The following is a 72,089-nucleotide window of genomic DNA, read 5'->3' as shown; positions in this document are numbered from 1 at the left end:
TGTTTTGTTGTTGTTGCAAAGGACCACACCTCTGTAACCACTTCCAGCAGTGGCCATATGAAATGGTCGATCAGCGGTTGCTTCGCGGGGTTTTCACAACGACTTGCATGCCAAATATTGAAGACTTAGACAAGCTTTATTGTTGAAACTCAACAGCTCCAAATGTACATGTTTTCAGTTAAATCACTGCATTAGTCTGCACATGTATTTATTCATAGAGGCCTCTTTGTTTTTCACTGACAGCAAGTCCAAAAATGATGATGCATCACTGCTGCCAGATCAGCACAAATTTCCACGACATCATCTTCCTCAGGTTGTGAAGTGTTGGGTGGATACAGGTTCTAAGAGGTGAAGCATTTAGTGTTTGGGCCTTTTTTGAGATCTGATGACAGGAAATGAGGGGAGAGGGAGAGTGGAAACAACATGCAACAAAAGGTCGCCGGCTGGACTCAAATTGGGGTTGTTCCGTTTGTGGTTAGCACGTTAAACTCTGTGTATGGGGGTGGCCTAGTAGGTGTTTTATTTTGATTAAAAATGAGGTACTCACAGTTTGTTGAGACGATCGTTTAGCAGCTGGAGTTGATATGCAGAAGGCTTGAGTCAGATGTGAGGTGCAGTCCAACCAGGTGTTTATTCATCTGTAAAATGGCAGCCTTAGATAGCCTGCACCTGAACCCTTATCACAGTATAGGGAAGTGTGGTGCTAACATTATATCAAAAACTACAAAACACAACAAATACATAAAAATCCACATTCATGCTTTAAAGCTACTCTTACCTGTCTTGAATTTCACACAGCACTTTGAACACAAAATTTGAACATCCACAACTCCACCTCCCTCCAAAGGCCTACTCCCTCCTCCTCCATTACGTCCTCATTACGTCTATGATTGATGTAGGCGTTGGCATGGTAACGTTAGATACACGGAGAGGAACGTTTCAACCAAGACAGTCAAACGCAACCCCGGAGTTTTAAAACTCAACCGGGGGGTCAGTGATGACTGATGAGTTTTAGAATAAGGTTACAGTGCTAACTTTAGATAGTAGCGTTAACGTTACTAGTAAGTGGAAACAAGGAAGATAACATTAATGTTTCAGTAGTCTCGCTCACCAGACCTTTCTCAAGAAAAGAAAGGTCTGGCTGGGCCGACTCTCACTTTAAGATTGGAGAAAAAAATGCCCCGGCTGCTTGTATTTCTTTCAACCAATCACAATCGTTCTGGGCGGTGCCACAGCAACGGTGCACTTGCAAAAATATTGCCGGGGGGAAACAGGTTTTGGTGTAACACGCCCACAAAAATATCACCTACAAGATGCAAACCATGGCAGAAAAATGGCTACATCCCCGCAAGATCAAACACTGCAAAAGTTAGTAAAGGACGTGTTGAAAACGGTTGAAAACTGCTACACAACCCGAGGTGGTAGGGCGGGAGTTAAGCGGGTGGCTCGTTCTGCCCAATGAGAGGCTGATCTATGCAGCTAACTTCTGCCCACTCGACTAATGTTTCAGAGGCTACGCTACAGGCTAACGTTAGCCATTAGCAACTGGATGTTGTGTCATATATAACATAATAGCCTATGTTACATTAGAGGCAAACTAAAAATCCCTGTCCAGCAGAAACTTTGCGACCATCTTGTCCCTTTTTAGCTCAGGATGAAGCTGCATCAGTCTTCGTCATCACTCGAAAGCAGAGCCGATGTTGACCTGAGTTTTGGCTCTTGCAGCGTCGAGTTCTCTCTTAGTGTTCGCTTTTTCTGCTGTATTCTTTTTGCCAACTGATATCCACAACTTAATGTTACTAGCCTATTTGTTGTCTCACTGGACCACATTCGGTCCGAATGTAATGATTGGTCGGACTTGTCTTAGAACAATATGAGAATGGTACAATTATGAGTTTTTATCTCTGGTGGAATTCACTTACATTTTAATGTGCCATCAGCTTATTGATAGCATTTCAACCTAAACAAAGAAAAGCGCAAAATTTCCAGAAATGTAAGTGTCACTTTAAACAACAATGAAAACTTCGGTCAGTGTTGACATAGTGGAGCTAAGGATGTGGTTTTTTTCATACAGCAGGCCTTTTATCTACATATCACACCACATCCTATAAAATCTAAAGTCTAAGGTTTGTGCAATTATTTCCTGTATCATGTTAATTCATACAATTGATACAAATGTGATGTAATGGAATATCATATCATAAGTATGTTTTCTTTAGTGTATTATCATCTGAAATATCAGAATTGTTGTGTTTTTGTGACTTGAGAATGAGCCGTCTTGTCTACATGAAAAGTGTGTCCTCGTCTACTGAAATCAGTATGTTTCTACAGTAGCCCGGAATGGACAAACCAAACACTGGCTCTAGATAGGGCCTTTTGTGTTTTTGTGTTTTTGTGTTTTTAGGTTTTTGGGTTTTTGGGTTTATATGTCAACCACCGTAGTTAGCAGCCCCTCCGCAAATAGCATTGGAAATACACTGATTTGTTACGTGAAACTATTTTATTCAGTGTTTCACCAGTTTAAATCATCAGGTCCGTTGTTTTGGAGATGAGCAGACCTCTACGGATAATTCAGCTCCCAGTAAAAACCTCCTAAACAATGACCACTGAGGGAATTCTAACCAGGAGAAGTTTAAACTGGTTGCAATCTGCACTCCTCACAGCTAGATCCCCCTAAATCTTACATGCTGTTCCTTTAAGTCTGCACATCTTCAAGGATACTCTAGGCCCACTGGGTGACCCTTATGCAACTCTATTAGCAGGAGAACAGCATTTAAATTTGAATGATTCTGCAAAACCCCAGATTACGGCATGTTTAAAGTTTAGGGAAAGACTGGTGTTATTAAGAAGATAAAGTGTTATGGTATAGTTAGGATTTGGCAACTAAAACACTTCTCCCTGTGTTTGCACTGGACGTTGATCATGAGGCGTAGAATCATCCAGTATGAATGCAGGGATACAGACACACACATACACACACACACACACACACACATCTGACTGTCTTATGTTAAATAAAACCCTCATAATCTGTTCTGATTTGTTTACTGCAGATGTATCCACGACAAAGTTACACACGCTCTACTGTGTAAGATGAAATATTACGTTTTTCAGATGCCTACTGCAGGAGGTAATAAATGAGTTAAAGATGTTGCTTTCGTTGACAGCAAGCTCTTAATTAAAGCCGTGTGTGATAATGAGAGTTCACCTCCTCTCAAGCGTGCACCGCACTAAACTCAGCTGACACAACAGAAAATTCACATGCAACCTTAGACCTGGGGGACAAATTACTCTGGCACCGGCCAGGCAGGGACTGTGCAGGAAGGCAAGCAGCAAATCAATACTGTTTTATAGACCTGAATCATGCCTAAATGTTCCTTCTTAGCTCTGCTACTTTCATTCATCTCTCTGTCTTATGGCTGCTGAGGAGAGGAGAGAGGCGACACTCACACACATCCAGACTGCTGTGATGGAGATGATTATGTTTCCATTAGTTGATGTGAAGTCTCTATTCTGACTGTTGGAGCTGGTTTTATGGTTGAGTGTCCTCCACATTGCTCTGCACAGGTTCAAGTTACAAAAAGTGCTTGGTGCAAAGTTTGTGCAACAGGACTGTGTTTTGGATTCCTGCTTAACAAAACTCATGGCTGCCATCTATGGGCACAACTGATAATTGATTGGAGTATTCAGGCCCAAAACCATAAAGTGAGTATTAAAAGAATATGAATACATGATAAAGAAATGCACTTTCATTTAAAATTAGATGCAAAACCTTCTAGATAAGTGAAGAAGTCTATTTTCTTGAAATCTGGCAGAAATTTGGGGTTTACTATCTTCCTCAACATTAAACCATCAACCCCATGACACTAGTGGAAAGTTCATTCACTCAAGTCCTGTTTATTTTAATAATATTCTTACTCTCCTCGACAATTTAAACTTTATGCTTCAATAAATCTACTCCACTAAATTCCAGAGATAAATTATGTATTTTTTTTACTCCACTACATTTATTTGACAGCTTTAGTGACTTTACAGATCAGATTATTGACCCAAAATATAATCAAGAATCAAATTCTGATGCATTACTATGGATTAAAATACCCAGCAGTGTTTAAAGGTCCAGTGTGTGGGACTTTGGGGCATCTATCGGCAAAAATGGTGCATAATATTCATAACGTCTTTAGTTTAGAAAAAAATAAAAATAATAAAAATACCTAAACCTACCTAAAAACCTAAAAATAATAATCGTGTTTTTCTTACCTTAGAATGAGTCACGTTTTTGCATTGGGCACCAACAAGCTTTACACAGAGGAAAAGTTTCAATTCTGTCAGCCTTTGTGTCAAGACCACTTATTGGAGGTCTCAGTCTCGTCTCTGACTCAGCTACATTTTTGTTTGGCCTCTGCATTTTATTTCACAACGGCGGGGATATCACTAAATTGCCTGTACAAAAAAAGGGAATGTGGAAAAAGATGTTTAAGTTGATTTCAACTCCTTAATGTTTGTTCGTATTTGTTCGCTCATTGAAAACAAAGTAAAAAAAATCCCACACGTGAAGTCCAGATGATTTCTCATGGCACTCTCATGCACACATATACAGTATGCATGCTAAGAAATGCATGAAGATTAATCTTTATTTGTCTCCAGCTGCAACATTAACATGATGCTTGATGCATAATCATTATAATCCAGTTCTTGGAACAGGTCACTCTGCATAATGAGACTTAAAAATCAGCTGCACATTCTTTGTTCCTCAACTCACGTAAAATTTTGAATGCAGGGCTTTCACATGTAACAGTGTTTTTACACTGATCACACATCATAATAAAGCATTTAAAAGTATGAGTTTATGATAATAAAATTGGCTCCTGAGGTGAGTTGCAGCCTAATAACCAGTGTGAGTAGTCATGAACCACACACACACACACACACACACACACACAGAGGACGGGGGCCCTCAGAAATCCCCGTGGCGCCTCTTGTGTACGCAATGTCCGCTCAACCAGTGCATTCCTGCAGCACACTGTACTGTAGGTCTGCCCATGTTAACACAAGTTTCAACACAATGTTGACAGAATCTAAAGAGGCATTCCCACACTTTCTGCCTCGAACAGAAGGAACCGTATCTGTCAGGAGTTTTTAAATAGACACTGTTTCAAATGAGACTTTTCAGCCGGGAGGTGTCTTCAGTGTCCCTGAGTGACCGCTTTCTCTCTGCCTCTGCCAGTAACACACAGCCTGACCTTCCTCTTACCTGCACTGACTCAGCACTTGCTGCTTAATGTTAAGTGATTATGCTGCCGGTGACGCCCGTTGGGTGTGAGAGGCGTTTGTCAAGAATCAGTCTGACATCCACCTAACCATATTTTAAAGGCCTAAAAAGCCTGAGGCCTTAAATCCTAACTATCTGGACTTGCTGATCAGAGGCTAATTGATTCTTTTAATGGGCAAAAGTTAATGATGAGCAATAAGTTTTGCCCTATAACTTTATTGTGAAGCATAAAGTCAGTTTTAATAGTGTAACCTTAGATTGATACATAGTTTTTGTGTAGTAAGGAACATTTTTTGTGATTGCTTGCAGTTTTTGCTGTCAAAACCCAATTTTTACCAAGGAGAATGTAGCTGATTTTGCAGTTGCAAGAAACAGGAGGCAAAGTTAACAATAAAACAAATAAAAAAAAACAGTTTTGATGTGCACAAGCATTACATGGACTCACCTGAATTCTGTCTTGAATACAAGAAACCAATATGTGATGAAGGCCAGTCTTCAGAGGAAACTGATATTACCAAAATGTCACCAAAACCAAGTTTTCGACGTCCCATCAGCAATAACCAACAGTATGATCACAGCCGTTAAAACCTTACATAGAGCATCTGACATGGTCTGATACATTACACCTCCAGTTTACCTCACAAGACCCTCTGTTCTAGCTTATATTTAGACGTGGTTCATGTAAAGGTGAGAGGGTCATTTTGAGCTCAACAACTCACATGAATATGTGATACAGGAGGCAAGGTTAATATATGAGGGTCAGGTTGCAGTGACTCAGGCCGCAGTGTATGAAATGGATCTGCATTAAGGAGACTGAAGTCATCAATAGGTTTCACATTTTCTGTTCTGTGGGGCATCATTGAGACACTCTGACGCACTGCTGCACAGATTCAAATAGGAATTCAAGTTTTATTTTTAGGAATGAAAAGTTATACTATGCATGTATAGCTTCTTACAGATGAGGAAACAAGGATTTTTTTTTGGCCACACTTGCGGTATGGTATTGAGGAAGGTGGTCAGTCGGTCCACCAGCTTGGTCCAGACTGAAATATCTCAGCAACTATTGGGATTGGATAAACATGGAAATGTGTACAGACATTCAGGAATCCTCCTTCGGCAGCTAAGGAGCCAGATATTTCCATGAGAAGCTGGTGGAGACCAAAAACAGAGTCAAAAGAGAATGAATATTAGACTTCAGATTCATTCATCAAATAGCCAGAAACATGCCTCGAAATAAATAACAGGCTAAAGTTGCTCCTTAACTGCTGGATTTGTAAATAACCTTGATAACATGAATGCCATATAGAGGACGCGCCCTCCTCCCACTGTATAAAAATGAAGCCAAGATATCCTGGATATGTCCGCTGCCATCTTGCGCTGGTGACGTCATTTGGAGCCAGAGTCTGCACTGAGGCGACCTCAGCAATGCCAACGCTCCATTGTCTGATCAATCATCAGCACCGCAACTGATCGCGAGTGCACCGTTCAGCACACACAGCTGTCGAACTGCCTTTTTATAGCATCAAATAACTAGCTTTGACCAAACGTATCTGATAAACAAACACCTGAACACACATCAGCGTGATAAGAATTACCTAAAAGGACAAACATCATCATTTGAAGAGGTTTATTTGACGTTCACTTTGAGTTTTTAGTTTGGCTCATGTCCAATCCACTGACAAGTAGGGGATGGGCTTTATGACCTATACTGCAGCCAGCCACCAGGGGGTGATCAAGATGTTTTGGCTTCATTTTTGGGGAGTGGTCATGTCGTTCAACTTTATTATGCAGTCTCTACATCAATGTTGTGATCACAAATTGTTTCTGATACCCCAGAGTGTTCCAAAATATATCACTCATTGCAGATTTGAAGATCACAGTTTAAAGCAATGTATCTACTGGGTTCTCCGAAATGTCTAAAACAAAGACTCGTTCCTCCTCACATTGATTGCCTTACAGATTCAGGCTGATATTCATCTTTACAAAACAGTGTGCATGACAGTAGAGAGGAGTGCAGAAGACACTTGTTTGCTTTGAAAAGTTGACCAAAACCAACTGTGAGATAATGTCTAAACCCAGAGACACACTTTCTGCACACAGCTGCAACTCCCTCGCCAACGTAAACACAGCCTGACCAGACTGCAGTGACCTCTGTCCTCGCTGGTGTCTTGGTTTGGTGGAGATGCACTCCCTTATTATAACACATATGACTCTCTCCCCCTATATAATTACTGACTCTTTCCTGGCCAATAGCTGTTTAATGACATCTCCGATCTCTGAAGAAAAAGAGGGACGAGCTCTAAACTTCTATTTTGAGATTTACATTCCACTTAATAATACTGGGGGGGGGGGTTGGACATTTTTGTGAGTAAAGTTGGTCTGACTGGAGCCAGACGTAGGGGCCAGACAGTTTTATTGCATTGTGGGATTACTAGCTGGCTGAAATGAAAGTGTATCGTCACGGCTACCCCCGATCCTCATGGCTGCTGCAGGCCCATTGCATGACCTCTAAAGGTAACACAGCCCGGGGTGAGTCTTAGACAGGAGCAGACATGCACCTCAGCCAAAATAAGAATGCGCTGTGACATTTGGTCTGATATCACCACAGGAGACACCCGGTTATTCAGCTAATTAGGAGAGAAAGGAGCCCTGACCGTGCAGAATAATGCGAAGTTCAAATCAGGTGAGATTTTGCAATAAAACTTTTCTTATAAAACAGTCTAATAAGAAATGGTAATAGCAAATAGGCTGCACAAAATGTCAAATTAACAGATAACACAGGAGTTGTTAGGTGTTATTTATTAAACTTTAACTTAACCAGCAAGTCTCCTGGGATATTTCATCTATTTTACAAGAGAGACGTGGTCAAAACAGCAGCATAGAGACGTTAACACACAGTCACACACAATTACTTTACAACACTCACATAAAATAAAATTAAATAGGACCTGAGAGGCATGACAAACAGTAACATTGCTTGTGAAACATTTTTTGAATGTTGTTTAAAGGTTCAGTGTGTAGGATTCAGGGGGATATACTGGCAGGAACGGAATATAATATAATAAGTATGTTTTCTTTAGTTATACATCACCTGAAAATAAAAATTGTTGTGTAACCTTACAATGAGTAGTTTATACTACACAGGGATGTTTCTACTGTAGCCCAAAACTGACAAACCAAACACTGACTCTGGATAGGGCCATTTGTGTTTTTGCTTTGGCCACTGTAGTAAGCAGTCCATCTCTGACATGCTGAACAATATCAGGGAAACAATGAATTGTAACATGAAATGGCTTTATTCAGTGTTTTTATTTTTTGTTTGTTTTTTTGGTTTTGTTTTTTTTTACTGGTTTTAACCACTTGCTCCATTTGATTTGACCTGTGTGTATTATTCAGCTCCCGGTAAAAGCCTTCTGAACAATGAACACTGAAGTAATTCTAACCAGGAGAAGTTTCAGCTGGTTGCAATTTGCAATCCTCATTGCTAGATGTCACTAAATCCCCCTAAATCTTACACACTGTTTCTTTAAATGCCTAATATGCAGCCGTAAAGGAAGTGATTATATTTGTTATGAGGTATAGAAGCCTATATCACACTGTAGAAATACTTTGTCAGAAGTAAAACTTTTGCACTGAAAAAACATACACAAGCATGTTGTACTTAAAGTGACAAAAGTAAAAGCACACAATGCAGAAACATGGCCACTGTGAGTTCTGTAGTTGGTGGATGTGGAGCTGATTTAAAACCACTTTATGAGGTACTTTAATCTGTTATGATGACATGCTATATGTACAATCTTATTTTGCAAAGTAACTATAGCTGTTAAATAAATGTAGCGGAGTAGAAGTACACAGTAGCATAAAGTGGAGATACTCAAGCAAAGTACAAGTACCTCAGAATTGTACTTCAGTACATTTCTTGACTTGCTACATTTTACCTGCACTGATACAGTGGCAGAGTTCCAAAATTTAGTTTATCATGTGAATTATTTCAAATCCAGGGTGCAGTATGAAGATGCTCAGTCTATATTATGTCATATGATAGCTGTTCACTGAGCTCCTTCCAGTCAATACATATAAACTGGAATGATGAGTTACAACACAGAGAGATAAATGGCAAGCTAGATCAAGTCTGTGTATGTAGCAGGGCTGTAACCATGAAAAGGACCTGAGCCAATGTCTCCTCGACACAACACCTCAGGTATTTTAAAAAAAAAAAAACTCTAACATGTTTAAATTATTTGAATTCCTCATATTGTGAGGAACCCATTGTGCTATTTAGGCGATTGCCTATTCATCAAATTAAAGTATATAATTACCAAGGTTTCTAAACTGCCAAATTCCTACAATAATCAAATTAAAATGGACATATTAAGCTTAGTGTCCTTTTGAACTTTTAAGGTAAATTTTATTGGTAAAATTGAATTCTGTTTTAAGTTGGTCATAGTTTGCTTTAGGCAGAGGGCAACTGTAAAGATAAGTGTATCATCTGCATAGAAACAAATCTACCTATAATGTTTATTAAATAGAAAACAGGCACTGCTAAACAATCCTGTGGTACACCTTTTGCAATCTTTAGGACTTTTGGTGCAGTTGTCAACATAAACAGTTTGTATTCTGTTTGAAAGATAATACAAATTTGGTTTTCTAGTTTACTTATTCATTGTTATTCTGCCCATATTTTCCACCAAACTGTGAAAGTGAAGCTGAAGCATTAACGACACATTTGAAGTATGACATCTCAGGGGAAGGTCAAAGGTTAACATGTATATCCTTAAAATCATTCACACCATCACACCGTCAAACTAATGGAACCAGAGCTTCACTCCACCTCTGGTCCTTTTCCAAGTAACCGACCCCTCCACCCGTCATCTGAACAGCAAGCATTAACACGTGATTGGTCAGCAGGGAGTAACCTGGGATCATTACTGCCAATAAACCCGAGAGTGCATGAAGGTTCCGTCTGACAGGAGGAATAAAAGGTGGAAAGAAAGTTAAATTTGTTGGAAATCCATCTCATCTTGACACTGAGGAGAGAACAAGATGAGCTTAGCCGCTTTTTTCTAATCCAGAAATGAAATGAAATGCAATCAACCTTTATTTTCCCTCCTGCTGGCAGAGACGGTGGAAATATTCTGTTTTGTCTTCAGTTTTCGGTCTTCTCTCCTTCCTCCGAAGCCGCGGGGGCAGCAGCCTCCAACTCCTGACCGTCGCTGCGTGAGCGCAGCACTGGCCAGTGTTAAATCTCAGTAATTAAGACTTCACGCTGCTCGACTTTAAAAGCCCCTAAATGGGCCTCCCGCAGCCTCCCGCCGCTCCTTGTTGAAAGTAATTTATTTGATTTGACACAAGTTGTGCTTCACCTCATCCTCGCCTCTCCCGCAACACACGCCAGTGTTGTGGTGGAACAATGGAGTTCCTCTCCTCCTTTTGTCTCTATTTTCTTTGTCATCCCTGCTTCTGTATATGATCGTGGCTGGGTTTAATTAAGCCAAAAGTGCCTCTGTTTTAGATGAGGTCATAGATAATTAAGAAGTCAAGTGGTCAATCAGGGAACTATTGTTGGAAGAGAAAACACATTCAACACAAACAGAGGGAACAGCAGATAAATACAACACTCCTTTCCTTCTGAATTGACCTTTGAGACCTTTTCAGTCCTTTATTCACTTAATAATATAGTTAGCCTCTTAATCTAGTCCCATTTGTTTTGGTTATGTAATTACATCGACCCCAGACCACACATTTATTGAAATATGTGGTCAGGTCATGTTTAAAAGTGCCTAAGCCTGTTTATCAATAGGTTTAGAGCCAGATTAACCCTCTATGGGGCCCTGGTACAAAAATGAGCTATAGGTCCCTTAACTCACTGTTTCTCCCACTCTCTGTATCTTGTGTATGTATTAATTGGTGCGTAGTTTTCAGTCTGACTTCATTGTGAGATTAATGCATTTCAGCATGTGGGCTTCATCAGGATCATCATACAACACATTGCAAGAATGCTGAAATAAGATGTGTGTGGGACATAAAGTGACAAAATACATATGAGACAACTAAACATATACATACCCATTATCAGTGAGGCAAATGCTCTAGATTAAGTATTAATTAGGCATTATGGTCATAGTTCTGACAAGAATTAAATGGTCCATGGCTGCAGCGAACAGTGAATGACCTATAGACAGTGAATCTCTTTCAGGGTGCATCTTTAAATCAGGAGTGGGAACCTGTATGTGTGTGTGTTTGGTTTCATTCAGCATAGTGGAATGGAGTGTGTGGTGCACAAAATGAAAGTGTAAGAGGTTAGCAGCAGATCAGATCGGACCAACAGGGCACAGACCCAGGGGCCCAAAGTATCAGAATGCAGAATCACTCAAATTAACAAAAGTCTGTGTGTCTTGCTCCTATGTTGGAGAGGTGGTGGGGCCTTTTATGTATCTGTGCTCAGGGGCCCATTGTGTACATGTATTATGTAAGTATATGTTACCAGAGAATTATGATGACCTTTAAGATTATAAATGCATTCATATTTTCACAGTTTCCCCAAGTAAAAGAGAGAGAAAGCACAATGTTTTACCTTAGCAGTGTTAATTTTGACTGCTATTTTAGATTCAGTCTTAGTCTTGAGGCGTAAATGCTTATTAGTTTTAGTCACATTTTAGTCATCTTTATCCTTCTTGGTTTTAGTCTAGTTTTAATCAACAAAAACAAAATCTTTAGTCAATGTTTTCTGTATGTTTTTTAATCTTTAAACTAATCCAGTCAGGCTACTTTATGTATCAGAAATTAGTCACGGTGACAGGAGTAAAAATGTTTAATTTAGACTCTGTCTCTACAACTACCAATGATTTCTCCACAGTTATAAACTATCATTTCTCCAGGAGTTTTTGAAAGGTATAAGGGGTGATTTAAAGCTGTTTAAAGCTAAAACAGCTTTAAAGCTCAACATCTCTCTATTTATGATCTCAAAAACTCTAACACCTTAAATAACTAATCTGAGACAACTAGGATTTATATCCAGGTTCACTGTAAATTCTGACATATTGATATTATTGGCAAGAGCAGAGAAATAATTCAATTAAAGTGTGAGTCCTTTCTTAATCTGCAACATGTTAGTCTGTAGGTCTAAACTCCACTGAGTTAAGACTGTATACTGAGAGCACAGCTACACTCGCAGATAACCAAGCCTCCTACCTGTCTGTCAAACTGCATCAAACCATAAACTCCCTGAAACAGTCCGGATTGAGTAGAGTCCCAGGGGAAAGAACGTGAAGACCGGCAGCTGGAGGCTGCTTGCTCCGCTGCCATTCAGCGGCTAATAAGCGGAGGTGCTATCAGCCACCGCTGCAACTAACTAACTCCACAAAACCATTCAGCAGCTCCACCATCCACAGACAGACATGCATGGCTGCTTATTTACTGCTGAACTACAGCTCATAACTCACACCAACAGCTGACGCTGCCCCAGTGTGAGTGTTTTTGTTAGCTAGTGAAACATCCTGGTGCAGACTATTTACTGGAGTTTACCAGCCTGTTACTCATGTGGCATTCAAAGATAATTGTAAGCGTGGCTGTTCTCGGCAATCAGTGTCTGATAGTCCACTACTAACATTTCATCACATCTCATCTCATCAATGAAATTAAGTATAGATTTCATCTTAGTTTTTATTATCAAGATCTATTTTTAGCTCGTCATCATCTTGTTTTAGTCATGGAAAAAAAAAATGTCATCATAGTTTTCAGTTCAACACTGTACCTTAGGGGAAAAAATGTAAGTGAAATGATAGAAAAACAACAAAATGTGCAAAAGATGTAAGTAGAGACTGTGTTCCTGAAGAACAACAAGCAGCAGTGACGGGCATAATTAAGACATCAAAAACAAATTAGGCTAATACAGGTCATGAAATTAACAATGCTGTCCTCATATTAATGTAGGCCTCTATCTGCTTGAGATATGTGAATACTCTGCGTGCCCCTGCAGTAAATCAGAACCATAAATCAGATATGTTAAGGCCACGCTGATGTTGTTGTAACAAAAAAGCACATGTCCTGACTGTAAGCCCAGCCCTGGTGATACATCATCCAGCCGAACAGCTGAGTGTGACAGGCTCATCTGTCCCAGTCAGCAGAGGTCCCCCTGTTAGATAAAAGACTGAAGAGGATGGCCGCAAAACAAAGGTAGCAAACACAAATCAGAGCTAAACAGATGTATAACACATTATAAAATCCAAACTAGCTGACTGATTCATAATATGCTGAGTCTGCGGGGGCTTCATGCGAGGTGAGGTTTTACGACCACTCATCTGCTCCAGGGACCTGGAACTAACAACAACAGCCTCCGGTGGTGGTCTGCTGGCTGCTGAGCTCTGACACCGAGACAGGCAGCGGTCACATGACGAGCGCCATCACGTGCACAAACGCACACAGTTGGTGGTAGACGAGCGGAGAGTGGACCGCTGGTCCGGCTGTCAGACTGCATCCACACGACCCTCTGTCCAACTGTTCACAGAAAGCATGCAGAGGGGAGTGGTGGGTGTCTGGTTAGCCAGATTAGAGGCCGCTTCTTTGGCCTTGTAGTAGTCGCAGATTGACGGACGTGAGCAGGTGAAGGAAACAGAGCTTTAACACTAAAAATAAGAGCAGAGAACAGCAGACAGACAAATAGACAGATGGACAGAAGTCCCTGAAAGTGATAGATGGTGGAATTCTTATGTCTGTTTTAAAAGTCTTTTTTAGCATCTTAAGGGATGATGTAATGTCAATCGGTCAGTCAGTCCACCACTTTGCTCCAGACTGAAATATCTCAACAACTATTGGATGGATTAAAATGAAATTTTGTACAGACGTTCATAGTCCCCAGAGGATAACTCCTAATGGATTTGGTGATCCCCTCACTCTTTCTCCCGTGCCACTATGAGGTTGAGGCCTGTGGTTCAGAGTGAAATATCTGCACAACAACTAGATGAACTAGAGTACTCGGAGAGTGCAGACCACTTTGCTTCAACCGATCACCACCTAAATTTTATCACCTGTTCCTTGTCCCATTATCAACCCTTCCTGACAAACAGACAAACACACAAACAAACAGACCAGCGCCGGCTAAAACATAACCTCCTTGGTGGAGGTAATTAAAAGGAAATTTGCTACAAATATTCCCTGATCTTTCCTTTAGCTCCACCAGCAGGTCAAAATGTTCACAATGAAATATCTCAACATGTACTGAAGAGATTGGCACAAGATCCTGTACATCTCCCAGACAATTTTAATGAGTTTTATGATCCTGTGACTTTTCCTTTAGCGCCACCAGCAGGTTGACATCTTTGGTTCAAAGTGAAATGTCGGGGCAACTTTTGTACAGATTGTAATGAAATTTGGTATTCATGGTTCCCAGAGGATGAACTGTGATAATGTTCATCTATTGACTTCTCCTATAGTGCCATCAGGTCAAGGTTTAACCCAGTCGCCAGAAAAAATGTTGCTGTTTCTGCAAACGACAGCTACGTTATATTTGTATGTTATTAATAGCAATTATAAAGTCCATTATAGTAAGAAAAATCATGTCTTGGCTTAAAATACATGGTTTTCATGGCACAATCCTGTAGCGATGTCTCAGTAATATGTGGAAACACAGTGATGAGTCACTAAAAAACACCTACTGTCTTAAAAAGGTGCTGACAAGAATGGTCTGAAGCTTGGCGTGCAGCTTGGTACTGTACGTGTTTCGCTTAGCTGATACGTCACCCATAATCCCCTCCACCTCTAAAAGACAAAGTCAGCTCATATACTTTGTCACTTTACGAAATGTTCATATCATAGGCCTATGTATGGCACATACAAATGTATCATATCTTACATATCTAGAAATCTACAGTGCCAACATTTTCCTCTGGAGACTGGATGGCAAATTTTAAAAGACACAACTAATGACATCCCCATCAGCTTCAGCTTGTACTTCCTGTTTAGTGCTAATTAACATAATTAGCATGCTCTCTTGCTAAACTAAGATGGTGAATGTGGTAAACATTACACCTGCTTAGCACCAGCGTGCTAGCATTGTCACTGTGAACTCTTGGCACAGCCTCACAGACCTGCTAGCATGGCTGCAGACTTTTAGTATTGTTAACTGCACAATGTAACCTTCCTCCGGGCACCTCACATATTTTCCCAGCATAAATATAAAGTTGCATGCCCAGTCCAGTCCTGGCCTAGTCCTTGTGTGTTGTTGTTTCCTTTAATATACCCTACGGACATTTCCCAGGGCACATTGCATTGTTTTGCAGGGATTAAAATTCACTGAAGATTATATCTGCTCCAGCACTGCAGAACAATGCAGGGGGATGTGGGGGTCTCCCCTGTCACGGCCCAGTAAGATGGCTGCCCACCCATTCTGATCAGAGCCTGTGGCATGCCATGAGCCCAATTAAAGGCTGATCCATAAGACAAACTCAGAGCCCTGTATGTAAAACCTTGTAACTGCGTGCCCCTTGCACTCCAACATGTACGTGTTTTTGTCTTTAAAGGTGCCTGTTACAGTGGTGGACGGCAGAGATGGTCAGTCTGCCAAAGGTAAGAATGATCCTTTGGATGTTTTCTCACTGTCCTCACAACTATCTGTTTGTTTATACCTTATATATTAGGCCCCAGAGAAAACCACTCTATCATACCAGTTTAATTTCATATTGTGCAATAAGATATGCTGCTCTCAGTAGTTTTCTTTAAACTGTCTCTGGAAAACTTTCTGAGTCAGCAGAGAGAAACGCAGGCTCGCCGCGCAGTGCTTTCAGAGCAGCAAGCTTTTCCACGGCGGCAGAGCGAGCTGGGAACACAGGATCTGATCTGTAAATGGCCCTCAGTGCAATCTAGAGAAACAATGTGCCTCATCCATGAAAACCTTCATTGTCTTTGCCCCTGGTCTCAGAGGAATCGCTGCACAAAGAGGGGTCTGTCACGGTGCCCAACCTCTCTTCATTCATGCTGCAAACAAGTCAGAGTGACTACTTAAAGGTGATACATGTAGGGGGGTTTGTAAACGTCCTGAATCAGATAAGAGCTGTTTCTCTCTGTGCTCATGTGAGATTTTTAATCAGAAACATTTGATAATTCTTTCTGCATGTGGAAAATTCTACAGAAAGGGTTTTCAGAGATGAACACTGCAGCACAGAGCAGATAATTAAGACTGCCTGCTAGCATATGACTGTCATGTCTGTGATACACTGGGTTATTTAAATGCTCCCATTGGACACAACAATGAAAACCCTACACTTGTGGCTTGTAAATCACAAAAAGAAGAGTGAAACAGTAGCGGTCTGTAGACAGACCAGAGGCCCCGGGCTTTTTGTAGCCTTATTCTAAATGTTTTTTTTATTTTTTTGTATTGTTTATACTAATTTGTTTAGGGTGGTCTTTTTACAGTATATACATTTATATATATATATATATATATATATATATATATATGTGTGTGTGTGTGTGTGTGTGTGTGTGTGTGTGTGTGTGCTTTATGCCATAATCTAAACAAAGCAACACAAACAAAACAGTGGAGGTCCATGTAGTGGCTGTTTGATGGTAACACAGTGTTCCTCAGCAGATGGAGTTTTCCCAGTTGTTGTCATGAAATTGTAGATGTTCAACTTTATGCTGTTATATTGAGAGTCGAATTTCTTACAAGCTCGTAAATGTACCCAGCTGGCCACTGATATTTGGTTGAATTTAGGTTGTGACATTAGGTGACCAAAATTTAATGTCAAGACAACGTCTAATGCCAACATCAATTTGAAGTAGCATACTGATGACCAATGACGCTGATATTTTGTTGGTTCTGATGTGTTAAAATATAACCACATAACCAAAATCCAACCTCTTCCAAACGTCTCATGCCAATATTATCTTGATGTGGAATAACAGCATTTAGCTGAGAGGTATGGAGAACAAAACCAGATGTCTGCAAAATGTCATAATGTTCACATCCATGCTTCAATCAGGACAGACTCATTCTTACATGTGCACATAAGTATGACAAATGTGAAAAGCCTTTGGCAATTAGACCCCTTTGTGATGTCATCTATTCCAGGAGGGTGGTAAAGTTGTAGTAGATTAGGGAACCCCCTATGGAGTCTAGACGGTGGTGGTGGAAATGGTGGTAATGAGATAGGATGAAGAGGGAGCTGAGGATCTGGATGTGAAGAGGAGTGGGCTTTTGATGAGCTTGTCCTGGGCTCTGGATAAGGTCATGGGGGGTGAATGGGGTGGAGGAGGGTGTGGCGATTCCGTCTAAAATGACAGCTGACAGGAGCAGAGAGGAGAACGGATATTAAGTTTGGCAGCAGCAACATGATTGGCTAACCGGGAGAGGGAAAACCCATAGTCAGCTGATTGGTGAGTGGGGTAGAGGGACAGTTGTGAATGGATATAGCATAAAGACAGTCTTCCTGTCTGAACTTATGCTGAGCTCCATTACATGAAATTATAACACTGTTAGACATTTAAAATATCATCAACCAAAACTGAACAGTCCAATGTTTTTCTCACCTTATGATGACGTGCCACTTGGGTAGGTTTAATATTCATGTTACTTTTAGCTCTGTTTTTGGTCTCCACCAACTCCCAATAGAATTTAGTTGCTGACTGCTCCACTGTGTTCACCAGCTAGTTACTGACTTTGTCTGTCTGCATTTTGGTGCCTAACTGGTGGGATACGGGCATATTTTTTGCTGTAAAACAATATTCATAAGAGCGGAGAGAGAGACAGAGATGTCACAGGCCAAAAAAACAAAATAAAAAACTGAAAGACGCTACGGTCATTTTATCAGTTGTCAAAATGTGAAAATATTGATTATAGCAGCTTTTAGTCACTGAAAGGCCTTTAAGGGTCTCCGATAAAAACAAATTAAATTTGAACATCCACAACAAGTGGGCAAACTGTCCACTAGGGAAGATTGTGTGATACAATTAAAAGCTTAAAAACAGCTACTACATGGAACTTGCAGTGAGATTTAAAAACTAAAGAAAATCGCAATAAAGTACAATGAAAAATATGTTTTTCACTATGCTCTTATATAAACTGCTTTTGACTGAAACAGACCTGAGTTGGGTTTTTTTCCAGGTACTCGCCGCCACTCTCTCAGCTGCAGGTGGCTGCTGCCCTGAAGCCTCACACACTTCACATCGAGACGAGGGCCAGGAAGACCGCAGGCCATGTGACAACATTTTTGTTGTAACTGCTCCGCACTCTCCCACCCTCTGCAGCATTTCATTATTTCCAAACCCATGAGCTCAAACAATTTGTCTGTTCAGCTCAGTCAGCTGTGGCCTTTGAAGTGAGCTCCCCGGTGATGTGTTCGTGTTCATTAGCTAACAATCAGTGTTTTTGGAGAGGAGGAGGAGGAGGAGGAGGAGGGTAGGAGCACTAAATAGAAGTGGCCACCTCTCTTCAGTGTGAATTAATAAATCATGAAAGGTAACAAAGAAAACAACACCGGCGGTACACTGGGAGTGAAGAAGAAAACCAGCACTTTTACAAGAATACTTTCCAAAGGTTAGAGTTTGATGCAGAAACCCATCCTGACTTTAACATCTTTGGGTGGGGTCTTAAGGAATGTTGAAAGGACCCGCTGCTGTTTTACGAGGTAACAAAACTAAACACATTTGCTGACGGATTCATTAAGTGTGAAAAAATGCCCCTCGCAGCCATCTGCCAAAAAGTTAAGAAAGGCAAAAAGGAGAGGTAACCTAAGCCCACCAACACGGCGTTATTTACCCCCGCTGCCTGCACAAACATGCAGATGGTAGCAGTGATGGATTAGGCTGGGGTTATCCCAGTCAGGCAACGCCATGATAATAGAGTGAGTGCTTTTGGGCCGAGGCAACGTGGACACTAAAGTGATGAAAGTGAAGTCCAAGAAGGGAGATTTCTGTCCAACATGCCACAGAGGATTAAGTATCTGGTTTCTCCTCCTGCTCTTAATCTGGACCAGAGGGGGCGATTGTCACTGTGCTAAACAACATGCATTGATAGTGTTGGTGTCACCTCCAAAGCCAGGTTAACACTGGGGATTAAACGCAGGCACTTAGAGTGGGAGGACTCGGATTAGGGATGCCATTGTGAATTCCTGTGTCAGTGTTTTGAGGGCATAATTTCAGTGTGATAAGTTCACAATATTTAAAAAGACACATCTTACTCTTGGGGCTGATGGGTGACAGGAGGGAGTTGTGGGTGGTCAGCAGCCGTCCGGTCGAGCAGGCGTGATAAAAAACCTGAGCAGCCTCACTCGTTTCACTCTGTGAACCGGTGATGAAGAGGGTGCTGAGTTAGACAGGATGGAGAGCTGTGTGAAATGGGTCAGTTAGTTACTATCACAGGTGTGGACAGTGGAAGAGGCTGAAGGTGACAGAGACTGATGGCCCCTGGCCTGAGAGACTAAACATCTTAACCTCATATAGGGGAGAAAAAGGATCTTTTCAGTAGCTCTGTAAGTTGCCATGTGTCATCTTAAAAACTTGGTGAATGGCAGAGTAGTGGTAAAGCTGGCACATCCTGCAAACTGGTACTAATTGGACTTGTAGTAAGACTGTTTTGTCAACCATCAAGGTCAAGAATAAACTTCACTTCTCAGTTGTGCCATTGAATACTTTGCAATTATTATACACTTAAGTAATGTGGAAACAGGAAACTGGGAAAGGAGGAACATGAAGACTCTCAACAACACTGACTGAAAGACAAAAAAACCAAAACAAAACTAAACTAACTTCTGTAATTTAGTCCTTCCCCATATATGGTGGCTGACAGGGGCAAATGCGCTACAACAGCCCCAAACATTTCCATTAAGAGAAACGTGTTGCAGATTAAGGCTCCAATCAAACAGCGTGCATTTTAGCAGCTGTTTGTAGTCATTTTCAAACAGAGTGAAGCCTTTTGCTTGCTGATTTTGCAGAACACCCTGCATATTTCTGGTCTATGCACCTTGTGTTCTTGCAGGAGCACCCTGATCGGCTCAAGTTGAAAACACCTCAACTCACAGTGGAAGAAGTGCCTGACGTCTTTCTTTTTTTCCCCATTGTCCAATCAGATGAAATGAGACTTCTGTACTATGGTAGCGTTAACAACAAGTAGCAGCGTACATGGCTTGTGTCACACAAACATTAGCGCTCTTTTATTGTCCCCGTAGGCGAGCTGCAAGACAAATCTGAACAAATTGTTGCCTTAACCACTTATGTTTTACCAACAGTAATTAGGGCTGACAGCAGACTGTCAGACTGTCCCCCAAATTTATCCTAAAACGCTTTGAACCGACCATTATCCAGGCGAAGCTCCTGGACCAGCTCTTAGTACTTGTAATTTCTCCTCTCTCCGAGGGTCTCACGTACCCACACGGATCTCTGTTTCCCTGTTTTCAGCCCCAAAGTGCCCTCTGTATGTCCATTATTATGCAGATTTTAAGGTACAGAAATAAGCTAAGGACAGATGATTTAGTGGTTGCCCAGAAATAATAATTAAAAAAAGACGTAGCGAGCTGCAAACAACTCTCTGTTGGATTGTAGCAGGCGTCAACAAAAGGCAGTGCTGTGATCTTTGCATTCTGCAACCTGCAAAACGCGCTCTGTCTGATCAAGGCCTGAGAAACTATTCCATTTCAAAAGCACATACAAAAATCCAAAACATGCCGCAAACAAAAAAAAACAACAACAATCAAATGCAACAGAAAGACGCTGCAGACACAGCGTCAACCCAACCAAAGTTCTCTGGTCTTCTGGGGCAGTGGTTCCCAACTGATCCAGCAACAGGGGCAAGATTCTTCCTTAGTCATTAGTTCAAGGTCCACTTAGTTCATTATATTTAGCATGATACTTGCGTTTGGCCAAAATTCAATATCTCTCACTCATTTTACAGCTGGAAATTCACCATACTTCAAAATAAAGTGCAGTTTGTACAAACTTGACACATTCGTGAGTCACTTGCAGCCCATTCAGAATGGACCCACAACCCACTTTTGGAATGCGACCCACCAGTTGGGAACCACTGTTCTAGGGGGAGCGCTTAGATGAACAGCTGGACTTTCGACCCGACAGAGAGAGAAACCAGACGAGAGCATCTGTTCTGTTTTTGAAACAGTAAGAAAATTGAAATAAAGTGGCAACATAAAAAGTTATGTATTCTTCTTTATATTTGGCCTTAGAGTTTTACAATGTGATAAAACACCAACAGATTTACGTTGCTAATGCAAGCTTGTAAATCTGTAGTGGTTTTTTTTGTTGGCTTTGACTGCCTCCTTTCTGTATTTGCAGCGTTTTGCTGTAAATGTATTTTTTAGCTTTCTGCAGCATGTGTTTTCATTATCAGCATGTTTCTGTTGCATCTGTTTTGGATTCATATGTTTTAGAATTGCCACCATTTCTGAAGCTGAGGCAGGTTTCTCCAAATGGAAATGTTACAGGCTGTTGTAACTCAATGGCCCTTGTCTGCCATCATACCTGTATCTATCTGTAAAGCTTTAAATGGTTATGGGCAATCTAAATATTAAATTAACACAATACTCATCAAAAGAAAAAAGAATCTGATGCAAGTTAAAGAACTTAATAAACCAAAATAAAAATCTCGCTCTCTGAAAGCAGAATCCCCGGACAAATATAAGTGCAATAATCATGGTCTTTTATTGCAAACAAAGGAACAAAATACAATCTACCACACTTTCATCTCTGATTCCTGTGAGACATCAATCATTCAAACAACAACATACAAAATAATGGGTCTGAAACTCTCGTGAACAAATATAAAATGCAGTGAAAACAGGCTCGCCCTTGACATTATCATGAGACGAGAGCTCCTCGAATGCACGTAAGATAAAGTAATACTCTGTGAAAATTACAGACCTCATACAAAAAAATAAGATTTTTTTTTTCAATAATAATAAAAAAAAAAACAGCCAGCATATTTACAGGACAACAATATTTTCTATGAATCTGGCTTGCCTAAATTCCCAGTGAAACTTTACTTATTACAATTTTCTCAGTAACTAACTTGTTACATGTGTCCTCTCAAAGTGAATAAGGCATGACAATCAACCTTTTGTCTACTCCGACCTTTTGATAACAGCAAATCTTAAATATCAAGATGGAAGACATATTAAGGGACCAGTCAGTCCTCCTCTTTAACGATATTAATATCCTTTATATTAACGCTTGTCATTTTTCAAAGTTTCTGTGCATTGCTCAGCCCGTCTAAGGCACCAACTATTCAGTAGGGGAGTCCAGAACAAACTGTACATGAGCATAAGAAAATCAAACTGAGAGAACAGCTAATCCTACGCTAACCTATTAGCATTATGTACATGTATATAAACATTAGTGATGAGAAATAAGGAAAGTTGTAGGAAGCGAATAACTTAATTTACATGCAACCAGTTGGTGAGTGATCCAAAAGAACTTTACAAAAACATTCATCACTTCAGCTCAGTCCTTTAGAGATGAAACAGAGACTGAGAGATCAGTTTTAGAGCAGAGACAGCAGTTTGCATGGAGTGACTAATAAGAAACAAGTTGGCAGCTACAAATCAGCCTTGTATATATGTATAAAAAAAAAAATTAAAAAAAAATGTGTGCATGCAGACACGGATGTGCTATATATCAGCGACTTTGAGCACTTTCATTGCCAAGTGCAACGAGGAAAAAAAAAAAAGAAAGAAAGTTAATTAAAAAGCTGAAGGTTTGAGGTGAGGACTGCTCCTCCAATGTGGGCTGCAGTGGCAGATGTGTGGCGGCTGGGTGCGTGTGCGTGTATGCGACGATGAGAGTGAGAGCGAGATTATTTTCAGACATCTAAACCTTTCGACCAAAGTTTTGGCATGGGAAAAGCAGGGTGGAGAAGGGTTAAAAAAAAAAAAAAAAAAGCGCAGCCACAATCTATAAAACCCCAATAAGAAAGAAAGAGACCTCAAAGTGTACCCCCACCCCTCGTCCTGACCTGACTGTAACACACATACATGGCTCCATCTTCGAGCAACAAACACCCTGATTGACTAAACAGGGATCTTTCCAAAAAGGGTTATGTTTTCCCTTTCATGTGAGGCCACTTTGATCCATGTATCAGTCCTGAGGAAACCAAAAAAAAAAAGGGGGAGCACTAAGTGGAAAAGTGTAAGGTCAAATCAAGCCGTGAGAGATGAGATCATTCATGATGTCAGCTCTTTTGTTTTGAATAAGTGTCACTGGGTTTGTTGTTTGTAGGAAAAGAAAAAAAGATACATATCCCTTTGGGAGCCATTGCACAGACAGCTCTAACCTAGATGGTTCTTAAACCAATTTTTTCACTCATGGATTAAATTTCTAGTTTCCATGATCGCTGTAGATCCTCAGAGGAGCTGCGGAGGAGCCAAACCCCAATATTATAGCCTGTTCTGTGATCAGTAGTGATGTCAGCTGCTCACGATGTTTCCAACTGTGCTGTGAGGTATTTGCGCAATCATACTTCAAACGCGTACAAACTAAAGCTGAAGGATCACTTTATTAGTGCTCCTTTTTCTGAGCTCTCTGACCCCCCCTTTCTTTCTTTTTTCCCCCAGCAAGTGTTTTGCTTTCACCATCGTGAATCACGACCCCGGAGTGTCGAGCGGGAGCAGTGAAACTGTTGGTGGTTTATGGAGCCGCATAATGTCGGATGATGACAGCTGTGATAGTCGCATCTGGTATTTATAACTCATTGCTTTGATCCCATGTTTAAAATAAAAACTATAATGACCAATTGGTGTTTGTGTGCAGACAGAAATCAGAGGATACAGAGGAGGGAAAATGAGATAGACAGCGAGGCAGCCTGTTATCATGGCTAAGTGGAAGGGGCTGAAGCCTGGTAGGCCTCCTTTGATGTTCACTGACAACTGTAATAATGGAGTTGTGCTTTTTCACTGCAAGAAAGTGACTGTATTAACACATTTCAGTAACGATAACAGTGCATTTGGTTTAAGTTATGATCCTTGAGACTTTCATTAAATCAAACCTGATGTGTAATACTTTTTATATTGGTAATTTTTCAGCAGTAATTATATCTCTACTGTTTCATTGCTGTGTCGTTGCTAGGGCAACAGCTTTGGCTCCTGTTTACTTCCTGTCAGCTACCAAGGAAACTATAATATAAATTATATTATATATAAATATATTTAGTGTGTTTGTGTTGTCAAATTTGAAGCAGTATGTAGTTATTACTGGTAATGGCAGAGTCCCGTTCCCACACTAGGCTGCCATCCTAAACAAGATGGATTCAGAGGAAACGATGCAGGCGTGTAATCCAGCACAGTTTTATGTTATTGTTATCAGTCTCTGTGTCGCATTCTTCTTACACTGAGTCAGAGCTGCAATTAGTTACTGCTGTTTTCTACTGCTGCTGTTTCACATTAAAAGTATTCAGCTGGCAAGACACCAGGTGGCTTTTATTGTGAAAGCACCAACGGGGAAACATTAAGTATTTGTCACTGTGGTTAGAGCTGAGCTCACCAGCTCATCAGTTGACCAGACATTCCTGGCTTTTTTTTTTGGTTAGTGACTCATTCTTACTTTACACAAGCAAGTAAGTGAACAAAAAGGAGCAGCCACGCATCTGCAGGTGACAAGATGCACATTAGCTGCAAGTATTACTGACTGACATCTTTGTTAAAGCGTCAGTTTGTCTGGCTGCACTGTAAACAGATACACAAGTTGCTTCTTTTGTGTGTTTGCTGTAGTATTATATCACACTTCCTCTTACAACTGTAACCACGGGTGTCACCAATCAACCAGGAAAGAAATCTTAAGGATTACAACTTTAAGAGTGTAGATATCTGTAAAATAAATAAGCTGAATTGGAGCTGAAAGTAAAAATACTTCCACAGGGAGTGACCACTCTGTCTCAGGTTTCAGGGTTACCATTTCATGAATAATTTACATAAGATACTGAGAGTTTTTTAAAGCCACTGAAGAACTTAACTAAAGGTTTACCGGGGGGTTTCTTTGTAATGTCAGTTAGCTTTTCCCTCAAAACAATGCAATTCTCCCTTTTAATCATGAGTGCTTAGTGAACCTTCCCTTTAACTTGATGATACATCTTGTTTTTTTTAAGAAAGCATGCATTATAATTTGCCTTAAATACTGGTTGCAGCCATGATAAACATCTCATCGGTATGAAAATGCCGTAAGCAATCATGGGACCGTTTTGAAAATGCCACAGAAGTTGCGAGGTTTTACGGGAGCAGAGCTCAGTCGGTCGGGGATATAAATACTTCAGTAACAAGGGTTTCAACACCTGCCCTGTGACCTGTGTTAAAGACAGGTGCAAACACAAACAAGCAGAATAGAAAACCTCATTCACATCAGTCGAAACGTCACTGTATGCCAAAGCCTCTTAAGCCCACACAGATAGTATCACTGTTCCAGCTTATTTGTAGCTCCTTGACATGCTACAAATGTGTAATACAATCCACATACACGTCCTTAAGGTTAAGTGGTTACAATCAAGGCAGAGCAGTATTGTTCAAAGAGCTCATTGTGAAACTGAGTGGAGAAGTTGTACTCATCCTTTAACTGAAATGACACCTTTAATGATATTTATATCTGCCACGTGTGAAATCAGTCTCAGTCAGTCATTTGTCCTTTTTTTCCCCCTTCACTCGTTTCCTCAAACGTACCACTCCCTGCGTGAGATCACAGATCCGTCCATGTGGGACACATAGTCGCTGTCTGTGCCATTGTCATAGCAGTCATCCGGGAGATAGGGGGAGCCGTTGTTCACTATGGGGCTGTGCACAGGAGGCCCGCAGGGGTGCATGTTTTGGGTGTTGTAGTGATCTGGGTAGTAGTTTCCCTCCTTGTGACCCCTGTGGCCATCCCCCCTGTCGGCCCAGTCATCCCTATCCTTGTGGTCAGGGGTGTAGTCCGGGTAAATGATGTCTCCACCCAGTTTGGGTTTCAGCTCCTGGCTGCCTTTGCTCGTCTTGTCCCCGTAGACTTCCTGTAGCTCATGCGGCTGCAGCACGTCCAGCTGAGATTCCTTCTGCATGTCGGAGGGTCCCAGGTACTGTTTGGTGTAGTAGTCTCCTCTGAAGGTCCGGCGCTGTCGCATGAAGCAGACGCCGCCAAGGATCAGCAAGAGAATCAGGAATAACACTCCACCTACGGCCCCTCCGACAATTGTGCCCAGGCTGCTGTCAGGTAAGGAGGCCAGGGTTGGGGAGGTGAACAGGGCTCTCCGCTGGTCGACAGCAGTGCCAGTTCCGGAGGTGTCATGGAGGAGGGATGCGGTGGTGCTGGGGGCCGCCGTGGTGGGGGGAGGATCTGCGGAGAGAACATGTGATGAAAAGATTTAAACAGAGAAGAAAGACAGCAGATTGAGTGAGGAGTCATAAAAATAAAGAGAGGAAAGACCACGCTTTATGTTCTGTAACGATTGGCGAGCAAGTGTGAATGGTTCTTAGATTAATTTATAGCAACACTGTGCAGTGTTGGAGTAGAGACATGCCTCTCCTGAGACTAAAGAATCTGTTGAAAGCTGCGCTGTGGAGCAAAAAGGAGGAAATGAGAGGGGCAGAGAGAGGTTAAGTGCTGACTGTCATTGTGTGTGTGTGCACGAGACAGAGACAGCGAGGGATAGGAAGACAGAGGACATGCACTCATGAGCATCTGAGTGAGCGTGATTGGCTCTCCCCCTTTCTTTCCAAGCCCTGCTGTGGGGAAGTCATGTGAGAAGATGAAACGCTGTGTGATCGATGTGAGGTTCCTGCATCTGATTTGTCCTTCGGTGGCCGGCGTTTGTGATAGCAGCCAGAGCTGGAGAGGAACGGGCTTTGTGGAGCTCAAGGTCAGGATAAGTGTCTCCATTCTGACCTCCAGCCTCTGGGGCTAAGAGCAGCCTGATACCATGAGTCGATCTCAGCACAGGAACATCAAAAGCCTGACTACAAAGCAAAATGACTCGCTCTAATAGAGGTCTGCATCTCCGGGAGGTTTTTAGGTACTAGTTATCAAAACCGGATTCCCTGTGGAGCTGTAATGATTTCCACAATTTGTGTAACTGAGTAAGAGTCTAATTACCTGCAATTATACACTGTGTGTGAGCCTGAAGGATCGGGGCTAAAGTGAAAGCATGAGAGAGGATAATAGAGACGGCTCAAGGTCAGTGAACTGATATACTGGCAATCGTCAGTCACTATCAATCCCACCCTGCAGTGCGACATTTTAAACTCATGTATGGTTATGAGCATCTGCAACCATGTAGCTGATCATCTGAGAGACGAGCAGCCAAAAACCACAAGGCTGCACAGACAACTGGGAATGTGAAACAGCTACACCGAGCAGCCACGGAGGGGGGAGGGAATATAGCTGAGCTCAACCTGGCTATCTCCACAGGGGATGGAAGTGAGAGGCCGCAATGCCCAAGTCTTACTATTTGACAAGAGAAGCAAGATAATTGCTCGGTGCAAGTCGGTCCTGGACAGGATGTCAGCTGTGCTTTCGTTTGGAGCGGGACTCCAAACCGGGCCTGTACACAGATGGAGCCTGACAGCCTTTTTTGGGGCTCCTCCAGCTCTTTTCCTCTCGACAGTGAGAAACGAAAGGGATTGTGTGTGTTAGCGGAGTTCGTGTCCAAAAGCAGCAGTTGCTTTGTTTGGAAAAGGATTAAAAGCAGCAGAGGAGAAATGAAAACAAAAAGAGATGCAGAGTTCTCAGGATCCACACCCTGACTTTACAATAATGAACTCAAGTAGCAAACCATGGACAGACAGAGGAAGCAGACGGGAGTAGTTAAATACCCTACGAGTTTTCTAACAAGGATTTATGCCTGTGAATCAACAGCACTAACAAATCCAAATGCAGGGAATCCCCTTTCCATGATCGGGGGAAGTCCCTTCTGCATATTAGTTTTAATCTATTAAGCACTGAAATAATCACATTTCACACAACTTAAAAAAAAACAATACACTGTTAAATAACAGCCACACACCTACTTCTGTGTACTGCAAATCTGTGAACACAATCTACTACGTCCCGCTGTGAAACCTGACCTTAAACAAAACAAAGACAAAGGCTACATGGGTGCATACTTTGCTGAACCAGCAGGGGTAAACACCCTCTACCTTATCTGAGAAATCTAATGTTGCCAAAACCACAACAGTGGAAACGTTTGGTACTGATACTCTTCATCTGCACTCCGAGCTCCTCTGTTGCCAGGAATGTGTGAAAGTGGATCTGGGCAGGGACATTTATATGAAGGCTTAGCTCTGCTAGAAGTGTTGAACTGAGGGCCGATCGCACTGAGAGGGTAATCTTACATCAGAGAGGGGCACGATGAATGTAAAAAGGCACAGATTGCTCTCTCTTTTTAACCTGGGGTGTTAAATGTAATTTATCTAAATAAGCACATGAAAGAATTCAATAGCACTTTAGAAATTGAGTAAAGAAGTCAAAATATACCTTGTACCCAGAGGTTTACATCTTGACTGCGGAGACCGATATCGTTTAGCACTTCACAGCGGTACACTCCAGAGTCATTGCGATCCAACGGGCGATTGAAAGCAAAGCTATTGTTTGATATCTCAACACCCTCGGGCATCGATCCATCCAACCTGTGCAGATATGAAACATTACATAAATCTTACAGTGTACAGTAAGTCATACACACAGACTCAAAGAAATACATTATGTTGCTACTGCAGTGATGTCACTGTTCTGCTGGTTGTGTTGACTCTCACTCGTAGGCCTGTTGCAGCTATTACATGATCACATGACTGCGATAATTTGAGCTGACTGCACTTCCATCAGATGAGGGGGGAAAGCTCTTTCATAGCAACATAAGGTTTCAAAGTCAGAGCAAAAAAAAAAGAAAATAAAGAGCTTGGCTGTCTAGACTTTTCTGGTACTGTCAGTTCACATGAGACCATATTTCTTTCTTTCAAAGCAAGATGATGACAAAGAGCTGCCAATAGGCCAGTGTTGCTCTGATGCATGAACCATTTGGAATCTTTTATTTATAGCAGGGAGTCTTCCCGACGGGTGCAGCAGCGCAATTGACAGCTCCAGTGTCCGGGCTCCAAAAGTCAAGCTGGAGGTAATTTATAGACAGAAGCTTCTTCATTTCAACCCTTAATTTTAAGTTTGTTTGAGCCCAGTTTAGTTTATCACAACTGGACCACACAGCAGCTGATGTTTCACCCATGTTGGCTATAACATTAGTTACTCTACAAACAAGTGGCTTTTGTCTGTTTGTCATTAAACTGGTGATCCACAAAACAACAATCAAACAGAAAAAGACTCCTTATAACTAAATACTAATGATAAACTCATTTAAGTTTCATTATAACCCAGTAAACTGTGTGAGGGGGATTTTACTTGAACACATGATAAACGTTTAATTTGTCCAGACTAAAACAAAGTCTACACCTGGTTTCCATTATTCACATTCTACAATGTCTTTTTTGACATGAGCTGCTGACAACCTGACAACAAGTATCAGACATTTTTCCAAGTTTATGAGTTGGCAAGTACTGCACATTTTAACAACTGATTAGATTTAAGTGATGTGTCCCCTGAATTTGGGGCAGAGATGGCTGTCACATTAAAGAAACTTTAACAGAAGATGTCAACCTGTTCTGACATACTCTGTCTTGAACAATGGACTTTCAGGGGAGGACAGCAACGCTGGACAGTACCTGAGACTCTTTGAAGGCCCCTGAATTAGGATGTAGCATCATCTGAGTGACCCCCAAAGTCTGAATTTCAATGTGTATAGCTAAAATGCAAGGGGCAGTTTGCCTAATGCTGCATAGCTGGAACCTTAGAAGAACACAATCAGAAGTTTTTTGGGATACTGACCTGGTCCATGTGAAGCGACGGGCAGGTGGGTTGGCTTTGGCGCCACAGGTGAACCTCACATTCTCCTGACCTACATACCAATTTTTGTCGATTCCGATTATTGATACCATTGGTGCAACTGTAAAACAAAATAAAACAAATGGTTATGATTTAAAAAATGTGTATTATTTACTAAAAACACATTTTTTTTTAACAATGTATTTTTTTTATTACAGCAGTGTTTTTTGTTAGGTCATGCTGACCAAACTGTACTTTAGTTTTATTTCACAGTGTATAAGACTAGCACTCAATAATCAGTCATTGTGATCCCAGCAGCCTGATGACAAATGAGCTTTTCCAGAAGGAACAAAGCGTGCATTATAAGCACAGTAGCGGAGCGATGACAAAAACAAAGCCTGTGCAGGACTGTAGCAGGGTACAGGATCTGCCGGTGAACGAGAGCCAAGAGAGCGAACAAATGACCCTGGGTTGGTGGAAAGTTAGAAAATGACAGACTCACTCCGACAGTAGATGTAGTGCAGCTAATAATAAACTCTACTGCCTCACCATGACAAAGAAGAAAAAACAAAACAAAGGAAAGCAGGAGGATGCCTAAATGAAAGCAGGCACATGCCACTGTAATAACACATGGCAAACACTGACTTAGATATCCAATATTTCATTTTGATTTCTCTCGAGGACAAATGAGGAACTCATTACAGCGCACAGTAAGATGCCTCGGCTTATCGTGTCCACTGACCCTTTTCACGTTGCTCCACGTTGAAATTGTGCTTGTTTTGCACTTAAAATCCCTTGCCTCTGCATTTGACATGATTTATAGAGCTGGGAAGCCTCTTTCTTCCTGTATTAACCTTGTTTTTTACTGCGTCTCCACGCGCTGTCCCCCAGTAGCCCCCTGCTTCTTGTGTTGCTGCTGAGGCCTGATCAATATTTCATAAAATACCTTCATTAGCCTGCACTCACATGGTCCAAACACAGACTAACCCTTAGTACTGCTTGCCAAGGAAGTATGCATCAATGATTATAGCATTAAGATGACTCTTAAATAGCCCCTTTATGGGCGAAGGAGGAAAGGTACTGAGCGGGCTATTCATAAATCAGGCTATCAGCATGGGTTAATATCGATAAGATGCACTGTACCTGTTAGGGCTGCACAACTGGAGCTATAATAATCGTTACTTTCATAGAACATTCATCGGTGATTTCAGGAACAATTTATATTATTGATGACAGTAACTAAAAGTTCAATAAATGCATAATCTTACACAATTAATTGGGCAGTCGTAGTGCTTCACTTGACCCAATGTGGGGAGCAGCGTGATCAGAAGCAATCTGGTGTAGCGGGTAAAGGATGGTAAAAGGACGATGTCACAAAACCACTCACACTAAAATTTGGTTTCATTTATGTCTCTTTGAGCAGTTTGAGGAATAACTGACAGCTGCAGATATTCTATATTTTTGTTATTGTAGATTTTAGCAAACATTACTGAAACAGGAGTAAATAGCTCATTTGTTGGGGACCTTGGATTTAGTGAGCTGGTCAGTATTTACAGCAGCAGGGTGCAGAATGTGGGATTGACTCAAAGTACACTACGGTGCCTATGTTCGTCATTACCCAGTGCAATGATGCTGCTCACTGGTGTGTATTTGGAAAATCGGTGTACACATGCACATCTTTGTTGTCCAGGTTCTGAGTCCAAAACTGCAACTGTATTTTCTGTCTCCGATGGACTTGCAGCACTGTTAAGTGTTCTTTTTTGTTTGGGTCAGACTTTTAGCAGTTTGTGGAGGAGACAACACATGCAAGAAATTTTATTTATAAAAACAGAGTGATTATGACAGCAACAACAAAATGTCATTCACTGTGGAGACAAAGGGATACCTCCATGAACCAGAGTATAGAGAAGATGAACTTTGCAGAAGGAAAATAAATGGTCCTGTTTGAACAATCAGGAAAGACACAAGCATGCGCCATCTTTGAAATACTTAGGAAAGTGAAGTTCTGTTTCTGTCTGACCCGAACAGAAACTCTAACCTGTGGTGCATGGCACATTTGGATTTTTTACATAGGGATACTTAAGTTCAACAGCTGAGGAAATGTAGTGCCAAAGAAAAGGTTGTCTGATGGTGAGGTACAGGAGCTAAAATATTCTAAACATAGCATCCACTTAGACTGATATTGATTTTTTTAAGTGGCTTTTTTTTTTTTTTTTACTGCTAACCCCATTCCACAACAATACATTGCTACGTTTCCGTAGTGGCACTCCTGCCTGCTTCTCCAAACTGGGAGTGAACTGATCACCATCTACTGATTATGAATAAGCACTTCATACAGTCCCACTTCAGAAAGTCTGAACTATCCCTTTCACAATGTTGCAAGTCAATAATTTTTGGACAGTGGAGGTCCATGGCACAGAGGAGTAAGCTCCATCAGGCTGTGGCTACACAGGTGATACTTAGTTGAAGTAGTGGGATCAATTCATTGTTGGTTTTGGGATTTCATGATAAGAATAATATCACCTGACTTATCTTGTCAAGTGTAAATAAAAAAAACAGCACAGGAATCAAGGAAGCGCTTTATGTTGCACTTACACTGAATATTTAGTGTATAGGGTATGCGGAATTCTGTTTGCAGGGCTGGGTGGCGCACCACACAGGTGAGCGTCTTCCCCTGGGCGTAGCTCTGTGGTTGCCACATGTAGCGCACGTGTACGGTGGTGGTGCCGTTGAGCTCATCGTGACTTAGCCTCTCACTTCTTCCATACAGCTCCGTCTCCCAGAAAACCTCAGCAGCAGGACGGCCACGCTCTGCTATGCAGGTGGCCACCAGTGACTCGTTGCCTCCATCCAGCAGAGCTGTGGGGCCGGCGGACACATAGACTTTTGGCTCCACTGTGATGAAGAGTGCGAAGAGGAGGGAGAGAAGGGGGGAGGAGAGGAAATGACAGAATGGAGAAAAGATTATAAAATGAATATTGATCTTTTGTGTATGTATATGAATAAATAATGTCCATCATGTAATATATGGACAGAGGGAAGTGGCCTTAGTATACTTAACTGCCAGAGAGAGCAAATTGACTTCTTCCATTTCACATACATACATTAAAAATTGATAAAGCATGCTATTAAATCATATGGATGCATTTCAGAGACTGAGCTGCCTTTATTGTTGGAGTCTAATGGTCCAACTGTATGGTTCTAGCACAGCCTTACGTCTGTGTATGACTTTGGGGAAAAACCCTTCATATTGCAGAATCAGAGGCTACTGACAGTCGACACTGTGGAGTGTTTGTATTTGACTCTGTTGTACTGAAAGATGAGGAGCAAAGTTACTGTACACTTCTCAGCACTTTGAGTAATGTTATGCCGGCTTCCTGAGAATAACTGCAGGTTTAGACTGAACAAGGATTTTCTCAACAGAGAGGCAAAACAGATCCATGCAAGAGGGACGTGACCAGAATAACACCACCCCTCTACCTGTTGTGCGAAGCAGTAAAACTGTTTATCTACTGCTGTGCTGGCCTAAAAAAAGACACACAGGGCTCTGTTCAATAATCACAAAGTGTCAGAGATGACACTTTGTGATTATGCTGGAAAGTTCAGCAAGACAAAAGAGGAAAAGGGACGGATGAATTACAGAAGATGGTCTGCTGAGGGAGGGGAGAACACAATGGAGGGGTGGTGAAGTAAACTGGCTACACAGGTTATACCTCTATGTACCATCACTGGAATTTCCCTCTTACGTAAATTTCTTCTTCTTTCTCTTGCGGTGCACCGTCTCCTCCATCTCTGTCCTTCCTCAAAGAACAGCTGTTCCACTTACTGCGACGGTGACCGTTTTAAGAGACACATGGGGGCACACACCAGCTTAATCCACAAGACAAGGCCATCACCTTTAAGACATCTGCCACCCCACTCCTCCGGCCAGGCAGGAGGTCCGACAACAAATTCAAATAACTCTCGGCACCCCGCTTTTCCAAAAATAACCTGGCGTCTCCTGTACCCGGAGCAGGGGTGGGGACATCGCTCTCGGTCGTCCACCTCACATTCTTCATTTGCTTCCCCCGGCCCCTCCTTACAGGGTTCTGACTATAAACAGTAGCTGCTCTATGTTAAAAGGCAAGCTGGCCGAAGCTGCAGAATTACTAAATCAGACAGACGTGTTAATTTGGAATTGCTGTCAGGAAGGGAGGGGAACGCTTTGGATGAGTGGAAATGCTTTAGGGGAAAGGGTAACGATTTCCCTTCAGCAAACTGGCTGCATTGGCCCTTTCCCACCCACGTACACACTGACCCACATATGCACACTGAACACTCACGTCACAGCGGAAACCCCTAGAAAAAGGGGATTTGACTCCAATGGTTATGCATCACATGAGGACACTTTTACTGTAAAGATTCATCATCAAAACCTCTAATTTCACATTTTTACTGTTTGGTATGGTGATCTATAGCAGATCTGAAATAATCAGCCATCTTTTTTGTTTTAGATTTTGAAAGCTGTGATGCAAAAGGTTGATAGTTACCAGAACAAGAAAAGATAAAACATGAGACATACAGCAACATGCAAGCAAAAAATGACACTTCACAGAAACTGAAGGGGAAGTCCAGCATTATTTGAATAAACAAAAAGAAGAAATGAAACATTTCTCACCACAGGAAAAAAAAAAAAAAAAAAAGAAAGAAAAAATAAAAAAACTATGACCCTCCTCAGATTTTGGCTTCGGTGAGTAAGCGTCTTTAACCATCTCTCTGTGGGGCTGATTCCTCAATTTTGTGACTCAGCAAAAAAGAACTTGCATTATTTGCCACATCAACGAACAGACAACTTCAAACAAAAGAGAATGCAGTTCGTGGTTGAAAGACAATGCTCAAATGCTTATTGATAAAATCTGCCTCGCCAACTGAATGCATGTGCATGTTTAAGAAAGTCAATGGCTGTTCATTAGTTTTCCCATTCACCTGTCAGCACGTTCACACAAAAGGTCGATCTAATTCACTCACTTTACGTGTCATATTTTCCTTCTCTAGTTCCTTCCTTTTGCTCACTGGTGGAGACTTTTGGCTAACGCACTGTAGCACACTTCCTGCTGAACTGTTCCTTAAATGCTCAGGCCTTTTCTCTGAGAAGCTGTAGACGCACGGTGAAAAGGAAAGCGAGAAAGTGTTGGGCCAAAGCAAATATTGTGTGTTGAGTGTCTCATGATTAAACACAAGACAAGGTTCGCATCAAGAGTGTAAGTCAATGTCTGCTGCACCTGTTAATGATTACGATGTGTGTCGTGACTTAGATCTATTATTCATGGGTTTGAGCCTTTTCAACGCTTTAGTTTAGTTCATTTGAAAGGAATGAAAATGAAGTCAAGTGCTTTCTTTTCAACCTCAAAACGTAAACATGGATCAAAACTTGGAACTTTGAGCTGAGTAGTTTAAACTGAAACAAACACAATATACACCATAAAACCAATATTCTGTATCTAAAAACAGTTTGTTAACGAGGACCTATTATGCTCATTTTCAGGTTTATACTTGTATTTAAGGTTTTCACTAGGACATGTGCACATGCTCTAATGGTCAAAAACAAAATTCCTCTCACTATCTGAGCTGAAACACCTGTATTCATAGCCTGGTTCCAGACCATAGACCCCGCCCACTCAACTGAGTAGGCTTGCATCTCTGGTCTGGCATACTTCAATGAATTTGCGATTTATCTCGTCCAAACGCTGGACGGACCAATGAACGCTGGGGGTCTAGCGATTAGCCAATCAGCGCCATGCTGATGTCAAGCTGTACATCAGCGTGGTGAGGATAGCAACAATGGCGACCGCTACAGATCCTACAGACCACATTGACGATGCTATCGAGGTATTTCACCACTACTCGCGTTAATGGAGGACCAAATTAAGGAAGCTGCTAAACTGGATTTAACGGTGATGCAGATGGGCGTGCATGACGACGGAGACATTTTAAACGGGCAATGCTCGCTTGTTTTTGGCACCCCCGAGGCATGGATACTAATGACGTCAGATTCTGGGTGAGTCGTTGATCTCCACTGATTGGTTAGGGAAAAAATCAAATTCCCTCCCCCTTGTAAATCGCCTTCAATGGAAGCCATGTCAGACTGAAGGTTCTGGGAGCTTCAGTCTGACACTCAGGCTACTGTATTCACCCTCTGTCTGAGTTACTCAGTTTTATCGCTTGTTTTTTTAGCCCCCCTTCCCAAAAACCCCACTCTACTCTGATTGGTCGGCGTATCCAGGTCTACCATATCTCTATTGGTGTGTCTCAAATCACATACTTCTGTTAGTACACTTCTATGTAGTATACTATGTGCACTATGTACTCATTGGCGTAGTGCACGAATTTCGACAGGGTAGTGTTGTTTCAAACCAAACACGGCCGTTGCACACTCACCGGAAATGATGAACGCAAATTAACTAGTTTGCAAACTAGCATTAGCATTCTCATTATTGTTCACGGTACCAAATCATTACAGACTGTTAAATTAACCCAATAAACATACTGCTGGCTTATACCAGACAACAGTATAGTGGTGTTTAGTGCAAAAGACACTTGTATTTGTACAATTCAGCGACATTCACGGTCGCACAGTCCTCGGCCGCTATTTCCAGTTTAAAAAGTGGCCCCCCCCCTTCCGCTACGTAGCCAAGATGGCGACCATTGAGGGCGAGAAGTGTCCATAGTTCCACACTCAACTTTTTGACCATTTTGAGTGCACCATCCGGGTACTCATAGTGCACTGCTTTTTTCCATACTTCTCAGTGTGAACGCACTTATGCACTCAAAATATTAAGTCTAAGTACAGAAGTATGCGATTTGAGACACAGCATATGTCTGTGCACATCGCTGCACCATGAATAGAAGCACTTTCACTCATCACCAATATGTTTCAAAAACAAGGGGGAATTAGCAACATTGGCAATCGAGTTTACATGTGTCACTGACTTTAGCATGAAGCTTTATTTAGCGGGGTAGGCTTTGTAATAAATCTGGCACACTATGACATCATACCGTAGCCAGAGTTGAAACAACTGCTGGAAACGTAGTGTTAAAAGCAGTAGGAAACCTGAGGTTTTTGCTCACAGGGATTACTTTTACACATGTTGACCTCATTACTTGAAACTGTGGCCATGTTATTTATGAACATCCTTCACTGTCACACTATATTTAAGACACAGAATACAGGAAAGCATAATAGGTCCGCTTTAATAAACTCCGGTTCAACAATATATTGCCCATATGCTGACTTGTTAACCAGAAATTTTGGGATGCAGCTACTTCTTCCTGTCTCAAAACATTCTTGTGAAAATGGCACAAGTCAACCCAAAAGGAGGCAGAGATGAAGATGCCAGTCTTCATCTCTGCCTTGGGAACTTAAATCTGCTGACTTTAGGTCTTGTAATTGTGATGTGTGCTCTTTAGGATAAACACCCTATGCCCACATGACATGTATCTAATTGCCAAGAACATATATTTCCACCATAATCACACCCTAATTACATGAGAATTGTAAAGAAGGCCTAGGCATGTATTTGTGTTTGGGTGTGCATGTATGTGTTTGTATGAGCCATAAAAAACCCAATGCGTGTGAGAAGCTGCGTGGAGAGGAAAACAAGGTGTAGCTGAACTCTGTGAGGTCCCAGACACTGTGGCTGTCACAGCAGCACTTAATGTAACACTCATTAGTCATCAGAGTCTCCCTCAGTCTCTGAAGTGAGACGAGAAACTACTGCCTACAGTGCAATCTCCGACTCTCAGCGCTGCCTGAGTGCAATCCAACCGCCAATTTAGGGCTTGAAACATACGCTGACCACTGAGAAAGTTCAATGGTCATAATCCTCAGAGAAGGGGTTACTGTATGTGCCCCATACAGTGTAGAACATACAGGTTAACACCAGTACAAAGACAATACAGTGTGTGTATGCAATAATTTGGATAAACAGGAAAATGGTAATGAGTAGCAAGAAATAAATATATCTTGATATAGTACGTGTTTGATGAGATGTATATTTCTTTAATAATTTATTATAAACTGTGGGGTTGTTAAGGTCATTACGGAAAGGCAGATGTATCAGCACCAACAGAGGTTTTCAGTACAAAAAAAGAAAATTATAATACTAAATGTGCTGATACCCTGAAGTATATCATCTTTAATTATATATTTTCTACACTAGAGACTGCCAAGTTTGTCATCTGCTTCCTCGATGCCTGTGAGAACGTCACAAATGCCAGTTACTCAGCCTGAGGTATGATTTCATAATTAGTGACAAATGGTGAAGACAACTAACAACAATCCTCACTGCCTCAAGGGAAATGGCTGCACATTGTCGTCTCGACCAGTGCTACACTCGAAACTTTTTCATGTAGCGCGGTTAAATGCAAGTGAATGTCATGAGAGTTACTCTGCATCACACCCTGCAATTAACTTGTTGTTGCATGCAACTAGTTGCATCAAGTTGGGACTGTTTTGACTTTCTGCACGCTGTTTACATGGTTGCTACATCAGAAGGGAGTCTCTATATTCCTCACAAGTATTAATATGTATGCTTTATGATTTGTATGTAAGTAGCCTTGTGGAGGACCTTATGGAGAGATTAATTTAAACCTGACATAGCAGGTTTTTCCACAGTGAGTGACACTGCACTGCAGATTCCTGTAGGGATTTAAATTTAAATATCCTCTGTCCACACTCCAGGTTGTAATTTAAAAAGCTAGGTAGCTTCAGGGAGTAGTTTGTTCCTCCAGGGCAAACAACTTTGTGGTCACCGAAGCTTTGCTTAATCACCACCAATGACGTCCTGCTTTAAAAGTGAGATTATAGAACAGTGTGAAGAAGCACTAAGTACAATGAGAAAGGAAAAGAGAGAGCTCTACTTTACCTAGTACATTAACATAGGTTGATGCTTGTGTGTTGCCCAGAGGAAACGTTGCAACTTTGCAAGTGTAGGACCCGATATCTGCAAAGCTAGCTCCTTCGATGGTGATGGTGGCGTCCCGTATAGAGGGGGAAACAAACGAGACGCGCTTAATGTAGTCTTGAGAAATGGAGGTTCCAAACTCGGGGTTGAACACTGCCAAGGTAATGGTGCCTGAAGGAAGGCGACGTTCCCAGGAGCTCTGTGTGAGATTGAGATTGGAGCCCATCTCTATCCTGCAGCTCAGTGTGATGTTCTTCCCCAGCACTGCGTTCACTTTCTCAGGAACAACCACCTGGTTACTGCTTACACCTGCTGAGAGACAAAGAAGAGAGATACGATTCAGAGACACAAGCAACACATCATCGCTGCAGCTTTAATTAAATTGTAAAAATACATTTCTCATGACACTTTCACTTCACTGGATTGTGAGAGTATAGTTTTTGTTCTCTGGTATCTAACAGTGGAAGAAAACTGTCTGTGAATTCAGCTCTAGAAAGTACAGTAGATGGGATGTGCCAGCAATAAGGCCCAGATTAAAATTACAGTCTTGATTAGCTTTCTACACGCTATCATTACACATTCACTCCCTTCACTCATCATCGACAGACTTTCTTGGTGTTAAAAAAAAAAACACAGACCAGACTTCATCTGGATTATTCTGAGTGCTATGCTTTGCCTCTTAATAAGCAACACACTTTCACCGCAGGACACTCAGACTGTCCCTCTTGCTAATCATCAGAGCACCTTTAAAACAGGAAAGAAAAAAAAAATTCACTGGAAGGAGATGAAACAAAAGGAGCAATTTTATAGTCTATGCCCTCTTTTTACGAGGCCCTTAATTTGACATGAAGCCCACCGCAGGATTTTTCTTTTTAAATTAAAGTTATTGTAAACTAATGCAACATGAAAACTTGTTCTTGAACATTCACTTAACGGTGTAATTTCTAAAAGAAAGTCAAGACAAGATGAGCATGTGATAATAACAAATGCCTGAATCTTTATTTTTGAGAAATCAGCATTGGAGAGATTAATTCGGTGTCGTGATATGCAAGCTGTACGGACAATAATCTCCATGTCACAGTTGATAGACGTGCTTCTGGAAGTAGCAAAAAAACCAACAAACAAAACAACCAACTCAGTGGGAATGAATGCTATATCTTGCAAACCTAACCTGAAATAAATCCTAAATTACAGGTTATAGCTACAGCCCTGAATGGGGGGAAAAAATCCATCCAAGGCTCCATTTTTTGTGAGCATAATGACACAAAGTCATCGATAGAAACACTGCTTCAACGTTTAAGAGGCTATATAAATTCAAAAGTGAATTACAGAGCAGATCTACAGTAAACCTTTGTGGAAATATTTGTTTTGTAGATAAAACGTAAAAACGTGATTTCATTCATACTATTCAAACAGTACCCCTCAGTTTGCTTGACACGGTTGCAGTCGGAGTAAGTTATATTTGGGAGCCATAAATTTCCACTTTGTACGTAGTCTCGGATGTGTATGGAGTAAAGCTTATAAAAGTGGTCCACTGGCTGGTATTTTGAGTCTTTGGCATGAATGTGAGCGGTAAGCCACAGCAATGCTATCTTGGTTTGTGAGGAATATAGCCAAAGGAGGCTCAGGCTCCCCGTGCTCCATTACGTCCCCTGTAATTTTAGTGATTACACACACACACACACACACACACACACACACACACACACACACACACACACACACACAGTTTCTCTCTCCAAATGTGTATCTCTTCCCATGTGTGTAAGAGTCAGGCATTTTGTTTGAATGGCTGCTGAGCCCTAAATGTATGTTGCATTGTGTTGTGAAGTTTCATGTTGTGCTATAACACTTGGGCTTTCCTGTTTGTTTTTTTTCCTCTGCTGACCCACATTTCCAAAATATTTTCCATGTGTTTCTTGCCTTACTGTGTACACCAGTGGTTCTCAACTAGGGGTCCGGGGACCCCCAGGGTTCCTTAAGGGAGTTCCAGGGGGTCCCCAGAAAAATGAGGAATAGTTTATGTTTATTATTTAATGCACTGTAGAAGTGAGGCCAACGTGAGTAAGAGTCATACGAGTGACTAATCTGATTATAGGTTTCACCTCCTCTACAGTTATCTTCTCAACTGTAGTTGACAGCTATAGAATTCCGTGCTTAATCATATCTAACAACAAAAATCTTTTCAGATGGAGCTCCCTGAAGCAAAATCTGATCACATGGGGGTCCATGACCCAATCAATGTAGGGCTCCCAGTGTAGCATAGCTCTGCACCATATTTAGGCTCTTATTAAACTAATGTATTTCACTGAGCCTGCCTTATTTGTCATTCACTTGAAAAGACACTTGGGAAAGTCACTTTGGACTATTATTCCATTTCTCCACTATAATTTTGGCATCCATTTACATCTTTTTCCCACCCTTGCATCATGACCTGGTCTAAAAAAAGCCCACATTGCCATAATGTGCTTTGCAGTGCATGTGCTACCCTGTGTTTGCATTGCGTCTGCCGGAGTCCTCTGGGTGCACTGGTGTGAGGGAGAATCAGGGTCAGAGCCATGTGGGTTTTACATTCTGCACTCCATGGTCATCTGAGCTGACACAACAGCTGTTTGTTGTCACCTTACAAGTGCAACTCTTTTTTTTTGCTTGGAAAAATATAATAAAATTATACTGCCATGATAAAAGTGTGACTGTGAGATTAACATTTGCAAAGAGATATCGATAACTGTTTTAAGAATACACAAGTCATGCTGATAACCCCCACCCCTGGAGTGGTAAACTAACATGCTTGGCATGCGTGACATTGCATTGATGCATGCAGACACGTGTCTCAGTCCAGCCTTCTCCCTAACATGCTCTACATACTGCAGCTACCTGACACGACACCCCAACTGCTACCGTTCGTAGTTTCTCGATCTCTGAGAGTCAGCTTTCAGGCCTGTCAAAGCATACAAAGAAACTAGACTCCATCCATGCTATGTTCTGTTTGTTTTACAGTAAGCATTTGGGAGTAAGTAGGAAAGGAGGGAGAGAAAGGGGGGAAGTGCTTAAAGAGGACTCCACCCTCACCATTATGGGAGGAGAGACAGATGGCCTCTGCATGGGATACCTACAGCCAGGAGGAGAGTGGGGAAACTTGGCACTGCTAGCTGAGACCATGAAGAACACAGCCAGAGCTCACAAACTAGAGCTCCGTGAAATATTATCTAAAATACTGCAGGCAAATGAAATGTAAGCAGTGCGTTAAACAAAGCTGTCATGCTGTTTCATCAAGGAAATAGGTGTACTGCTACAAAGCAGAGGCACAGCACAGGAGTGTCACTAGTTTCATTACAGGTTATCCATCTTATCCAGTAAACAGATACGGTTCAGAACTTTAATAGGATAAACATGAAAACCTATATTTCCGTGACCATCTTTATGCCGTGTCACTGTTTGGATACATTGCAACCCATTTAGTCATCTCAAAATGTGACACCCTGCTGAGAACAGGAAGAACCCAGGCCTGCAAAACCTAATTTGACCGTAGAGAAATAGGCTGCACTTTTGCCCCCTTTTTCCCTGAGAAACCCAAGGAAAGAATGAACTCATGGGAAGGATATGCTTGCCCTTTGAAGAAATGCTTCATATTTGTTTCTTTCCCTCCTGACATCACTAATTGCGACAAGCTGCTCGCAAGACGCAATGGTAAATCAAAACCTTCCTCTTTGCCTGGCAACCGGCTCAAACATTCCACGTCGGCCACTTGATGCGCCAAGATCTCCACCTACCCAGACCTGACCTAGCTTCGGCCCTGACCTCCCCAAAGGAGGAAGCTGTCTCCTGGCTAAAGATCCTCGCAATGAGGCCTGCAGTGCATGTCAGACCTGTGTGAGACGGGACGGGTCCAAGGGCAGAAACATTCACACGCAGCAACAAAATAGACAATATGTCATGTTCATGTAGACAAAACTGTGTGCATAGATTATCATGTCAAACAGCACTCATGAGGGACTGATCTGAAGACCTCACAGGAGAAGAATGCAGACATGAGATCTGTGCAGTAGGGAGTGTGGTTTAGGACTAAAGCTAGAGGAAACTCTGACTGCTCAGCATTCAGACATGAATACAGTGAGGGGAGGATGAATAAGGACACAAAGCAAGAAATAGGGCAGTTATTGTGAGGGAGTACAGAAGTGAGATGGACAGAAGAAAAGACGTTAACAACAGAGAGAACTATGTAAGGACATAACAAGGCTGGATCAATCATTTTTACAAGCTGATGGTAATAAATGACAGTTTGACAGAGTGATCCAGACCACCGAGTCAGAAGTACTGAAACACATGTATACTATGCACTGTGAAGACAGGACGGCAGAAATGTGCGGACTTTATAGAGTCTGCATTTATAATTGTGGGATCCCTGCTATCTGACTTCAGCAGTATTCAGGTCATGGGTTTTTGATGACAGAGTAACATCCACTTAAAAAGTAATTCAAGTTTCTTTCAGAGACTTTTCTTTTTTCCATCTTCAGCCATCATATCCATTGTTTAAATCATATATGTTCTCATAGTGAAATGCTGCAGCATTGGCTGATATTGGCCTTGTTGACTGCCATTGGCCTATCGGCAAATAAGATGACATTCACTGATGACAATGGCCGATGTTTTATTTGTTGTGTCACATCAGTTTTGAGCAGGCTAAAAAGCAGGGCTCAAGACTAATGGTGTCCCGTCCTCCAGGGGATAATAGAAAACATGTTTGGGATGAACAGGGGTTATCCATGGGACGCCTTCAGTAGGAAAGGATGCAGTAAACTCACGATCAGCGCTTAAAGAGATGCACCCTATTTTTTCCATGATGATACTACATTCATTCATTCATTTTCTGTAACCTCTTATCATGTTAGGGGTCGCAGGGGGCTGGAGCCTATCCCAGCTGACAGTAGGGAATAGGCGGTGTACACCCTGGACAGATCGCTGACTACTGAGACCTAACACATAAGCCCCTTTTATACTGCCAGATTTTCCGCGAATGTTGGGCTGTTTTGCCGGCACGCTGCGAGCGTTTAGACACACAGAGCCAGATTGGCGAGTTGATCCGAGTTGCCCAATTTTCCACCTCGTAGGGTAGTCATATTGGCGGAACCCACACAGAATGAGGCGGCCTTCCGCAACGGGGGGGACTGTTGAAGACTTGTGGGAGGAGCTGTTGATGACGCCGCACATATGACCCACTGGCGGTGGATAAACAGGAAACAGCTGATAGCAAGAATTAGCGAGCAGCTAGTACTAGTAGCAAGAGGGAATCGCAAACCTGACAGACACTACAGTAAAGAAGAGCAACTGAGGGGACAAGGAATTGCGTGCCCTCACAAACAAAGAGGCCATTAACCGTCAGATGACGGGACAGTGAAGAACTGGCCGATTTACGAGAGAATCGCTGAAGGACTGACTAGCCGTAGCTTCCCTCCCCCGTCACTATTTACGTCACATGCTGAGCTACACGTTTTGTTACTTGCTCACGCCCCCCATTGCTCCGAAAAAGGTGCATTCTGTATAAACAAAAGTAGGCAGGCAGCATTTTGCCGCACTCCCCGATTTTGCTTTTATACTGCCAATGCTGAAAAAAGACTGATTGGTCTTTCCTGCAAATTTGCACAATTCCTATCTAAAATGGGCTATAGAGAGGAGGAGAGCTAGTGAGCGTTAGCTGTTTGCAGTCAGTAGCTGGGACTTAAAGTTTATCGAGGCTGCATGGAGATACATTATGATGCATTTAAGCTCTATCCAGGCAAGAAACTTGAGTAAATACAGTCGTTTGAAGGAGAATTTGTCTATGATTCACAGTGATAGATAATAGGGAGGGAAATATTATATATTATATGAAGCAAAAAGGCTTTATGGACGTTTTTAAAAAAGATGTTTTTCCATGAAAGAAGGTTATATTAAGGTTGTTTCATTAACTTGTATGACTGAATTTGTGCTCATTCAAAGGTGATGTAATGATGGGCTGTATGACTTTTAAACAGTTGTATATCTTTTGTAATAAAGATCTCTTTGCCTTCCTGGCACAAAAGAGGGAGTAACAAGCAACAAAAACAGAATAAACAACAACAAAAACACACACACACACACACACACACACACACACACACACACACAAAAACCCACTGGTATTACCTATCAGCCAAATTGTTATTTTCAACATTGATATCGGTGCATCACTAGCAAAAATCTGAGAAAATAAGTCAAAGTAGTACCACAATTAAAAGAGTAATTATATACAAAGACATTTCTGTTCATTTTAAGATGTGTTACAACCTGTGGAAGGTTAGCCTGGGTCAGCTACCTCTATCATTCTCTGTTAGCAAGCAACCTGGGGTACGCCAAACCTAACCTAGTCCTGCCTCTCTTTCCTGCTTCAGTCATTTTCAAGTGTGTGTAGGAGGTGAATGCAGGCTGAAGGGCAGTGTTTCATTACTGTTTAATGAGTGCAGTAATTCATACTCATTCAAGGCACTAAAGTCCCTTAGTCTAGTTTAGGCCAATGGAAACATTAGCTGACTATTAAACTTCAATCTGATTCTCAAGGTCGGATTTAAAAATGTTCATTAATCTGCATTTGAAAACGACAGTGCCAAACTCTGCCAACCTCAGACAAAACAATTTTAGAATATGGATTAATATATAACTATTAGATGAATTGGTAAAACAATTACTCACTTATGTCTCAGTGGGTTTATGACCACAACAGCAACGGTTCCTGACCTGATCCAAGCCATCAAAGTGGACATTTGTGGAAATGAACAAAAGTTGTAACAGTTAGGAGTTTGCATTAGCATTGGTGATTTTAGCAATAAATCTTGCACTGTGGCCTGCATTTCCTGAGAGCCGTCTGCGCCTTTAAATACTGGAAACTCAAAGAAGTCAGTAGGCGAAGTGGAGCCATTTGTTTGGTATTGTTGCTCTCTATAGACGCGACCAGGAAAAAAAAAAAACAAACAGACAATGCCTATATACCTAACACAGGCCCCCAGACCTTTGCTTTACTTTGTGAGGCATATAACTCAGTCTCAATCAGAGACAGGATAGGCCAAGTGGTGTATTGCCTGTTTTATAGCATGTCTTTATCGTAAGAAATATTTGTGCAGTGTGAAGAAAACATTAGTCCCAACACCAGCTCTAATCTACCCCCTTCCTTCCTAGCATTGTATCCTGTGAGGGTGTGAGGCTTTTTCAGTGGGCTAATTCATGGCGGAGACAAACACAGGCTGACAGGCCTTTAAAAAGAGGGTGGGCGCCGGGCCTCTTTCACATGTCACTGTCCTCTTCAAAACCCCTTTCTCATTGCCCCCCCCAGCAATGTGGACTTCTGTGTCCTTCTCATCCAGGTCACATTTGATTAAAGATCCATGCTTAAAAGAAAAAGATCAATAGTGTTGACATACAGAGTGTCAGGATAGGTTACAACCTCTCATCAGAGTCGACTACAGCTATGCTGTAGAACTCATGAAGGACAATGTCTGCCACTGTGTATCACGGCAACACAAACACTCCTACAGCATCCTGCCTTATTGTGTGGGATTTGTTATTGTTTGTTGTGGGGGTTTGAGGCATTTCAGTATGTGAACACAGAGCTATGGACCCAGAGATGGGCAGCAGTGTTACTTCTTTCCATGCAAGTAGAAAATGCACGACAAAATGTGACTTTTTGTAACAGCTAAGACAATTGGAAAAAGTCACAGATGGTCACACAAAGCAAGGCAAGACATTCTTCAAGCTGCTGTGTGACAAAGTAACTTAATTTCAGAGGCTGTCTTTTTAGGGAGAGAAGCTACAATGGAAGTCTTTCTCAGTGAGAGCAAAAGTGTATGACATCCCTGACACATTAATGCTAATAGAGACTGCACTACACTCGCCATCACACCACAGCAGTGCTGAAAATTGCACTGGGGTAGAAATGTTGTTTGTGTCAGGGTCTGCTTGCTCATCAAGTACATCCTTACTGCTCCTGTCCTCTTTTAGATAGCTGAGTGTTCTCAACAAAACCTTTATCTTGTCTCAGAAACTGACAGCCATGAATGGATGCTTGACATTTACTACATAAAACAATTAGCCAGGCATAGACAACTGAAGAACAAGTGGCGTTTTATGGATGACCTGGTATCTGTTTAACTGATTTTAGTAAATTATTCACAGCATCCACTAAAATCTACCACTGAACCAAACAAAGACAGCATAGACAGGCAACCAAGGATAATTTGAGGTCCAACCCTCCATATTAGTCTTTGTCATAATAAAGATAAATTGTATGTTGGCCTTATGTAGGCCTATTGCCAAAAACAATAATGACATTATAACGGCAAAACTGGCATTTGACTCACTGCAGTTACATCTGTGGGCTCCCATCCCCACTGCAAAGACGCAAACTACATGTACCACACAACTATGCTAAAATGAAATATCCTTTAACCCATAGCAGTCTTCTTTATAATGCTTATATGTGAACTCAGCAATGAATCATGGAGACATACAAATGGACCGAAGGGCCTATTATGCAAGAATCATGCATTGTTTTTAGACACGTGCTGTTTTTACCGCAGCTACATGTCACTCTCCTTTAAAAAAATATTACAAAATCAAGCTCAATTTTCATTCATTAGGAGAGAAATAGATCAGGCACTTGTTGTTAGTGGTGGTGGTGGGTGGGGATTTGCAGAGAAGAGAGAATGGGTTCTGTACTAATGACAGACTCCACTGCCCTTCACTGGGTCTAAATGGGCTACTGTACTTTCATTAGGCCAATCTAACATAATGGAAACATAGTTTCCCACATGCCACAGAGACCCAGAGGGAATTAGACTTGTTTCTTTAAAATGATTCCCATCATTGACCAATTTTAGATTTCTTGTATGATGCCTGCTTCTGCCAACAACTTTTTTTCCAAGGGATCTAGGGACTGTCACATGGAGGCTGCACACACTGGACTGGTATTATGTAAGGAATGTGCAGAGATTTGTTATACTGTATAAACTGGTGTAACAGAGATGGAGCTAGAATATTGGTAGACAGTGAGCAATACAACAGTATCCAGTAGGATGCAGGACAGACAAAAAGCAAACAACCTTTAGTAATGGGGTCTGTAGATTATAAAGCATTATTTGCTATGTTTAACACATAACTGTATCTGCCCATTCATTGCATAGCAACAGAGTAAAAAGAAGCACAGGAAGTCATTATTTGTTCGTATTTGTTATTTAAAGGTCCAGTATGTAGGATTTAAGGGGATTTAGTGGTATCTAGAGGTGAGGACTGCAGACTGCAACCAGCTCAAACTTCTCCTGGTTAGAATTTCTTCAGTGTTCATTGTTCAGGAGGTTTTAACCGGGAGCTGAATAATCCACAGAGTTCTCTTCCTCCCCAAAACAAACGGACCAGGTGATTAAAACCGGTAAAAACACTGGATAGAGCAGTTTCATGTTACAATTCAGTGTTTGTCCAACGCTGTTTGGAGATGGGCTGCTAGTCTAGCACCTCCTAATGTGTGCTCACCTTTTCGATAATTTAGGATATAGACGTTCAGAGGGTTTTTAACGTGAGCCAAATTGTCTGTGGAGGTTTCTTCCTCTCAAAAACAAACTGACCCAATTATTTAAACTGAATAAAACACTGAATAAAGCAGTTTAACATAAAAAAAAAAAATCAGTGTTATTCAGACAGTCTTGTTGTGGATGCGCTGCTAATTACTGTGGCCACTGCAAAAACGCAAATTAACCTCTGTAGAGTCAGTGTTTGGATTGTCTATTCTAGGCTACTGTATAACATAGCAGTGCAACATGGCAGACTCCTTGAGTGAGGACCCGCTCCCTGTGTAGATATGAATGATCATTTTAAGGTAACTAAAACACAATGATTCTTATTTTCAGTTAATTTCACTAAAGAAAACATACTTATTATACTATATGCCATTTCTGACAATATATCCCTCTAAATTCTAAACACTGGACCTTAAAACTATAATTTAAATAGCTCAGTTAATATGTTGCTCACATATTTTGCACCTAAAAACACTAGCAGCACTAGAGACATTTAGTAGAGAGACTTTTTGTATACAACAAAGGTTTTTTTTTCCTTAACTAGCCTATGTTTACTAAGCTGTTTTACTTACACGTTTTTTTATGAATTAAGTAATTAATTTAACTTTAGTTGTAATCCATCGATATAGTCTCTAGAAATATCAAATGTACAGTTTAGAAAAACACTGATAGAGGAAGCTGCTTTGGACTTTGTGTAGCAATCAGCGCCATTGCATGTCAGCAATCACCGCATCACAACAAGGAAGGAAGTACAGCAGTCCAACAAAAATTTGCCTCTGTACTGTGTGTACCCGGTGGTCAATAAAAACAGTAAGTAGTCTGGTCAATGTGGCATTTCAGCAGCATTATCCTGGTCGGAGGGAGTTGATTTTCCCGGCACACCCACTCTTCCCGGCACATACTCTCACCCTGTTTCTGCAACAGATTAAAACGCTACTCTTGATTTACTCTTACCACCCACTTTGAAGATTGAGAACAAGGAGATTTAGGTGCCTAGGTCACTTGGGATTAAAGAAAAATCACAGCTGATGACAGTGCATCTATAGTGACCTCACAGAAAAACACAGCTACATGTACTTGACAACATTACCATGTAAAGCATTGAGCCAACCACAGGCTACATGCTGTACAACTTGGTCTAGACTTCAATCGAAGGGGAATATTGTCAACACCCCTCTTAGCAATGTACTACACCCCTCCCTCCCACACTGTGAAGTCCATAGAGATTCCAAAAAACTCAGTAAGACAACATCCCAGTGTATTTCTTCTGCGACTCACGTTACATGTCTGGTTTGAAATAGTGTTTCCATAATATGGAGCTCACTTGGATGTAAAAGACAAATATTATGAGTACATAAAGGCTGTAATATCCCACTTATTGTTAGTCTAACAGCTCAGTAGAGTGAGTATTAACTGTGATGCACTCCCCTTGAAAATGTAATTCAATCCATGCAATATCTGATATTCCAACATTGTTTATAAGCTCCAAATAGAACTGGCCACTTGTTTTGTTATGATCCTTTTCGCAATCCAAGTAGAGGCAAAAGATGGCAACCACACTGAACTATAATGTCAGCACTGAGCAGTTATCTATGACTCTTCCCTTGTGTGACAGAGTAGCTTAGCCGTTGAAAAAGACATGTTTTCTACCTTTCATTATCAATACTAAACAGAAACCAAACATGCAGTCTATTTGCTACAGCTTTAATTAAACAAGGGGGATGTATTCAGCCATATAGTCTACTGCAAATTAGGAGAGCATCAGCGACTAAAGCAGAAGAATTTGAAGTATAGGGGGTAACGTGGACACAGGGAGGTGGGGCAGGGATGGCAGGGGAATACAGAATAATTTGGCTGAATACCAGCAGGAATACAGTTGTGCAAAATCCTGTTGAAGCCATTACTGCAATATATCTGCATCAAGGACTAGGGCTGCTCAGCGAGCCAAATCAGGGAACTCTAAGTCAGGGGACATGCCTTTCTTTCCCTCGGTTTCGGTGTCTGATGTTATCTTACACACAATGAAGGCAGAGGATGGGTGCTGCTGAAACCTAGAAAACTGGGACTGCAGTTCTTATGAAAAAGTAAGAACGCTAACAGTGTCACATCTGATTTATTTTGTCTCCTTCAAATGATGTAAGTATTCCCGACTGAACCGAAGGAATATTAACACTGTACCCTCATAACTACAGGAAACAGTTTTGGAAGGTCACTCATCGGAAAGTCCATTATTGTAAATAATGCATGCAGTAAACATTTCCTGCTCACTTGTGGTTTTGAACCTGTGATTCAGGGATAGTAAGTCCAACACTTTCTGTGTTTCCACTGCTACATTCAGGTGTGTGTCATGGATTATAAATGTTTATTGGTAAGAAATAAGACACAGATGGAGAAGAGTAGATTAACTTTGTAGGGGGATGCAGGTGAGTGAGGGATCCACGCTGCATATGTGCCAAAAATGTCAGTGGAAAAAGAGGAGATTCCTTCCATTAACTACAGTATAATGTATATCACCATTCCTTGTGTACAAGCAAATAAGACCACACTACTGATAGCTTACTTGCTAGAGTCAGCACCCACCAGTATTTGACTGGTGGGTGTTAATAATCTCCCACTTGGGTGGTAGGGGGTGTGTCAGTGTATACAACTGACTGTGTGCTCATCCCAAACATCATAACCACCTGACAGCTGAATGAGTGAAACAAATAAGAGTGAGCGGTGAAAAGCAGCCAGCCACACCTGTTTCCCATAACCCCGGCGCTCCCCTCCTGGGGGATTCAACTGCTGACTGTGCACATCCTGCATGTATACCTCTTTAACATGGACTGTGAAGCCACAGTGTATCTGAGTGACCCTAACCTCACGGAAAAACCCTGACTCCTGAAAACAGCAGGCAAAAAGCGGTTTTAAAAAGGTTTCCCTGTGTTCATTCACAGTAGGTAATTAACCATGGAAATATCTGGAAGCCATTTTTACAGCGCAGTTTCCTTTGAGTCAGTGATTAAAACAGTCAATTCCTGTCTATACAAGATTTATTCAGTAGACAAGACATAGTAGCTAACACACAGTGGAAATAGCATCCCTAATAATAGCATTTTCTGTGTATTTTTTGCATGTTATCCCTTTTCCTCCCAATTTTGAATGGCTAATTACCCCTGCACTGTGTTCCTCATGACTGGCAACTCTCAATGTTGGCCTAAAGAGCGAGTACATACAAAACAATGAATGCCACCCTAAATACTGTGACTGGCTCAGGAAACCAGACGGCTGGGTTAAAGGTTGAGGCTGGCGTGATTCTATATTTGTGTCATTATCACTGAATCTCACGGAAAGACCCGATTCAACAAAGTCTGTCTCTCAATGCTTTCCAACTTCAGCCCCAAGCCCCTTCATTCCTACAGAAGATGCAAATCTTTAAAAGCTTGGTCACAAATATCACGTTTCATTGAAGCTACGACATTCCCTAAAACAGTTCGGCACTGTATTTTTATCAAATGTTACTCAGACAGGACTAAATGTTCAGTACAATTGTTGGTTACTTAACCTCACATTTGTTTAGCTGGCTAGTATTTGTGCAGCACTGTGTACGTGGGATTGACTCAAAATAACCTACAGAGGCCATGTTCATGGTAATTTAGGCACTTGTGACCCTGTGCAGTGGTGTGGCTCACTGATGTTCATTCATTCACTCATTTTCTGTAACCGCTTATCCTGTTGTTGGGGGTCGCGAGGGGGCTGGGGCCTATCCCAGCTAACACTGGGCGAGAGGCAGGGTACACCCTGGACAGGTCACCAGACTATCACAGGGCTGACACATTGAGACAGACAACCATTCACGCTCACATTCACACCTACAGCCAATTTAGAGTCACCAATTAACCTCACCAGAATGTCTTTGGATTGTTGGAGGAAGCCGGAGTACCCAGAGAAAACCCACGCTGACACTGGGTGAACATGCAAACTCTGCACAGAGGGGCTCCCCTACCCTGGGTTCAAACCAGGAACCCTCTTGCTGTGAGACGACAATGCTAACCACTGCACCACTGTGCCGCCTACCATGGGAGGAAAAGGGGACCCATGGGATTGTTGACAATTAGAAAAATGTATAACATCACCAACCATATCCCTCTTAGCATAATATTTAAAATGCCTGCGTACTATAAGGGCCTTGACACACCAAGCCTACGGGGGCCGTCAGTAAATGTTTGCCGTGTTAGTTTTTGTGGTGTGTCCCGCATCGTTGGCACTAGTCGGCCCTTGTCAGCCCTTGTCACCTATTTTTTAGCCAGTTCACTGTGTCGAAACAGTGTTGCAGTAAGTGAAATCACTCTGATTTGGCAGTTCAGCCCAATGCACAAGAAAAAAACGGAAGTGAGGAAAGAAAACAAACAAAATGGTGTAAGATCTAATCAAACTGTTTGTTATTGTTCGCTAGCACATGGAAAATATCATCTAGTCTTTCAGTATCAGGTTGCGCTGTTAATGTGCTAACTGGCTAACAAGCAGCTTGAATCCGTCCTGTCCATCTTTCTGTTTCCTTTTTAAACCAAGAATACAGACTACCAACACCTGCTGGTATGGAGAGTTATTTCCTCTCATGCAGGCGCAGAGTGTAACTGCTAGTTGGCCATTGGCTGCAGTCTTTGCAGTTTGTTCAAGTGCAACTTTTTGGCCAGGGAACAGGAGAAGTGAAGTGACACAACAGTTGGCCTTTATTGCCGCCAGTTCTTTGACGTAGGCTTGGTGTGTCTGGGGCTTGAAGTCCTTAGCCAGCGATGTCTGTTAGACCGTTGACACCTCAAACTGCAAAGAGGTCAACTATGACTCTTTGTATTGAGAATTTTTAAACCGTGAAGGCCTAATATATGTAAAACCTTTATGTTCAGAAGCAAGCAACAAAGAGGTAAGGTTTTTTTTTTTGTTTTTTTTTTACGTGTTGCGTGAGAACTTTCAATGGAAGGGTATAGTATAGTATAGTATAGTATAGTATAGTATAATAAACAGTATCTTCAATTAGAGGAATCCGTGCAGGCAGTCCTACGTGGACTTGTGAAAGCAGTAGATCGAAGTACTCATCAACTGACTGTAGTGTCACATTGGTCTCTTTTTAATTTATCCTGGGTACAGACAAGTCTCGGGATAATCTAAAACTGGGTGTTACAGCGCTGAATTAAGTGATGGACCACCAGGGAGGAGCCTGCCATACAAAGCCTCTGACAGTCAGTCACATCTGTCGAGGAAGAGGAAGCAACGGGTGGAGTCTACAGAAGCGGGTGACCACAGCCTGCTCCCTGATCCCCACACACACTGCCTCCATGTCCCACAATAAAGCAGCACACTCATCTGCTGATGGCCTTCCTTCAAAAAGAAAACACTGCATGCATTTAATGTGATTAGGAGTTTTCAGTCTGCTGCTTCACAGCTGAGATTTAAGATCAAATGAGAGGATCAGATGAATGCCACAGCTGCGACCCACAAATGTGAATCCAAACGCTAAAACTTACTTTAAGGCCCTTTCTTGCATATAATTCCAAGAGCAAATAACCAGTGTGGATAATTAACACCAGGCATCAGTGAAACGTTGGCATCTGCGGGCATATTTAGTCAGTGGACCACAAGTTGGTTGACTTTACCTAAACTTAACCAATCAAAACACTGACTGGGATAAGAGTAAAAGTATCAAGTGAATCAAGTTAAATTCACTTTTAAAGAAGGTTGCTGAGTGTGCGAAAACTTTGTACTTGTAATATGATTTCCCAGAGGAGCCAGGAAGGTTGGCACGTATCTGCATCTCAAATGTAATGCTCAGACGGACAATGACACTAAGTTATCCAACCACTTACCCAAACAAAAGCTCCAAAAAATGTTTTGACCTGATATGGCCTATGTGCTGACAAAGCTGGAGTGTTGTGAATTAGCTATATTTTTAATGACAAAACTTCTTTCTTGGCCACATCTTGCTGTCAATTAATAACCAGAGAAGCACTATGAGGTACAAATCTGCTCAGTCAGTGCAGTACTTTTTCAAATCTATTTCTGTTTTGAGTCTGTAATTTCGGTGGCTCCATTACAACATTATTTATTTAGATTATGAATCATGCGGCCCCAAGAGAAGAAACCACAAAACTACGGTCTTCAATTACAGACCTCACAGCCTGTAGCCACGCCTTGAATGAATCCCCTCCTCACAACCTCGTCTACACTAAAGGGACTCTGAATATGACACAGTCAAGGAAGGTTTCTGACACAAAGTCCCCCCGCACACTTGTGCTCTGCTATACACATAACAGCAGGCCTGGGCCACATGGGCTCCAACCATATGTTTTAGAGAGTCGAAAACCCTCACACGTTTCTCTTCCAAACACGACACCAAAACTAACCTTCGCTGGCTGGTGTGTCCTCTGTTAATAATAAGCCAGTCTGACTGATGAGGTGACTGGTCGGACTGAAGAGCTGCACACACATGGCACCTGCAGCACATGTCTGCAGGCTAATCAGCTTAGTCTGCAACAGTGCATTGTTTATGAGTTCCCTGTGTTGATTTATGAACCAGTATTTTGTGGGAAAAGATGGAGAAAGTATGGTATGAAGAGGAGGACTCTGTAAAAGTATGTGTTGCAAGTGTGTGCGTGTGTACGCATGACAGAGATGACAATGGTGGCAGTCATAGAGACACACAAACTGGAGCTTGACCGATGAATCTGCTGGGCCAATATATAAGCCTCAATTATCTTATCGGACATATATCGGTTTCTGCTGATACACAACAAGAAACTGCAGAACAGAAATGCCAAAGATATGTCTAAGGTGATTTAGAAACAGTGTCTCTTTGTCCATAAATGAGTGCTGGTAAATTATTTAAATGTACGGCTCAGTACATGCATTAGTCACAAATCATTTAAAAACTAATTTTAGTGATGCTTAGCAAAAATGTTTGTTGTATGTTTTGTCATTATGAAATACCTTGTCAAATATTGATATCTATATCAGCCTAAAAAAATCCAGTACTGGTCTGGACATGTCAGAATTGCAGATTAGTTCTCAATCCAATACGTCACTAATCATAAAAATATCTGGCAACAATTAAGCAATCAAATAATTGTTTTGAATAGTTTTTAAAGGGAAAAATGGCAAATAATTCTCTGGTTCCAGCTATACAAATGTGGATATCTGTTGTTTTCCTTAATCTTTAACAATAGTAACCCATTTTTTTAGCTGATGACAGCTTTAAAATGATTTTGTCATACTTAGGACTGTGTCACTTATTACTGTTAAAAATGCATGTAAGGTTTCATGGTCTTTATTTTTAGGACTTGCTACCATGGCATACCTGTGATGCTTTTATTGCCCTTGCATTCAGGAGGAAAAAACGAATGGTGCATTCCTGGACACTATTTACCTTAGTATCCATCAATGTGTGTGCTTTCTTTTGTCTTAGCAGCCCTGTCATGTATTGTAATCCCAGCTCAGGTCTGGGATACAGCAAAGCTCTCCAGCTGCACTACCCGGGACAGTTTAAAGGCTGGAAGGTGCTGTGGCTGGCATGCAGCCCAACTGCAGGTCAATACTTCCAGAGACTCTGCGACTGCAGTGCCTCCCTTGAAATATGTCTTCATTTCCCCTGCTACCCCTCACACCCAAAGCAGAGCAGTCAGCCTCTCCTCTCCTGTATCACATAACGTTTATCCCCCCATCTGTGTCCAACGACAACCACTTGGCAAACTTTTCACAAAGGAGCTCCTCTTTGCTCACCATGTGTGACACCCACAATGCTCCCATTTCGTGTCTATTTTGGTGCCCCACGAATCGATGCTGTTCCTCAGTGAGTTTCTATGTGAGTGGAAGAGAAACCAGCCGGTATTTCCCTCTCACAGTCCCTGAGTGATGCAAGCTAAGTCATGATGATGTGACATACTGGAAGTAACGTTAGCTAGAAAACGCGTGTATAACATTAATTCCCAGAAAATCCGTGCTGCGCAAAGTTATCTCCTGTCCCGACTGGAGTGATGTGGTATGGAAATCTAATTGAGATAGCTTGTGTATGATAAGCAGTGCCTCTATATTGTAACTTATAAGTTGACTAACGTTAATAAGAACCGAAGTTGTATTAAAATGTGAAAGACAAGCGAGGTTTAGCTAACTGAACTAACGCCAGCAGCTAACTTACTTTCCCACCGACGTAATGCTGGATAACTGTCCCCACACAAGAACCGTTAGCTTAAATGAAGCTAGCAGGCTTTGAACGCAACACAGCCCATTCCAACACAATGAGGACTGGCCGGTTTTGGCGTTTTGAATCGGCGACTGACGCCACAGACTCCGAGCTGCTCCACCGCAACTTCTATCAGTGGCCTCAAAAGTAGCCCGGGCAAAATGACAAAGAAACTGTTAACTCACACGTAAGTCCGTAAAAGACGAGAAGTGCTGTTAAAAGTCGCAGTCCATTATGTGGCAAAATCCTCCTGAGCGCTGATCTTTTCTCCATGATTCCCGTCTGTGTGTGCGCTCTGGCACTCTGTGATCCGTCCTCCTCGCTCCTCGCTCGTCCCTGCTCTCTGTGGCTGACTGGCTGGCTCGAGCTCCTGGGGAGCTTCTCTCCATAGCGACCGATCCGCGTGGGCTGTACCACTTCTGCAGACAACAAACAGACACACACGTAGCCTACGCACGCACGCACGCACGGTCCTAATCATCCCCATTTGATTTGAATTGTTCTGCTTGAACACTGGACACCTCTGAGATGTAATGGGTTATAAAGTGGGGCCAGAATATGTTGTGGTAACTTGGTGGTATCAGTTGGAGTAGTAGAGGTATTGCTGCATACAGCAGTACCTGTAAAAAGTATTGTTTCTGTCGTCCAGTGTCAAAAACACATGACACACAAACATGAAAACTTCCATGAGGATGAATCAATTTCATAGGAGCCAAAAGTAGACTATATATGAGCAGTGGTGTAAGTAACTAACACATACTTAAGTACTGTTTTTAAGAGAAAATTTGAGGTACTTGTACTTCACTTGGGTCTTTTCTTTTCATGGCACTTTCTACTTGCACACCACCACATCTCAGCGGGGAATTACTGTACTTTTTTACTCCACTACAGTTATCTCACAGCTTCAGTTACTTTGCAGATGCAGATTAATAATACAAAATATGATAAACAAATAAATGATGGTGTGTAGATTTAACTACCTTGCAGTATATAAAGTAGTTATGATTAGCTACACCTTTGGTAGTTGCAGCATTAAAGCAATGATGCACACATGAATGCATCAGTAATATGACATTGGTCTGAAATGACCAATGTATGCCATTCTGCATAATGACCACTTTTACTTTTGGCACTTTAAAGGAGCACTGTGTAGGGTTTAGTGGCATCTAGTGGTGAGGATTGCAGACTGCAGCTACCTGAAACTTCTCCCATGTGCCAAGCGTGAGCGTGAACTTCTAGTAAGGATTCCTTCAGTGTTCGTTGTTTGGGTGTTTTTTTTTTTCAGGAGCCAAATTATCCGCAGAGGTCTTTTCGTCTCCAAAACAAATGGGCCAGGGAATATCAACCAGTAAAAACACTGAATAAAGCAGTTTCACAATGCAAATCAGTGTTTCTCCAACACTGTTCGGATTGTCGCAGACAGGCTCACTTTTTCTCTCTGATGATTCAAGATAACTCGACTGAAGACACCAAAGAAAGCACTTTCACGTCACAATCAATGTTTTTCTACAGCTGTTCAGCTCAGTGGAACTATGGTGGCCGACACCAAAACATGAATGGCCTTCTCTAGAGCCAGTGTTTGGTTTATCAATTATGGGCTATTGTAGAAACATGGCTGTGCAACATGACTCTGGCGAGGACCTGTTCCCTATGTAGATATAAACAGTTCATTCTAAGGTAACAAAAACACAGAGCTTCTTATTTTCAGGTGATTATACACTAAAGAAAACATACTTATTATATTATATTCCATTACTGCCAATATGTCACACTAAACCCTGAACACTGGACCTTTAAGTAAAAGACCTGAGTACGTATTCCACTATTGTGTACAGTGAAGTAAAAGTCTGCAGTGAAAATATTACTACGTAAAAATTGTATTATTAGCAAAATCTAAAAATAAAAGTATCCTATGCACAAAAGTGCTATACTATTTCATAATATTATATTAGAATATCAATTATGATGTGTTGTAAGTAGCATTTTACTCTGCAGCTGCAACTATTTCACTCAGTTGACAATCTGTTAAAGTACATCATCACATGTTTTGTATGTAAAATCTTAATCTGCAAAGTTTCTATGTAGTAAAACATGCAGTCCAGTATTTTTCCTTTAAACAAAATAACATTGGTTATTAGAACGTTATTCATGAGACTTCTTAAAAACATTAAAGCTGTTGGACAGGACCCAGGCGGGATTACCAGCTGGAGATAGTGAGCAGCTGCCTTGAGGCCCCAAAACCTCAGGGGGCCTGAGGGCTCCCAGCCCCCCATGTGGCAATTTGTTTTAGGTAATTTGATTAATTGAACATTTGTGTAGTAATACGGTTTGTAACACTAAAGCACTACATAAACTGCCATGTTAAGGGCCCTAAATTGACACTGAATCTGTTAGAGTGAAAAGCTAGTTTCATGGCCTTTATAATGTCGATTTCTGTTTCACATATATTATGCATATTCCTTAAAAATATGCTTAATTAAGTTAACAAATTACTAATCTCTAATACACAGTTTAGGAAGTGGGACAGACAGAGGTGCGAGGGTCAGTTAGGAGCCCCCTGGAGGGTTAATCTGACCTTGGGTAGAACACAAGTGGATAGCTGCGAAGCATTTACATGGCGATTATAAAAAAGTGATTGTTATGCATAAAAAGAATGAAATAAAAGTGTAATTTTGTTGGATCAGTAGGGAATCCCCGTGTTTCGAGAGCACGCTTGTGATAACATGCACACTAAACTGCAATGAAACCATCAATTGTCCAAATAACCGTTTTACCTTTAAGCATGATTATCTTCTTCACAGCATTGTCTTCACTGAGGAGACACTGGCACATTCCGTAAGTGTTGTAAGATCAGACCTGCAGCGGGTTACACAGCAGACTCTCTAACCCATGACCCAGATTATTTATAGATCAAGCTTCCATATGCAGGTTTCGAATAATGTCGTTCACTTGGGCTCACATACTCTTAGCAAAATCAATCAATCAGTCAGTCAAGCAAGGATAATACAGGTTTACAGAGCCAGAGCTTCCTTTGCTACCAGGCTGCAGCTACATTCAGTGCACAGTGATTCTGTTCCTAAACTTTAAAAAAATAAGAAATATACACATTTTTGAGCATAATAAGAGTGTCACCTTTACCACTGTGTATTAAGCACATTTATCGTTTGCAGAAATTGAGGCTCAAAGAAAATAAACAGCCACAGAGGAGAAATGCTATCATTTTTGCACCGCTAACCAGGCTGAATTCCACAGAAATGGTTCATGTAAATGTTGCACTCACATATTTTGTAGACAATGTGGAACCAATGTTATATGAGTATTCTGAAACTGTGGGGGAAAACGAGGAAGTGAATGTGAAAGTTAATATAAACCCCAGGAGATCTGCTACTGAAGGACAAAGCAGTCGCATGCAAGAAAGCGCTCCACTGATTTCTGTGTCTGAATAAGTGTGCACACTGTGACGACTCCGTACTAAAACAAAGTGGTAATGAAGCACTCCCTTGCATTGTTCTTTTCTGTGAGATAATTACAGCTTTTACACATTCAGGAATCCGGCGTTGTGTGCAGCACGGTGTTATTATCACGCACCGCAGCTTGAACTGATAAACATGCACCCTCAGCAGTTTTAGGCGGACATCATATTTATTCACTGAAGATAAGCAAAAAATGCTCGTCTCCATGTGATTCCCTCTCGTTGAGCTTCCCATTTTCGCTCTGCTGTGACGTCTTCATAGCCCGTGTTAGAGCCCTCATCAGGGGATGTGAACCCTCCGGGGAGTCTCCATCTCCTGCAAAATTTAACCCGCTGCCGCTCCCAGCGCTACAGCTCAGCATCACTGTGATTAAAGCATGACCCATGATATGTCACCGCACCATACCCCCTGCCTTTGTGCCCTCCGGTGGTTTATTTATATCCTCAAAGAGCTATAAATCCCCAGGTGAAAGTGCTGCCCTTTTCACCAATCAATCTCCCCTCATGGGCCACTTTGCATTGGAACAGTAAAGTCAGAGCAGTGACGAGGCTCTTGTATTTATGAGAGAATAAATCACATCTTATTTTCTCCCACAAAACATTGAATCCGTTAATGATATCACCAATTTGGGTGAAATAGTTTCAGCGAGGGTTATTTCACACCACTGGCATAATTTTGCTGCAGAAATGCTGCAGAAACCCCCTCAGTAGCACTAAATAGTTTATGAGCATTTATGGCCCATGACCTTTGTAATTGTGGTTACCTCATTGAGGTTTTATGCAGCAAAAATACTTCTCAGTAAGCTCTATTACATTTTCTTCCAGGCAAGCAAAGCTGCACTGGCACCACCTCCCCTGTGACCAGTGGGTGCACATCCACATAGACCGTCTGGGACATTTGGTTTTACAGTCTGTGAAAACAGCCTTTGTTAAACGCAGCATTCCTCACTAGTCACATTGGTGAGCCGGTCCTTGTACACCTCAAAACCTCCCCACCCCCCAACCCCCCCTCACCCCCTTCTGTAGCCACTCTCATGGTCCCATCCCCTGCCAGAGCTTGACCATCTAGAGCAGGGAGAGGTCACCTCAGTGCTGACGCTACACACTTGTGTTTGCAGCTCCACACAGGTCTCCCCCTTAATGAGCTCCCTCTGAAATGACCCTCTGCAGTGCACACTGACCTTTGGAAGGCATACAAGAAGACAATTAAGACTGCGTACCTGTTACAGAGCTCACATCACTGAAGGATAAAGCTTTTACAACGAGTAGGTTTAGTAACAGACCTGCAGGTTAGCTGTGTATTTTTAAAGTGTAGTTCAACACTACTTCACCAAGTTCTCTGTGAAGGTGTGAATATAATTGGGAAAATTAAGTGACTGAAATGAGTGTTTACAGTTCAAACTAATTAACATTCATACACAGTCATGGTGTAATATATTTGCACATGCCGGTTTAGAGACAGAATGCCACATGCAAGTGTAGGTGTATACAGCAGTGTGCAGTGTGTTCACATTAAGGGTTCCCTAACAATCTGTGGTTTAACCGAAACCATAAACACCAAAGAAAATTGGTCATATCCGTTGTAATATAAAAGTAAAGGCAATGTGAGATGATGACTACAGTAAAAACATTTCAATTTACTGAGAGTGAAACTGCAAAAGCAGTGCATCCAACTGTTGGGAAAAAAGTGTTGCAATGGATTTAGATCGCCATCTGCTGGAATTAAAGGATCGGCTTACAATTTTCCAAGTCTGTCTTGTTTCAGTGTGCATACTGGTCCAAACTGATAGAAGCTGCAACCTGTCAAGTCTTATAAATGAGTTCAGTCTGCATTCAGGTCATTGACAAGTTTGACCACCTGCCCACACCTGCTTAGCCTAAATCTGAGTTGGAGAAATCTGTATAAGTTTGTGTGCTGGGAACAAAACTATCCAATTATGAATGTTTGAAATGTCTCATTAAAACATCACATCTCAACCATTTTCTGACCAGTGGTAGACCGGGTTGTTTTCTGTCCTGTGACAGTGTGGAAAGAGGTGACGCTGCAGATGAACTGATGACGGGATTGGGGAGTGGAGCAAGTTGAGAACCGGCCTAAGAGCTCTCCAGGAGACTCAGGACATGGGCAATTTGCAGAGAAGGTGGAGGTGTCGAGTGAAAGAGAGCGATACAAATAACAAGTAAAGCAACACCGACTTAAAGATGTTCTCAGAGGCACAAGAGTGGGAATCAGCAGGAAATTACTTCACGTGCAAAATGAACGTAAAAGATGTGGCACTATCAGCCGATCTTGATAAACACAGTGTTGTCAGCTGACTGCGTGGTGTCTCTGGGTTTGACGGTGTTTACCAAGTGGCTTCTGGTCACTTTGGCAAACACAATATTTCCCAAGGTGACCACAGGGCCATTTTGTTCACATAGTTGGCACAGATACCTCTCATGTGTAACGTCCATATGACAACAGCAATTAAGTCAAAACACATCTGGTAAATGCTGGTTTCAAACAACTCTCATGCTTTGGCAGCCATTTAGGGCGGACACATTGTTTTCCCTCCATTTTTAGCACTGGTTAAATGTTTGCAGTCATTTGGCACAATGCTATGGTACTTAAAAACAATAACAACAACAACGAAAAAAAAAAAACAAGGCCTGGCCTTGCAACACAATACTGAATCAATTCCAGGGGTGGCTTCAGTAAACAAAATTGTCTTCTAGTGAACATGAAATGAACTGTTTTATTTTCTCATGCTACTGCAACAAGATCAACAGCGGAGCTCTCCAGGTTGACCTCAGTCTCTGGCGAGCTTGGCGAATGGTGTTTTATCTCCAAGGTTATAGATATTTTAACAAGAGGGTCAAAGTTCAAGATGCAATGTTACGAAGAAGCAGTACTTCGTCCCAATCGTGTGCACTCTGCGTGCAACAGAATGTACTTTGTAAGGACAGCTGCACTACCTACTAAAAGTAAAAAGAAAAGGTATGAGATTCAGAATATAGCCTCTTTGTTTTGTCTTTATTACAATGAATTATGAAAAACTGAACACAAAAATCAGATGCTGGTCGAGTCACAATACAATAAACAACAGATTGGAAACATAATCTTTGTCACAGCACAAGCAGGTGATTGTCATTATTCAAATAAATAGGCTTAAATGACCAAACACGCAAACAGAGGTGCTGAATTATGGAGATGATGTCCTCATTTTGCAGTTTAGGTTCAGATTTAAGCACGTAAATTTGAGCAGAATCGAAATGACAAATCCCAGAGCCAAACGTGTTACAGACTGGAAAGGAGAGAAGACACTGAAAGGATGATAAAAAGTTATTTACTTTGAAGGTAAATAAATCTTTTTCATGCTTCCTTCTGTTTTCTGACACCTTTAGGTATTTGTTTCAGTCTTCTCTCAGATAAGCCTCAGGCACGTCTTCCTCATCACTATTCTCTGAGGACACGGCATGTCGTGCCACCCGTTCAACCTCCATTACTTTCGTCTCGGCCAGCTTCTTATCCGCGTCCGCCGACAGTTTCTGTGCCTCCTCCACCTGCGTCAGGGCCAACTGAACGTTCGTCCTCACTGTGATGCACGCATGTTCAGCTCCTGGATGCACAGATGCAAACACACACTCTGTCAAGTTGTTGAAAAAAAAAAAAGTTCAAAGGCTGACATAGCACCACCTCAATTTCAAGCATTAGGTGTGGTCATTAGGAAGGCACTCCTGTCCATCATCTCCATTTTGTTTAACACAAAGCCCTGCTGAGCGACAGCAAATGATCCAGACACTGTCCGAAGTGTAACACTGACAGCAGCTGAATAGGAAGAGGCATAGGCAGCGATGAACAAAGCTTTGAGAAGATGATTCACAGCCAAACACTTTTATTCATCATATAAGAGCCCTGAGAAAACCTGCCTCGACACTTGAACCATAACATCCCAACCATTCAATCACAACCGCACTCACACTATCTTTTACACACCTGAGGAGTACGCTGCCTCGGCTGCTGTTTCACACAGCTTGACTGCACTCATCCAGGTTGACTCAAAACGCTTGCATTCATCCTGTCTGTCATTAACCTGTCAGGACAGAGAGAATTATAAATACCCCAAGTCAGACTCAAACAAATGTACAGCTGTTTGTTTTGTAAGGTTTGTAAGCCTGCTGTCATATTTATGGCACAAGAGTCAATAAATTAACAGAAAAACTGAATGCCACGCTCAGGTTTGTTTTGACATACTTTTAACAGAAGAGGGCAACACAAACTAACCTCTGAACGCTGGCCGATGATCACCTGCCAGATTGTATCCTCTTCTGCTGGAGTCAGTTTTCCCAGTGAGTCCAAATATCGTTTTTGGAGGGCAACGAGTGTGTGCACAGCCTGGTAGCAACAAAGGGAAGAAAAACACAGTTTATATCTAAAAACTGGAGACCACATTTGGGGGCAGAGTAGAACAGAGGAGGTTTTTCCGGAGTATGGACACTTTTAAACTATTAGAGTGGATAAATTCAGATGAAAGCAGCCGACAGAGGTCTGTAGATTATCTCTACCACTAGCTGGGACAGTGTTTCTGTAAAGAAATGGATTTTTATGCTTTGAGTAGCACAAATTAAATGCCATTCATCTCTGTTGTATTGGAGTGGCAGCAAAAGTCTCAAGTTAGTGGGACAAAGGGTTTGTTTTTATGTGCATTGGATTAACTGACCTTTGAACTGAAATGTTAGGCCATACTTGACAAAATCCACTGTTTTGTTTAATTTTCATTTTTTGGGCAGGTTCTTGCCTTTATTGACAGCACAGCAAAAGATGGACGGGAAATGTGGGAGAGGGGTAGGGGCATGCAATAAAGGGCCAAAGGTAGGAATTGAACCCCGGGCGCTGCAAAGGACTCAGCCTATAAGGGGCGCACACTCTACTTGGTGGCCTAGAGGTCGCCCCAACAAAATCTATAAAGATCTGTAGACCATGCCATTAGCTTGTCTCTACACACTACATCATGCTGCATCTGGACATGGACAACTCTGTACCTGTTCTATGCTGTGCTTTTATCGCTGGTTCTTTGCATCCATTATTTCTGCCTGGTGCAGCTCCATGTCATCACATAGTCCATCACTGAGCTATAGTATCCCTTTACTTTGAACTAAGGTGAACATCCATGACTGTTCGCATCTAGGTACTGATGTGCATCTATGACCTATATCACGCCTTTACTGTGTCCTAAATGATACCAATATATATGTGTTCTGTTGTATGAGTTAATCATGTTTATCACAGATTTAGAGTCAGTGGGGTAACTTCAGGGTTAACTCTTGGTTAAAGCTGGTTCTCTTCTGACCAGGATAAATCACTGTGGTAACTTATACTGACCACCTAACAGCAGAATTATTTCAATGATCCAGGGCTCTATTTCCACTGGTTTAAAACCCTAAACAAGTGATTTTAACAGTATTTTAACTTATGCAAATTTTCGCTCCATTATTATAAATGCAACATTTTGGTCAGACAGACCTCGTCAGTCGTTAACTAGGCTACTGTTCCACCCTTTTAAAGTGTTTCATGTGACAAATTCAGAGTAGTTTCGTCATCATGCAACAAAGTAGCAAAAAATACTCACTCTATACGAATTTCATATATTGGACACTACATGTATTTTATGTCTTGGCCTATGTTAATATTTGGAAACTATTTCCTGTGTTTCTACATCTTCTGTTAAAAGATTATAAGCTATTGTTTACATTTCACACCAATGACTTTTTATTGTCCCATAGACCAAAACATTCCCAAAGGTAAAGTACTGCTAATACACAGCTTCATTCAAAGCAGCCTACTTCATTCATGGTTCTGATGATGTCACTCCTAACTAACACCCCAGCCTCTCTTGTGTTGATTTTTACTCTCCATTTCCGGGAAAGAATATTTCAAAAGATAAAAGTCTTGACTATTAAACCTTCTGGGCCAACCTCCCGGTAAATTATTTTTTTCTCAAGTAACATACATAATGGATGTCAGAGGTCAAATCTGATGAAGTTGATGACTTATGGAGTTGACAGAAAGTTGTATGTATTTATAGGTTGCTAAAGTCCTTTTAATGTTAATTTTAAACCACCATTTTTATTTAGTTTTGATATAGAAGGGCTGCAGAGTTGACCTGTTATGGTTGAGACACACCTGATAGCAATATTATTTAATGACTTCATCAAAAAACAGAAAGCTTATCAGTACTTGAGCAGCACTCCTAACTTTTTAAAAACTAGGAAGTGACACAGGAGTCCTTGTGATGTACATAACTCCTTTAATGCCTGATAAAGTTAGGTTTTTGCAGGAATCTGACAGAGTTGACAAAAATCTGGATCTTTAAAGGGCGTACATTTTCACAAGAAATATATTTTCAAAGGAATTAGCGGTACACTTTTACACCAGGGTTATATACTATTGCTTTTAGATTTTGAAGGCCTTAAAGGTTTGAAGTTGTGACTGCTTTTCTGGGACACGGTTGTTTTCGGCACAAGGCAAGTTTAAAGTGAAATAAACAACAACACAGAAACAAAAGCAGATCATAACACTTTAGAAATCATATTCTTTTATACATATAAATCTTTTAAAAACAATACTGCACCCCAGAAACAAAATGGATGGGTTGATATGTTTAACGTTTAAGGGTTTATTTGGTAGGACATGATCTGTCCCAGTCTTGAAGAATGGGTGATATGATGCTTGTAAATAATCTTTTTGCCATCCTAGAATGTAGGAAAAATGTCAACCACAAGATAAAAACTTACTTTGGAGTACTCTGTGATGGCATCTATGAGGGCCAAAGTGGTCTGAGAAAGAAAAGTGCTTGAACTGTCTGTTGCCAGGGAGGCTGCTCGCTTTATCAGAGAGTCATGAGAGAGGTTTTCAACCTGCTACAGAGACACAGACAGAGGAAAAGATTACTAACATTCTGTAGACGACTGATGTCATTTCAACATGTGCGTCTATCTCTGGTTAGGTGACACACTCACCTGTCTGAAAGGTATAGCACACAGCCCACCGCCCACAGCTAAAGAGGCTATACTTGTGTACAGAATATTGGTCCATTTCCCCGGTTTGTGGACTGCAGGCTTTCTGCTGCTTAACAGGACACGGGCTGAGTTCCTAAGCAAAACAAAATAAGCGGTGTCAGTTTAAAACTCCGGTTAAACCCAGAGATTTGACATTAAAGTTTTGACGCCCTGTCACGCAACTTAGCCTAAACATTTAACGTTACACTGCCTACTGCATCTCTTTCTAACTAGCGACCAAGGATGAGACAGTCTATTAAGGGATCAAAACTGACGCTAGTTTAACATTACAGCAATTTAGTCATATAGAAAGAGTCACTCCCGCTCTAGAAAATAAGCTAATGCTAATTTTAAGCAGGAGAAACAAGTTTAACGCGTCGTGTGACAATTTCCGGTTGTCGTTGCTAGCACAGTTGTGAAGCCGAACACCTTCATTTTATCACATTAAAGTCGAGAACAGCCTTTTATTTTAAATAGATGGTTAGTTTAGTATAGCGTGAATAAATCCAGCTACAAATTGTTCCTGTAAAACGTTATCTAACAGCGATAAACAGCCTACCTGAGGAGACGGTAGCAAGATGTCACACTCCTCAGCGCGGCCATGTTGGTCCGCCACAACAAAGTGTTCGTCGTCATCGTCACTGAGCAAAGGTTCCCCCTGCTGTGAAGCGATCACAGAGTGAACACTGTCGCCCTCTCGTGGTGAAAACAGCGACATTATGTTGTGCTCTGCCATGTTTGTGTGCTCATCAACAACCTGCCATGTCCTGAAGGGTTTGAGAAGTGTGTTCAGTGGCCTTCAAAGAATAGTAAGACCTTTCTCTCGCTTTTTCCTCTCAATGTGTAGTTAGTGGTGGTGGAAGAATTTCGGATGAAGCATTTTTAAAGATTCTTAACTGTAAAATAATTATCATCAGCCTCAGCTCAACTTGCTACTCAGTAAAATGATTCCTACTTACATTCCATATGATGCATCATCATTAATATTTTATTGCCATAATATAACAAACAGTAGCCTATAGCATGTTTGTGCATCGGATACTTTTATTTTTGATACATTAGGCCGTGGCATTTTTGCTAATGTAATATATTAACTACTGTGTGTCCTACACATAGGGTCCTACAGTACTACTAATACCAAAGATACTGTATAACCATTAAAGTCAATGGACTCAGGACCTGCTGTTAGTCTCCTAAAGGGGCGTGGTGGTTACGAACCCCACGTGACACTGATACAGGAAACTGACTCGCAGTGGACCGTCTTGGTTTATCCACTGTCTTTGCTAATACACAGTGGTAGAAGGCAGGCCCGGACTGGGAGAACCGGCACTATTCCCGGAGCGCTGGCCTGTGATTGGCCTGCTGGCCTGCCTGTCATTTTTTTCCAACAGGCAGGGCAGGCTAATGCAATCACAGCGGCGCAGTGATGCAAGGAGAGGAATGAGGTGTGTGAGGTTGAGCCACTTGTCAGTTGTGAAAAGACAAGACGACGTGATTGGTTTGTTTCGATTTACACCCGCCCCAATAGTCCTACGTTGGAAACACAGCCAGCATGGTGAGGAGGAGGTGTGTCAACTCGTGTGTCTATGTCGAGCCACTGTCACTGAGACAAAAACTCACGATGCTTCTGCAAGTAAGTTACCTAAAAACCACTGGTTCTGCTCAGCATGAGGTCCGGGGACCCCCAGGGGTCCTTGAGGCCAGATAAATGATTGATAAATGGACCCTATAGTGCATTTGGTAAGGCTCCATTTGTACATTCTCAGAGAGTTAAATTAACACCGAGGACTGGACTTTACAATTACAGTGCTGAAATGTAGGCCCTTGAAATTCACAAGTTTTAAAGTTAAAATAAGGATTGAGATTTGAAAGCCACGGACCTACTAGCCACATTTTCACTACTTTTGAGATCATTTATTTGTGCAACAAATGGGATATGATTATTTCATCTTTTCTTACTATAAAATGACGAAAACTCTGTCTGTGTGTGTGTCTGTTCCACGTTTTTCTCCTCACTGACTTAGTCAATCCATGTGAAATGTGGCACAGTGGTAGAGAGGGTCATGGGAGGATACGAATGAAGCAATATTGCATCAATTGGCCAAAGGGGGGCGCTATAGCAACTGACTGAAATTGCAAACTTTGAATGGGCATATCTCATGCCCCGTATGTCGTAGAGACATGAAACTTTGCACAGGGATGCCTCTCCTCACGAGGAACAAATTTGTCTCAAGAACCCGTAACTTCCGCCATTTTGAATTTTTTTGAAAAACACTTCAAATGGATCTCTTCCTAGGAAGTTTGACCGATCTGCATGAAACTCGGTGAACATAATCTAGGGACCAATATCTAAAGTTCCCTCTTGGCAAAAGTTGGAAAACTTACTAAAACTGAGCTTCTATAAGGAAATGAATATTGTGGAGGGCGTGGCTCATCACATAAAGGTGTATAACATCTCAAGGGTTTCACCGATCACCACACAACTTTGTAGGCATATGACCACACATAATCTGAGGGGACCCCTCCATTATTGACCCCATCAAACAAAATGGGGGCGCTAGAGAGCTAATTTGTTATCTAGGCCTAACCGCCATATCGATTTTTACTAAACTTGGTAGATATGTAGAACAGGACGCCTCAAGGTGACTGGAGAAATTTAACTCTAATTGGCAACGGGGTGGCGCTATAACAACAGTAAAACGCTTAAAAATGGCTAAAATGCGACCGATCGCTGTGGCTCCCCCTGTGGCTGAATGTTGTTGTTTTTTTTTCTAATTTTTGGTCTGACTAAGTCATGGTATGGTATGCTGTGCATTAGAGCCCTGCGCAAGACTGTTTTCTTCATCACGCTCCTGCCCGCTCCGGCTGAATTTCTGGCCATTACCGCCCGCAACCGCAACGTGTGTATTACACTCCCGCCCGCTCCCGCAATGTGTATGTCCACTTCCGCCCGCACCCGCAAAACTCTGAGAATTTATGCCCGCACAATAATAGAGATGCATTGATTTTGTGTCTTCTCCCGTCCCGCAGGAGAAAACACGTCAGTTTATAGGCTATGAATAAAGAGATTCATGGGGTTGTTTGTTTCGTTTCCCTGGTCTGCATGTCTTTTGACCCACTGGTCAGGAATAGCGCTCCTATTTCGTTGTTTTCATTTAGTTTTTAATGAAATAAAGGCTGTTTCATATTCTACTCTCCTCCCCTGTATTTATTTAGGCTGTTTTTCTACCTTTATATAATCATATAATTAATTGAGGTTACGGCAAGCCCGGCGCCAGGATGAAGTTACTGAGGGGGCGGTTAAAAATTACGAGGGGGCAAATCTCTATTATGCAACATAGGTTCACAGTGAATTATAAAGAGTGCGCAGCCTTGCATAATTGTCGCGCATAATGACAGCTCGCCGCCGGTGAAACACAATAAACTGCACATCTTCTTTCATGTTTGTCTTATGACAGATGGAGCTCACAGACAGACAGACAGACAGACAGGTGGAGCAAGCGACAAATTGGTATGAAAGCTGGTTCAAGGCATATTCGTCCATTTATGAATAAATCTAGAGTGGAAACGCTTATGCATGTGCACCAAGATCCCGCAGTATTTTTTTTTTAGCCGCCCGTTCCCGCCCGCAGCAAAGTCCAAACTGCCTGCTCCCACAATATTTGCGTTTGCGGGACCCAGTCCCAATGCAGCCCTCTACTGTATGTAATCACGGAAACTGTCAGTGTGCCATTCTGTCTGTCCCACGTTTTTCTACTCACTGACGTGGTCAATCTGTGAAACTGCACATAGGCATTGAGGATTGGCATCGGTAGAAGGTGACAAAGCTACCAATGGGTATGGACTAGTTATCCTATATGAATACAAGGGCAAATCAAGTAAGAAATTCACTGTTATACTGTATAAAGTATAAACTATAGTGTATGCAAAACAACTACAATTCTATGTTTGCTATGTAAAGGTGGAGGTGGTGTTGGTACCAGTCCTGCTGATGCTTCAGAAGGAGAGGCCAGTGCAGGCCAATTGGCAGAAGGTACAGAAAAATGTCTACAGTAGGGCATGTAATTAGTGTTACATAGGCTTGAGTTATTTGCATATTCTTGGGATTACATTACAAGAATGCTATTTATTCATTTTTATTATTGTAAGAGCCAAAACATATATTTTGCTTATGTTTATTGTTTATTTGTATGTATGCACAGGTATGTCACATCTGGTGGTTGACACATGGGTGTAGTTTAAGTTATTTAACTGGGCATTTAAATCCCTGGCGGGAATGGAGACAATAGGGTTGGGTGAGCTCTGATATTTTCAGTTGACCGTCACGTCGGATCACTGTATTGTAAGTCTTTATTTCGTTTGCTAAATAAAACCTATAAAACTGTCAAGTGGACTGATTCAATGAAGGAACAAATCACAGATGCGAGCCCACTTAAGCCTCTCAGCGGCCTTTTTATTGATAGCAGTCGCTACAGTTTGTCAACAGAAAATTGCCGCATCTAGGACACACCTGAATGGACCGGACTCCATGGATTGATCGCATGGAAGTACAGATGGATTGGATCTCGGAGTTTTGGAGTGAATAGACATTATGATAATTTGGACTCTCTCTCTTCTCTTCCGCCTCATATTGGAGACGCCACAGTTGACAGCCGGCGGAGGAAATCTCACCAGCTGACTCTGAAATCAGGAACATAAATGTAAATGCTGCTCAGATGTCATCTGAAGAAGTGGATCCAGTTACCCGCTTAAT

The 72,089-nt window shown here is 41.7% G+C and overlaps 2 protein-coding genes across 4 annotated transcripts; both read right to left on the bottom strand.

The window, feature by feature from the left end:
- Nucleotides 1–21,911: 21,911 nt before the first annotated feature.
- On the bottom strand, nt 21,912–57,249 carry nectin3a (nectin cell adhesion molecule 3a). 2 transcript variants are annotated; one of them, XM_049575706.1, is made up of 6 exons: nt 57,012–57,249; nt 38,995–39,345; nt 32,687–32,986; nt 30,095–30,212; nt 28,697–28,848; nt 21,912–26,560 (listed from the first exon to the last, which is right to left on the bottom strand). In XM_049575706.1, exons 1-6 carry the CDS (start codon nt 57,097–57,099, stop codon nt 25,905–25,907), a joined length of 1,665 nt encoding a protein of 554 aa, XP_049431663.1. In that variant the 5' UTR covers nt 57,100–57,249; the 3' UTR covers nt 21,912–25,904. The 2 variants fall into 2 exon arrangements, with proteins under 2 accessions (XP_049431663.1, XP_049431664.1); XM_049575707.1 differs by having other exon boundaries at nt 38,995–39,342.
- A 6,043-nt stretch (nt 57,250–63,292) lies between these two features.
- On the bottom strand, nt 63,293–67,990 carry diabloa (diablo, IAP-binding mitochondrial protein a). Of its 2 annotated transcripts, none has more exons than XM_049575726.1 (6): nt 67,896–67,990; nt 67,298–67,430; nt 67,073–67,198; nt 64,563–64,673; nt 64,275–64,371; nt 63,293–63,897 (listed from the first exon to the last, which is right to left on the bottom strand). In XM_049575726.1, the coding sequence occupies exons 1-6, from the start codon at nt 67,970–67,972 to the stop codon at nt 63,692–63,694; spliced, it is 750 nt and encodes a 249-aa protein (XP_049431683.1). In that variant the 5' UTR covers nt 67,973–67,990; the 3' UTR covers nt 63,293–63,691. The 2 variants fall into 2 exon arrangements, with proteins under 2 accessions (XP_049431683.1, XP_049431684.1); XM_049575727.1 differs by having other exon boundaries at nt 67,073–67,195.
- Nucleotides 67,991–72,089: the final 4,099 nt, after the last annotated feature.

Source organism: Epinephelus fuscoguttatus, linkage group LG5 (genome assembly GCF_011397635.1).
Source record: "Epinephelus fuscoguttatus linkage group LG5, E.fuscoguttatus.final_Chr_v1".
Classification (NCBI taxonomy): Eukaryota; Metazoa; Chordata; class Actinopteri; order Perciformes; family Serranidae; genus Epinephelus; species Epinephelus fuscoguttatus.
The sequence above is the reverse complement of the archived record's forward strand: the minus strand, read 5'-3'. Positions and strand labels throughout refer to the sequence as shown.

Bases quoted from the DNA above. Each gene is read 5' to 3' on its own strand.
- nectin3a (XM_049575706.1), bottom strand. From the start codon at position 57,099: ATGGAGAAAAGATCAGCGCTCAGGAGGATTTTGCCACATAATGGACTG. The intron at 32,987-38,994 runs GTAAAGTAGAGC...TCTTCATCACAG, and splicing joins AACCTATGTTAATGTACTAG to TGGAGCCAAAAGTCTATGTG. The intron at 28,849-30,094 runs GTCAGTATCCCA...ATATCTGCACAG, and splicing joins CGTCGCTTCACATGGACCAG to GTTGGATGGATCGATGCCCG.
- diabloa (XM_049575726.1), bottom strand. From the start codon at position 67,972: ATGACGACGAACACTTTGTTGTGGCGGACCAACATGGCCGCGCTGAGG. The intron at 67,431-67,895 runs GTAGGCTGTTTA...TGTTTTGCTTAG, and splicing joins TCTTGCTACCGTCTCCTCAG to GAACTCAGCCCGTGTCCTGT. The intron at 67,199-67,297 runs GTGAGTGTGTCA...GTGTCTCTGTAG, and splicing joins GTGCTATACCTTTCAGACAG to CAGGTTGAAAACCTCTCTCA.